The sequence below is a fragment of the Podarcis erhardii genome, assembly GCF_964252035.2.
Source record: "Podarcis erhardii genome assembly, chromosome: Z".
In the NCBI taxonomy this organism is placed as follows: Eukaryota; Metazoa; Chordata; class Lepidosauria; order Squamata; family Lacertidae; genus Podarcis; species Podarcis erhardii.
This window is the reverse complement of record NC_138504.1, coordinates 29,228,248-29,300,124: the sequence shown is the minus strand read 5'-3', so window position 1 is coordinate 29,300,124 and position 71,877 is coordinate 29,228,248. Positions and strand designations below refer to the sequence as shown.

The following is a 71,877-nucleotide window of genomic DNA, read 5'->3' as shown; positions in this document are numbered from 1 at the left end:
ACAGCTTCGTGAGACCAGCATATGCGGTTGTTAGGAAAAGGGCCATCATCCGTGGGATGCTTCTTCCGATTGCTCACATTCCTGGACTGAGCAATCCTGACAGGGAGGTAAATTCTTTGTAGCTTTGATCATTACTCTTGACTTCTATTGGTTCAATTTATCTCCTGAAAAGTTTGCACATCATTTCATTTCTTACTAATTTTTCAGCGAGACCATAAGCTTAGCTATACAGATAATGCTTTTGGTTTCACTGGGTTTTTTTAACGGCATCTCCATTCAGAAAGTGAATTTTGTCTCATTATTTGTCCATGAGTGAAAACTCTTAGTCTCATTTGAAGCTGGCATTTGTCTCTATTCTGCCAGTTTGCTTTAGTACCACCCTTATCCAATGCTAAAAATCTGTTAACTATTCTCACCCCCCCCATGTCTTTCCACATCATCTCCTCCCGTGAATCTATGAATCTACCTCTGTGAAAATGGTTTTCACCACCAGGCTCTCAAGCAGCTGTTTCATGCAATTGTGAGGCGCCTGCTGACTGAGGACCCAACCGCTCAGTGCCTAAGAACCCTCTTGGAAGTAAGTGTGTTGGTGGGACGAGGGTATTGATTCAATTCAGTAGAGCCTGCTGGCATAAAAGCTTGATCAGGCAGCATCACAAACCCAGAACATGGGTGTCCCCTGTCACGCTGGGGAAGGGCAGGCCACTCAGACAGGGGGCCACCCTTGTCAAGGCCCTTTCTTCAGTCTCTACCTGGGTGCAGCAGCCGGGGGGGGGCAAAGCAAATTTGGGGCTCAGTGACTTGGGAGATAGCCTTTTTGAGCTGTCTGGAACATTGAACAAAGGATCTCCCTCAGATAGTGGGGGAGAGTTCTCAGTGCAACTGGTAGCTTGCCTCTGTACCTCAAACCAGCCCCCTGATACTAAGGTGCTTTTTCCTCCCACAGACGCTGGCCCATTTTTTCAATTCAGATGATGTGCTTGAAAGAGCGCTGGCTACAAGCAGTATCACCATCCTGCTGGCCAACGCTTTGAAATACAATCATCTGACTGTAAGTATCTGTTTTATGGGCCAGAGAGGTTTCTCAAAGTGGCTTACAAAAGACTATCTCCGTGAAAGAGACATCCAAACCTGGTGTCGGGCAGAGAAGTAACATGGTCTCCCAGTGTGTCCAGGATTATTCAGGTGGTAGCTTTTTGTGCACTTCTTTGGTGCTGCCCTTTGGCCTCCACCTACTAGGCAGCAGAGCCCACAGAGGTGGGCTTCCTTGGAGGCAAGGAAGTGGGGTTTAGTAGATGCTTTGGGGTTTAAAAAGGACCTAATTCAGACTTTTCTTCATTCTACAGCCCGGGGTCATAATAAGGGTCCTCCCCGAGGAGCTCACTCCACTGTTCCTAAACATCAACGAAGGCAAGTTGTCCATTCTGCAAGCACAGAACAAACCCACAGGGCTCACTCTCCACCCCAAAGCCATCCTTGGCAGCCTAACTGGGGTCTGAGGAGGGCTCACTTCTTTGCTGTAACACACCTGCCTCAGGTTGAAATCCCAGCCCTGCCTCAAAGCCCCCAAGCAAGGTGGAGAGTGAACAGCTGTTCCCAAATGCCATGGGGATGCCCAATGGTCTGGCAATGGGGGTGGTGATGTTGGGGGTGGGTAGCAGCCCCACTGGGCTTTGCCAGGGCATGGGAGGGGGCATTACCTGTCTAAGAATGCCCGGTGATAAGTCTGGGCCTGGTCGTAAGGAAGACTCGCTTTTCTTATCTTCTTTTCCATCCAGCGGACATCCAGGCTGTGATTCAGGATGTGTTCCCACCACTGAATGAGGCGTACTGAATCCTCTTCCCAAACCAGATTGATGTGTGTGGTGAAGAAGGAATCATTGTCTGGTGTTATCTGAAGACATTTGCCATTATCTGAGGGTGTTTGTCATTATCTGAGGGCATTTGCCATTATCTGAGGGCACTTACTATATTATCTGAGGGCATTTGTCATGATCTGAGGGCATTTGCCATTATCTGAGGGTATTTCCCACTTTAAATAAAAACTGAATTTTGAGCAATTCTGAGCTTACATTTGTCTTTGTGATTTCTGTTCCATCACTTTACTTGCACCCCTGTGCTGTGGCTTAGAGGTTTCTTTCTGGGGTGGGGGTAGGAAAGAGACGCTGCTGGCAACTTCTGAGGGCAATTTGGATCAAGTAAAAGGTTTGGGAGGGAAAGGTTAAAGCCCCCTCCCACCACTGAAGCTGCCTCCCTAGTTGCTGCTTTGACTTTTTATAAAAAAGAAAGCATGGAGTATCCTGATCTTCATCATGTGTACCTACTTGAATTGTCTTTCCTCTCCGTATGAGCAGCAGAACACTGTTCCACAATGATGCCACCTGGACAGGAGTTGGGGGCTGAAGCAGAATGGTCAGGAGCCGCAGGAGGGCAGGTGGCACAGCACATTGTGAAGCTTTGATGGGAAGAGTCTGCCCTTTTTAAAGTCAGCAGGTGCAGACTTCCTCATCAGTACTTCTCTGGACTTGGGGGGGGGGGGGGAGATGCAACCGTGAAAAGCTGCAGAACAGGCAGGAGTATAGCAGGTGGAGGGTTTTTCTTGAGAGGAGTGGTGAGAAGGCCTGGCCTGTTATGTGGCTCTGAAGGTACAACAGCCCTGCCAAGGAAATGATGTATGGTAACATGAGAGAGGGAGGGAGAGATCCAAGGATGTGTTCTGTTGTTGCCTCTGGGATTTGCTTCACAGAGAAGGATTCCTGGCTGCGTCAGTGTTACCTTTGTGGCACCAACTGAAGGCTTACATTTCCCAGGCTTTTAAGATGCCATATGCAACTTTTCAATCTATGGGTGGCAGGCATTGCACACCAGCAATGGCCAGCTTATTTATTTTTTGTGAGGAAACTAAGAGGACTCATAACAACTCTAAGAACTCTGAACAAACTACACTTCTCGGGATCCTTGTCATTCTGGAAGGGTAATGGAGGGGTCTCCTCACAACTCTCAGCACCCTTAACTACATTTCCCAGCATTCTTTGGGGGAAGCCATGGCTTTTTAAAAGTGTTATTGCAATCCTTTCATCAGGCATGGCCAAACCTGGCCCTCTAGCTGTTTGGGGGCTACAATTCCCATCACCCCTGGCCACTGGTCCTGCTGGCTAGGGATGATGGGCGTTGTAGTCCCAAAACAGCTGGAGGGCCACGTTTGGCCATGCCTGCTTTGAATGCATGGTACGAATTTTGCTCAAGATCAGCAGAAAGGTACCCAGCACACAGCACACATGTTGGGGCCAGGCACCAGAGATCTGGAGCTGGGGGTCTCCAATAGCACCTTCCTCTCTTTTGCTACTGGGGAACCTGCTGGAGGTACTGGCCTGCGTGCAACTTGGCTTTAACAGCGCTACTGTGACATACCCTCCAACATCCTGATGATGCCAATTGGGACAGGACCTGGACCCTCAACACACTTGCAATGCCTCCCCACCCCCTCTGGAGATGCATCCACCTCCCCTTCTCACTGGACAGCTTCCCTTCTCTTCTTTGGGGCTCACCACTTTCCACATCCAACAACCCCACTGGTGGGCCCTGGCTTACCTTCGCTCTCCGCCATGACTGCTTCACCTCTCCTCTCCAACAGTAGTCACGTGCCTCCTCCACCCTCACCCTGTCCACAACACATACACTTGAGGGTCTTAGGGACTCTTCCGCCTTCCACCCAAAATTCTGAGTGGGGGGCCATGTGATGCGGAGGAGGCGGAAGAGGAGGGGTGGTGCAGCACCAAAAACTGTGCAGCTTTTTTTGGCAGGAGCCAACTGGCGGGAGCCCCAAGGCTGCTCATCAATATGGGCAGATTGGGCACTAACTTTCCCACTCATGAGCAGGGATTGGGGAGAACTTATATTTCATTCACATTTAAAGCCAGATCTATCAAATTCTCACTCTTGGAAACAATATGAGAACCAAAACACAACCATCCTTCAAAACTCACATTTATCCGAATTGCATGATGCAGTTTTACAGCCAAATAATGCTTCCAAAAATGCACATATTGAGGGGTAATGTGCACAAAATGAATATATTAGTGAAAATGACATACAAAGACACATTATATTAAAAAAACCTATTGCAGAACAGGCAAGTGAAGGCAGGAGGAGCAAATGAAGCAATCGGTCAGTTGCCTGTGGTTGCATCTCAAGCAGGCCCTCCCCAAATGTTTCCAATTTCTTAATAGCACTGCGTCAAACCTTACAGCATTACTCAAGCATGCAGAAATTATTTCAAAGAGGAATTTAAGTACAGTGGTACCTCGGGTTAAGTACTTAATTCATTTCGGAGGTCTGTACTTAACCTGAAACTGTTCTTAACCTGAAGCACCACTTTAGCTAATAGGGCCTCCTGCTGCCGCCACGCCGCCAGAGCACGATTTCTGTTCTTATCCTGAAGCAAAGTTCTTAACCTGAAGCACTATTTCTGGGTTAGTGGAGTCTGTAACCTGAAGCGTATGTAACCTGAAGCGTATGTAACCCGAGGTACCACTGTATGTCATGAGACATTGAAAACTAGGTATAAAGATTAATAAGGCTTCTGGTATGGACAAATAAATCAAACATGTAGTTGGGCAGATGCCTCTTCCATCAGTGCTTGCCATTGTAGTCCAGTAAGTTCCAGGTAAACAAAGCCACAGTACATGCCACTGAAATCCCATCAGGTTATCCATGTAGTTTGGTTCCAGGTCCATAGTTGGGGAAGATTTTTTTATTTTTTTCTAATTATTTTTATTGTCTTGTATCAATACAACAAACCCAGTGCTATTTTTCTAGAAAAAGAGGTGCTGGAAGTCACCATGAGTTCTCTTAGAATGGCAATGGCACCCACCTGAGAGGTGCTGGCAAATGGTTTCTGAATAGTGTACCAGAGCGGCTCAGACCACTCTGACATGCTTTGCAAAGGCCAGGTATTTTTCAATCATATAAAACAATTTCAAACCCCTATACAAATGGTTCCTGAACAACCCCGGAGGTGTGTTGGGGAGGGTTTTTCTTTTGAAATATGCACACTAGCTGGGATGAGGAAAGTGTGCCGCTATGAGAGGGAACCATCCGTGGCTTTCTTTTAAGCAGCACCTCCCTGGCTGTGAGTTTTGAGAAGGCAGAGCCCTGAGGGGAAAACATTGTCAGGCCTTGCTGCTACCTCTGAAGGTTAGTGGATAGGAATGGCTCAGTGTTCCCATCCTGCCAATACTTGGGATGGAAGTGCTGCTGCTCTCCTAATTGAGAACATGCATGTTTGGAGGTTTGGGCTTTAGGGATTTCTGCAGAACCTGGAGAACAGAAGATATTGCAAAGGTGCTGGAATTCTCAGTAGGCAACATTAAGATCAGACTGGGTGTGTGTGTGTGTGTGTTTTGTTGGGGGGGGGCGGACATCTGCGAACATTTATCCCCGAAGAGAACTGGATACAAACTTCTCACTTTCCCTCTCCTGGGGTGTCTGCTTTGTAGACATAAACTTCTTTAACAGCCATTCCTTCTCCCCAAGGGACCCCTGGAAACTGTATTTCTGTGATGGGGGCTGGGAAGGGTATCTGAAAATGAATTTTCACTTCCATCACCAAAGAATAAGTTTCAGGACAGTATTTAGGGTGTGGGTGTGTGGCAGTGGGAGGTAATGACAATGTTGGATGGCCAACTGACCAGAAAAAACTGACCTGGCCAGCTGCTGTGTTTTTAATGGCATCTTGGTCAGTAGAAACCAGCCATTTTTCAGGACGTCAGCATTTTCATCTGTTAATGTCTGCAGGTCAAGCAGCTGCTAAAAGCACAAGAACAGGGGCCAGACAGAAAAGGCTGGCCATTCTGTTTGGAGGAAGCCACGTCAATTTATAGTGACATGAAAAGTAATACAGTTCCTAAAATGCACCTCAATGTACATAAATGTACCAACAGCAACCATTTTCAGGTTCTGCAGTCACTGCCTGGAGAGGTGACAGAATCCTGCTGCCTTGGTCCTCTTTCTCCTCACAACCTGCTTCTCCATACCCCCCAGCATCCCATAAAGGAACACAGTAGTTGCACACAAGAAGGACATGGGGGCAATAGTCCTTTCCGGCTCTTCTTCCCCTGCAACTGTCATCCAGCTGCAGGGATGAAATCATGTCTGTTTTGGCTTCTCTCAGTTTCTCATTAATTCAAGTTCTGAATTTTCTTTTTAATAGTCCATGTGGAAACTCATCAGCATTTTAGTGTGAATTTCTTCCAATACCTGCTCCCATCAGCCCCAGCCAGCCTGACGGTTCTGCTGAAGGGAGTTGCAGTTCAAAGCATCAAGACTGATCAAAACATCAGACTGGTGAAGGCTGATCTATAGACTGTTGCAGTTATTAATATTGCACAGTTCGAAGTGACTGGTTGCATAAAAAATGACTTCTTTTGAAATGAAGCATTGTCTACCATGGGTAGGGAAACTAAGGCTCGGGGGCCGGATCCGGCCCAATTGCCCTCTAAATCCGGCCCATGGATGGTCTGGGAATCAGCGTGTTTTTACATGAGTAGATTGTGTGCTTTTATTTAAAATGCATCTCTGGGTTATTTGTGGGGCATAGGAATTTGTTCTTTTTTTCTTTTTCTTTTCCAAAATATAATCCGGGCCCCCACAAGGTCTGAGGGACAGTATACCGGCCCCCTGCTGAAAAAGTTTGCTGACCCCTGGTCTAGACCCATTAGATTGTTCAGAGCTTCCTCAAAACAGAACAGAAACATCAGATGATACATGCAAACAGTTCCATAAGGCATATGTCAGTCCAAGGTACAGACTCAGCATCTTACAAAACATGAAAGATTCATAACAGACCTAGCAGAAATCTGTCTCTCCTCACAGCCTGCATTCCAGCCTACTTCCTGCCTTAAACTATGCAGCTCCAGGAAAGTCATTTAAATCCTTATTCTCAAAGATTCTAAGAACAGAGAACTCCAGCCACCACCCTTCCAAGATGGTGCAATTCAGTAGCTCTCATGAAATCTAGGGTTAAAACACCATGTCAAAGCGACTTGAGAACAGTTAAGTATCAACCCAAGAAGACAGCTCAGAGAGCCCCTTTTTTGCTCTGAATTTAGCTTCAAGGGAATCGTTCAGTTTAACCCTTCCTGAAATACACACAGGCATTCCCATTTCAGTGTAAATTAAAGGAATTATACTTTACATAGACAATAAGCAATTCAAATCAACGAACCAAAAGGAGGAGCACAAAACCCTCTATATTTCAATAGCGGCAAATGTAAAGATCTACAGATGCACTATATAGGGTGAGGGACAATTTACTTGACAGCTGAACACGTGGCTGTGATGAAAAAGGCAAATTCATTGCAGTGGGTTGGTCTAGGTGGCCCTTTGGATCCCCTCCAGCCCTGCAAGCATTCTTTTCCTTCAGAATTTGAAGCAAACAGCTCACTTTTGCATTCGGGGGAGGGGGATTATTTATAGAAAGTGTAACACTGAAAATGACCCACCCTCAGTTAAGACTTACTGAGTGTGTTTCCGCATGTTCTAGGAAAGACCAGTTTAATGAGTCCTGCAGAGGCAGAAGCTAATCTCCCTTGGAGGTTGGAACTATGAGCCCACAGGAACTTCCATTAGATCAGCTGTGTGCCACTGGGTGCCCTCTAGATATTTTAGACCACAACTCTCACCCACCTTGACACTGGCCATGGAAGCAGCGGCTGGTGGGAATTGGGTAAAGGTAAAGGGACCCCTGACCATTAGGTCCAGTCGTGACCGACTCTGGGGTTGCGGCACTCATCTCGCTTTATTGGCTGAGGGAGCCGGCGTACAGCTTCCGGGTCATGTGGCCAGCATGACTAAGCCGCTTATGGCGAACCAGAGCAGCGCACGGAAACGCCGTTTACCTTCCCGCTGGAGTAGTGCCTATTTATCTACTAGCACTTCAACGTGCTTTCGAACTGCTAGGTTGGCAGGAGCAGGGACCGAGCAACGGAAGCTCACCCTATCGCGGGGATTCACGGTGGGAATTGGAGTCCAGTCCAAAAAACCAAGTTTAAGGTAATTATGTTAAATGAATGACCCTGTTTATCTTCCAGCCCTCTAGTTTACAGTGGCAAATGGTGTGGGACTTCCTGCATTATGCCATGCCAATAGAGTGGTACCTCCGGTTAAGTACTTAATTCGTTCCAGAGGTTCGTTCTTAACCTGAAACTGTTCTTAACCTGAAGCACCACTTTAGTTAATGTCTGCCGCACCACCAGAGCATGATTTCTGTTCTCATCCTGAAGCAAAGTTCTTAACCTGAAGCACTATTTCTGGGTTAGCGGAGTCTGTAACCTGAAGCGTATGTAACCGGAAGCGTATGTAGCCCGAGGTACCACTGTATTTTAAAAAATCAATTTAAATCTGCAGTTAGGATACGTCAGATGTTATATTCTACCCCATGTGGTTTTCTACTGCTATTTGTATGAATTGGGTGGCAATCTCCACACACACTCCCAACCTGTAACTGAGCTGGTTGGCAAAACAGGCTTAGCAACATCACAGCAATGTGCAGAGACTGAGATGACAGCAAGCAGCTGCAAGGCTCCCCGCTGCTCCTTCCATTGCTGCACGATGGAGCATGGCCATGGCTAGAACTCAGGGAGCTCAGTGTTCCAGTTTAGCTCAGTGTGGTGCAACAGTGAGAAGACCAGGGGTGAATCAAAGTGGCTGCAAGCCCCTTTCTTGGAGCCTGTACATTAGTATGGTCTTACTAAGCCAGGCTACTCTATGGTTTTAAAACACACACACACACACACACACACACACACACACACACACTTGTAAAAGCTTGCACCCCATTAAACAGGCTCTTTTAGAGCTTTTTTAAAAAAGTAAATGCATACTATTGCACCTGTGCACACCACAATGCCTTGATAATTTCACCCACACTTTATTTTTGGAGACATCAAACCTGGCCTTTTCACACCCATGAGCTCAGTCTCAAAGTCCAGTGGCCTTTTCTTGTCCTGTGGTGGCATCAAAACTATTGGTGTGAATGGATGCCCTCCAGTGCCCAATTAACAGCTGCTGATCACTGCAAGACCACATGTACAACACTCCTGTTTGCAAAGTTAAATTGGGGCATTTTTGGTGCATGATTAGAACTCCTTAGGTATTCATTAGGGATGGAGGAGATATTTGATTCAGTTTGCATTTATAGGTGAATCTTCCTTAAATCACAGTGTGGTGTAGTGATTAAGAGCGGTAGTCTCATAATCTGGTGAGCCGGGTTCTTGTCTCCACTCCTCCACATGCAGCTGCTGGGTGACCTTGGGCTAGTCACACTTCTTTGAAGTCTCTCAGCCCCACTTACCTCACAGAGTGTTTGTTGTGGGGGAGGAAGGGAAAGGAGAACGTTAGCCACTTTGAGACTCCTTAGCGTAGTGATAAAGCAGGATATCAAATCCAAACTCTTCTTCTTCTTCTTTACTAAATAATATGTGACCCAAAACACCACTAGACTTCCAATATTCATACGCCTCTGAATTTTGCAGTACAGTTCTCCAACCATGTAATTTCTACAAAAATGCATATATTAATGTAAGCTGTATGTAATATGCATGTATCGGGGGGGGGGGGCAAACTAACATGAAATATATTACAAGTGTGCTTTGCAAGAATGTGTATACATGCAAGTCCTGATTTCCAAACACAAGGCATTCCCAGCAAATAGTTCATTAGGTGAGCATTCACATAATGAGCTGGCAATTTCCATCATTTCCTATGGAAGCATTTATAATCTGTGATTTGTCTCATCTCCTCTCTCCTTAGTTTCTGCCTGATATGGCTGCCAGCAACCAGCAAAAGACAAACAAGTAAGGAAGTGGACAAACTCCGGCTATTTGGATATCTGAAACAGCCGTTCGTGTAGCAAGGTTTGGGTATAACACTTTGTGTTTGGATAACTGAGATTTCCGATAGCAGGACCTGCGTGCAATGGACAAAATTGCACATGTGCATATTATGTGTAAATTAGGGGGGGGGATGGACTAAAGGTGTCTTGCCTATCCCATGTAAACATTTAACAAATGCAATGTAAGGTGACCTAAAAATGTGTTGAGGTTTGTGAGAAACTGCAGCTTTGAAGTGGACAATTAGTGAGTTGGCAAAAAGCCAAGTAAAGCAAGGCTGTGTGAGAATGTCTGCTTGGAGATAGGGAAGCCTAGGAACAGGTGGTGATTAGCTAAAAGTTTTCCCTTACAAGCAGCATGACACAGTAGTTTGGTGTTGGAGTTCAGAGGTTGGTGTGTAGAGTTTGAATAGAGTCTGTGTATATTGTAACTTGTACAAAAGCTGTGCTATATTCTGTATATAATAAAACCAAATACAAATCAAGTTACTGTTCAGCATGTTATGTTCCTGAGTCGTCATTCTGGACTACACGGACTAAGCTGCAGGTAGCAGAGAGTTTTGGTTGAGATCCATCAACAAAATGCTGACCCCATAGATTAAGCCATGACATCCTATGCATGTCTACTTAGAAGAAAGCCCCATTGAGCTCAGTGGGGCTTCCTTCTAAGTAAATCAGTACAGGACTGTAGCCTTCTTGTTGCAATGGCAGGGGGTGCTATTCCACCTGACCCTTGGGGGACAGGATTCTGTGGGAGTTGGCCAACAAATGAAAAGAGAGACTGGATCCCAGTCTAAAGCACTGAGGTCTAACTTTGAACTTGCCATTCTCAAGAGAAGAGGTAAGGAAGCCTTTGGCTCGGAATCCTCTTTTGTGACTTATTTCCATCTCTAGTTCTCATGAAAACAATGCACACTGAGATTCCCCTGTGGGATTCATTTCTTTTAGTGATAATTTGAAACCATCTGCACTTGATTCCTCAAAATGCTGGACCTTCACCTTTGCTCAGCAGAGTTTAGAAAAAATCAAGGCAACAAATGTTGTGAAATGCTCTAAATGACCCTATCGTTTCATTCTAGCGCATTATTGTAAAATTTCCATGTCACTAGGTTTGGAGGAGAGCTAAAACCGCCAAGGGCAATTATATGAAGAGTGAAACTGGTGCATAGCTATCCTTGCAGGATAGTCCAAAAGTGGGGAAACTGGCTAGCTGCAACCAGTGTAATTGTTAAAATAGCCAAAGAGTCCTAGAAGAACAGAGGGGACGTGGAAATGGCCTGATTTGCTTTTCTGATGAAGAAGGAAGTCACCAACATTCTGACTAGCAGTTAACAGGCCAAAATTATTCTTCTTCTCAACTCCACTGCCCTGTTCATGGACCATTAGGGAGGGGGGATTCTGGATGTGGAGTCACGAACAGGAGCAAAGTGTGGGAGAATGTATCACCAGTAGTGTTTGTTGGCTCCTATTTGCCCACTCCATCACCCCAGGCTCAAAAATGATTGGCCTCACTCTGATTATTTCACAAGGACCTCACATGCTGATGCAGCATATCCAGCGAAGCCAGATCAGAGTAAGGGCAAGGCTTGGTGCAGTGGTGGAGCATAATGTAAAACCGCCCAGCTGTTCTGTGTGCCAGAAGTGGTTTAGTCATGTTGGCCACATGACGTGGAAAAAGTTGTCTGTACCTCAAAGTCAAATTTGACTGGACTTAACCTTCCAGGGGTCTCTTACGTTTACCTTTACACTGTGGTGAACCCATGTGCTAGATAGGCTGAGCAAAAGGAATTTCAGCTTTCCCATCTCATTCCCCCAAAGTGGTGGACTTACGAGTCACCCTGGAATAATTACTTCTTCTGTGCAGGTATTCAAGGAAAAATGGGGTTCTGTATTGCACGGGAAGCTCCTATGAGGAGAAGGAGGGTCCTCTACTTCAGATAGCCCCTCTTCAACTCACAGAGGCCAAGAGGGAGGGAAGAGGTCAGAAGATAAGCATGCTTATTGCAGGAGGTTGGACTAGATGACTCTTTGGGTCCCTTCCATTCTACAGTTCTATGATGCCTCGTGGTGCCTTCTCATGTGTTACACCCCCTGCATTTCTCTGGCACAGGCTGAGTAAGGCTATGGTGGGGCCATGAAGATGTCCTGAGATTCTCTGGCCATAGGACAATAGCTGGAACCGGGTTCACTCACTTGTCTTGCAAACAACAACAATGGGAGGCACTTTTTAAAAGTTAGGTGTATATTGTGTTTGAGCTGTTTTAGGGTGGGGTCACCTATGGGTCCTTTCCAAGCCATGATCTTGTATCTGTGAGGTTAGAATATGTAAGAAGAAGCTGCCTGAACCAGTTGAGCTGCTGCTTTTGTTCAGACAATGGCCCTAGGTCCGTGGTTCTCAAAGGATGTGGTGCACCACACTGGTGTGGCAGGAGAGGGTGGCAAGTATGAAGGAAAGATTCAGGCACAATCAAAGTAACATTTAAACATGTCACTGTAGTATATTATATTATATTATATTATATTATATTATATTATATTATATTATATTATATTAGTATAGTATAGTATAGTATAGTATAGTACAGATTTTTTTTTCATTTGCAGCATATGGCTAGAAAGATATCTTTTCAAAATGAGAGCAAGAACATCAAGTGATACTGAGGACACTCCCAGTTGTGTCATCTACAGTGGTGATCAGGGGTTTTCAACTCTGAAAAATATGAAAGATCAGAGAAGACAAAGGCTTCTTTGTGTTGGTGAGGAGATGAGCGTTTGTCTCAAATAAGATCTAATACAAATGAGATTACTTGGCAAAAGCAAGCGCACATTTCTCATGGAGTTTGCATATATACTTAAGGTCCATATGTAAGAGGCTCATTTATCATTCTATTTTGGGAATGATCCATGTTCTCATGCAGATGCATTGTTCTATACTTTCTGGGTGTCTCCTCTGTGCTCTCAGAATGTGCTCTGTTGCCACCTGGCCAGGTCTCATGCCATACTAGGATGGAGATCTATGGGCGAGGGGTGGAGAGCTGTGTTTGAGTTTCAGCCGATACGGGAAGCAGGAGAGACAGAGGCATGTCTGGATTTGTGATGGACCCCAAGGCTGTGGCCTTAGGCTTTTCTGGGAACCAAAAGTGGGGGCAATATCTGCTAGAGTCTTAATCTTGTGAGCCCCACTCAGGTTGTATTTCTGCGTAAATAAAACCTAAAGACTTCAAGATCGTCACTGACACTCATTTCAAGGAGACTGAACTGGAATACTCAGAGATTTGGGTAGGTGCAACAATATGTTTCGGGAGCTTTTGGGTTCCCATTGATTCACTGCACTCTGCGTGGCTGTTGCTCATAACCACAGAGGCATTTTTAACTCCCCCTTCACAACTCACAGTAGAACTTCCCCAAGTCAGGTCTCAAAGGGCTGCCTTTCTCTTGTGTGTAGAAGACACATGCAGCATTTACAGCAGCACCTACACATGTCATGAAATGTCTCCATTGGCCCCAATCCAGTATGATCCCTCTCTCAACACTGTGAAGTAAAAAAAGAAATTAGGCACCAGCACTTTACCTCTTTCTCAGCAGCTGAGCAAGTTAGGGAGAAGAAGAAGAAGAAGAGGAAGAAGAAGAAGAGGAAGAAGAAGAGTAGTTTGGACTTGATATCCTGCCTTTCACTCCCCTTAAGGAATCGTAAAGTGGCTAACTATCTCCTTTCCCTTCCTCCCCCACAACAGACACCCTGTGAGGTGAGTGGGTCTGAAAGACTTCAAAGAAGTGTGAGTAGACCAAGGTTACCCAGCAGCTGCCTGTGGAGGAGTGGAGACATGAACCCAGCTCTCCAGATTATGAGTCCACCGCTCTTAACCACTACACCATGCTGGCACATTGGACTATAATTGGTCGAGATGTCTGCACTACAGAGAGGCCAACATTTCCGCACTAATCACAGCTCAACCCAGTTTAGCTGTTGAGAGAAAGGCAAAATGACATGTTCAAGTTAACTCAGACTTAATTCACGCTAGTTGTGATACGGAAATACAACTGCTATATATGGGGAGAGCCAAAATGATGGGTTGAGTGCCATCTGTACATCATGGCTCCCGCAGTGTTTTCCATTACATTGCACTTTCTTCCGGAGGAACAGGATGATGCGCAACTGAGAAGCAATCATAACAAGCACGCATTGCAAAATATCTATTGAGAAGAAAACCACATTTCTGCTGTCTGGAGGAGTGATTTGCACTTCATTTTGACACATACAAATGGCCGCTTTCTAAACAATGTCACAAAAATTTATACGACATGCATTTTCACTCCAAATATTGTAAAGCAAGAGGCCAGACAGACGGACAGGTATGGCATTACTTCATCGGAGGCATGCCAAGTTTGGCTATGGACCTTTGGAAAGCAAATGTTTCAGGAGTCCTTAGGGGTTAACAAGCCTTAAATTCAGGGAGGCCCCGAAACAAAAAGATCTAGCAATGGTTGGTCTTTGTTTTAACTCTGGAATAGGCTGCTGGGCCAGGAAAATGGCTACTCTTGATTAATTGGCCTGTCTCTTTCATCTGCTTCAAACAGTTTAAAAGGAATCCGGGCAAATGCAGAGATGTTTACAAAGAGCAGACCGGGAGGCATGGGGAAAGGGGTTTTTCAGGGCATAGATTTATAAGGGCTTTCTGTGGGAATTAAGTAAGCAAATATGTCAAAGCTGTGAAAACTGCCACACCAGGTGCCCTGCGCTGCAGTAGGAGCGCTCCAACATGATGAGGCAAAGCGTGTGGGTGAAGAGACAGGAAAGGGGTCTTCAGGGCACCTTGGCTGCTCTGCAAACACAGGATTTCTCCTGTGGGAAAATCAGCCCTGCAGACTGGCAGAGTGATTCAGCTTTCCTGGGGAAATGTCAGCTATGGAGAGCACATAATGGCTGCCACCTCTTAAAAGTCAGTGCTTCTACATCTTCTATCTTCGATCCAATTTCAAAATACTTTGACATCACAAACGTGTGTCTGAGATGCAGGCTTCACTCCTGGTGATGCCCTTCCGTCAGTTCCTTTAAGTTCCAGCTTTGCAACCATATTCCCCCCCAGAACCCAAAGGCTTTTGTTTCCCAGAAGCTGCACGGGAAAGCTCACCTGTCCCGGACCCAGAAAGGACTGACAGATTGGAGTGTCTGAGAGTGAGGGATAGATGGCTCTGTCAATTTCAGTTTCTCTTGGTTTTGTTTCTTTTGTTCTGTTTTCTCCAGGTTTCTGCAGCAATTTGCAATTTATTTATTTGTTTAAAGTCCACTTAAAAATCTGTGTGTGAATTTTGAAGCACTTTAAACATAATATGTGCTCTTTCTACCCATGGTATATCACTTCCTCATGGAGTCTGTTCCTCTGTCAAACCATCAGACAGCTCTTCCAAATGTACAGTCAGAATCTGCTTTCTTGTAACTTGAATCCCTTGGTCCAGGTCCTACCCTCCAAAGCAAGCTTGCTCCATAGGAAAAATTGCAGTTTGTGTACAGGCTTGGAAGCTTGGATTGATTCTCATTCAAATGTTACTGGACAGGCTTACCCCCCCCAACATGTATGTCCCTACGTGTGAAATCTCAGGCAATTATTCTGAGCAAGGTGGATTCCAGACATCATCATCATAATCATTTATTATTTATACCCCGCCCATATGGCTGGGTTTCCCCAGCCACTCTGGGCGGCTTCCAACAGAAGACCAAAATACAATAACCTATTAAACATTAAAAGCTTCCCTAAACAGGGCTGCCTTCAGATGTCTTCTAAAAGTCTGGTAGTTGTTTTTCTCTTTGACATCTGGTGGGAGGGCATTCCACAGGGCGGGTGCCACTACTGAGAAGGCCTCTGCCTGGTTCCCTGTAACTTGGCTTCTTGCAGTGAGGGAACAGCCAGAAGGCCCTCAGCACTGGACCTCAGTGTACGGGCAGAGCCCAGGGGTCTGAACACTCATCCCCCCCCCACACTTTCTGAACATAGCCCAGGAGGAAGGAGCGGAACCATTGTATAACAGCGGCCCCAGCTCCTAGCCCCTCTAGATGGAACAGAAGGATGTTATGGTCGATGGTGTGAAAAGCCGCTGAGAGATTGAGCAAAACTAGGAAACAGCTCTCACGTTTGTCCCAAGCCCACGGGAGATCATCAACCAGTGTGACCAAGGCAGTTTCAGTCCCATGATGAGGCCTGAATCCCGACCGGAAGGGATCCAAATGATCTGCTTCTTCCAGGCGTGCCTGGAATTGTTCAGCAACCACTCTCTCAAACACCTTGCCCAAGAATGGAAGATTTGAGACTGGGTGATAGTTGGCCATATTGGCCGGGTCTAAAGATGTTTTTTTAAGAAGTGGTTTGATAACCGCCTCTTTCAGCAGGTCTGGGAAAGCTCCCTCACAGAGAGAAGCATTCACCACCCCGCGAAGCCCATCGCCCAGCCCTTCCCGGCTAGCTTTTATAAGCCAGGATGGGCAAGGATCAATAAGGCAGGTGGTTGGTTTCACTCGTCCAAGCAGCCTGTCCACATCCTCGGAGGTAACAGATTGGAATTGATCCCACGCAACTTGACTAGACAGGACTCTAGCACTCTCCCACCCCAGCCCTGCTCCCACTGTGGAGTCTACCGCTTCCCAAATCTGAGCGACTTTATCTGCAAAAAACTTTGCAAAATCATTGCAGGAGATCATGTGGCCTATACCGGGCCCCGAAGTAGCAGGTGGTTCCTCTAAATTGTGAACCACCTTTAAAGTGTCTCTGCTGCTGTTTTCTGCAGATGCAATAGAGGCGGTGAAGAAAGCCTTCTTCGCCGTCGCTACCACCACTTGGTAGGCTCAATGTTGAGGTCTAACCTGTTTCCGGTCAGCTTCAGAATGAGTTATCTGCCACCGGCGCTCTAGCCATCTCAGCGATTGTTTCATTGCCCTCAGTTCCGTGGAAAACCACGGGGCTGTCCGGGCTCCATGCAATCGGAGAGGGCGCTTCGGAGCTAAACAGTCAATAGCCCTGGTTAACTCCACATTCAAGCAGGCCACCAGGGAATCCGCTGAAAGGCCATCAACATGGGATAAAGCATCCCCTACTACTCTCTGGAAACCATTTGGATCCATTAAGTGGCGGGGGCGGACCATCCGAATCAGTCCTACCTCCCTGCAGAGGGGAAGGTTGCGGAGAAGTCCAGTTGCACCAGGAAGTGATCTGAGCATGGCACTTCTTTAGTTTTGCTTTTACTCAGTGTCAGATCACCCACATCCATAGAGGTGAACACCAGGTCCAAGGCATGTCCGTGGCTATGGGTTGGGCCAGACATATTCAGGGACAGCCCCATGGAGGCCATGCTTTCCATGAAGTCCCGAGCGGCCCCTTGTAAGGTCTGTTACATGGATGTTAAAATTCCCTAGGACAACGAAACTAGGTTTCTCCAGGAGAACATCCGCCACGACCTGAAGCAGCTTGGGCAGGGAATCCTTGGTACACTAAAAGGAATCCTGTTCTGCCCCTATTGCCCAACTTCCAGAACATGCACTCAGAGAACTGGGTCTTCCCAATAGGATGCCTGGTGCAAACTAATGACTTCCTAAAAATCACTGCAACCCCCACTCCCTGCCCAGAAGGCCTGGGTTGATGTGCGTAAGAGAAACCTGGTGGACAAGCAGCGGCAAGAACAGGCCCATCTGCTTCATCCAACCAAGTCTCTGTTACACATGCCAGGTCAAGTCCTCCATCCATGATCAAGTCATGGATGGCAGTGGTCTTATGAATCATCAACCTGGCATTGCACAGCAGCACCTTCAGGTCATGTGGGTATCCCTTGCTGATTCCAGTATCCATCAAGTCAGGACCAGACCCTCAAACAACGACTAAACCTGCCTCCTCCGTAATGAATGACATGGTCTGCTCTTAGAGTAACTCCTCCTCCTACCCGTGATCACTGAGATCGGTTGTCCCAGTGCTCCCCCCCCCCCCCGTGGAACCTGCCCCACCCATTCTGTTGGCTGGAACCCACTCCCAGGCAGCCCTGACTCCTCCCCTTAAGAACAAAATAAAACCTTTAAAAAACACACACAAAAACACAATAAAACAATACAATCCAAAAACAGTGAAAATTACAAACACACCAAAATTAAACAAATTCCTGAACCCAACTAAACATCCATCCCACCCACCCCCCACAAAAAAGAATTAAAAGGGAAAAATAAATTTTAAAAACATTTTTAAAAGAACTCCGCACTGTTCTGAGTCCTCCTGGGCAGCAACAGCAGCTGCGGCAACCGTCCTTTGAGGCCTGTCAGGCCCTGCCCTGGGCCAGGGGGTGAGTGGCAGGAACGGGGCCCTTAGGCACCCACGCAGAATAAAATATTCCTTCCATGCTCCACTCGGCAAGAGCATGGGGAGTCAACTGTAGATCACTGCTCTGATCTACAGTTAAGCGGTATAGAATTTTTCTGAAATAAATAACTACCGTATTTTTCGCCCCATAGGACGCACCGCCCTATAGGATGCACCTAGTTTTTTTGGGGGGGGGAATAAAGAAAAAAAAATTATTTCCCCCCCCCCCAGGCACGGGGCTGGCGCGGGGGAAGCCTGAGCTTCCCCCGACACCAGCCCCAAGAACAGCCTACTATCCGCAAGCCTAGGGAGCCGCGCTGGCTCTTCAGCGCGCCCGAGGCTTCCGAATGCAGGCAGCTCTGCACAACCTTTGGGAGCCCAGCGTGGCTTGGCACTGGGCTCCCGAGGGTTGCGCAGAGCTGCACGGAGCTCGGGAGGGTTGGCGCCGGGCTCTGGAGGTTCCGCAGAGCTTCCTGAAGCCTGGAGAGCGAGAGAGGTCGGTGCGCACCTATAGGACGCACTTCAGCAAAAGCCTGTATTCGCCCCATAGGACGCACACACATTTCCCCTTCATTTTTGGAGGGGGAAAAAGTGCGTCCTATAGGGCGAAAAATACAGTACATGTATTTGACAGCAGCACATGAGAACATAAGAAGAGCCTGCTGGATCACGACATGTCCCCCCTGCCTAGCATCCTGGTCTCACAGTGGCCGAACAGATGCCCCCATGGGAAGCCACCAAGCAGGATGGGAGTACAAGAGCCCTTATCCCTTCTGCGGCTTCCAGCCACTGGGATTCAGAAGCATCGTTCCCTCCAGCTGTGAAGGCAGAACATAATCATCGAGGCTAAGAGTCATCAACAGCTCCATGAATTTGCGTAATGCCCTTTTAAAAGTATCTAGGTTAGTGGCCATCGCTGCCTCCTGTGGGAGTGAGTTCCATAGTTTAACTGTGTGTTTCATCATGTCTCCCCACATTCAGCTTCATTGGATGTGTACAAGCACAGGCGTGGTAGAGAGAAACCTTTCTCTCTTCACTTTCTCCAGACATGCACAATAAAGGTAAAGGGACCCCTGACCATTAGGTCCAGTTGTGATCAACTCTGGGGTTGCAGCGCTCATCTCGCTTTATTGGCCGAGGGAGCCAGCGTACAGCTTCCGGGTCATGTGGCCAGCATGACTAAGCCGCTTCTGGTGAACCAGAGCAGCAGACGGAAACGCCGTTTACCTTCCTGCCAGAGCGGTACCTATTTATCTACTTGCACTTTGACGTGCTTTCGAACTGCTAGGTTGGCAGGAGCTGGGACCGAGCAACAGGAGCTCACCCCATCACGGGGATTTGAACCGCCGACCTTCTGATCGGCAAGTCCTAGGCTCTGTGGTTTAACCCACAGCACCATCCGTGTCCTGACATGCACAATAGTATAAACTTATATCATGTCACCTGTTACTCTCCTTTTCTCTAAACTAAAAGGTCCCAAATGCTGGAGCCTTTCTTCCCAGGGGAGGCACTCCATCTCCTTGCTCATTTTGGTTGAGGCAGAATCACTGAGTGGATTATCTGTTGCAGAACTGAAGGACAAACCGAGACCTCCTTGCCCCGTAGTAACGTTTGTTTAGGTTTTATTATCAGGGCTAGTTCCTCAGAGCGTCAGAGGCTCTTGGGAAACACAAGGTTGTTGGGTTTTTCTGTTTTAAGGGGTATAGCTTTTTTATATTGTACAGCTTTTGTTATCGGGGCTAGTGCCTCAGAGCGTCAGAGGCTCTTGGGAAACACAAGGTTGGGTTTTTTTCTGTTTTAAGGGGTATAGCTTTTTTATATTGTACATGTTGTACACCAGGAGATAATTTTATGAAATACTAAGCAGTTCAGGAATACTATTAAGCAAGCAAGCAAGGCTGTCCTAACTTTGCTCATCACTCCTGTTAACCAGTGGTTGAAACACAATTTCAAAAAAAAATCATAAGTCATAAATAGATGCCACCTCACACTGCTGTTCTGAAATGGCCTTTGCAACCTGGTCCTTTCAGATGTTTTCGACTACAATTCCCATCATTTAGCGTCAACCACCTGGAAGGCTCCATATTGGCGAAGCCGCTTTTGAAAGTTTAAGAGTGCTTCCAAGAAGAACAAATGTCATCCTTGCTTACTAATGGTCTTCTTTCAAAAAGAAGTTGTGCTAATGACTGTGGGTTCTCCAGACTGTGGATGAATTTGTTTCAGACACCGGACTTTGTCTTTTTACAGGAGCCTCCTTCAGACAACCCTGTATATCACTTTAGTGGTGAAGCAGAGAATTCTCCTTTCTCTCCCCCCAACCACCCTTCCTGCTGCTTCTGCATCACTGACCTGCTGGAGCAAAATGGGAGGCAGGGGACCAAAAACCTGCCAATCCCAAGAGAAAAACAGTCCTAGCACACACAGCTTTGCGTATTAAAAACTCTCTTAAACCGCAGTACCATTATGATCACAGAAATAGCATGGAGTTTGCTTCCTCTGCCCTGGTGCTGAACATATGTACTTGGGATTCAGCACCTCTTTGTTGTAGGAGGACAGGGCCCCTTTGCGGCAGTGTGGGGAGGGCGTTGGTGGGGCTACAGGGATTGTGGAAGGTCACGCCTCTTCCCACAAGGCTCTCCCACTGGAAGCCTCTGCTGCATCAGGGTCCCTTCCACAAACCGCTTCCTGGCCTTTTGGCTAAGATCAAGTGTAGTACCTTTCACAAAGGAGTCTGGACTCAAGCCTTTAATGTGGCACTTCCATGTGGGTTCTGTACACAGACGGCAATGCTCAAGCACATGCCCTTCCTGTGGGGACACGCTTAAGAATGATGGGCCTCCATTTTATATGGGGGCTGCTCTCCCACGAAGGGGATCGGTTCAGGTGACAGTATATACCTAATTCTCATATCCAGACCCTGTCATCAGAACAGAGTGAGCACTGAAAAGACTAGAGTAACTTATTTCTGATCTGGGGGCTGTGCTCTCTGCCTCCTGCACTACTCTGGCTCTTGTTGGCTTGGAGGTGAGGTGGGTGGCAGAAAGGCCTACCCATTGGCCTGGAGAGCACCGTCACCTAATTCTTGCAAGTGGAAGGTGTTATGTATTGAAATTCTCACCCTGGCCACCAGGAGTATCGTGTATATAGTTTTCACTCAGGTCCACGTCAGTTACTTTAGGCGGGAAACCCTGGGTTGTTTTTGTTATAATGTTGACAGCCGGCTGCCTATAAAAGTGGGCCGGCTGAGCTGTTTGCTGTTCAGTTCAGTTCCAGCTTACTATAAAGAACCACTTGGAGAAATCTCTGTGTCATCTGCTTTGTCTACCCACTACTTAATAGAAGGAATTCAGGGTGTTATCCAGACTGACCCCGCAAACCCACAACATCATGCATAGGTGCCATGGTGGCATGTGGCCTGTTTAGGTCTGCCTCCATCACCTGCCACTCTCTGGGTGGTCATTTGGGGGCTCCCAGGGCTGTGGTCCAGCCTAGCTGTAGCCTTGTCCAAACAGATGTCCATTTTCGCCCCCTTGAAAGGTGGAGGGAACTAATGCTCTTGAGAAGCATATGGCAAAACCACTGCAGAAGACTAAGACACCAAGCAAGCCAAGGGGGATTTGGCTGTTGCGTTACAAGATCCATCTCTTGCTTTGCCTTCCCCCCTTTTCACTTCTGTCAAAGATCCACCCAGTTCCTGCTTGCTCCCTCTCAACTCATATAAATCATTGCCCTTTGCAAAATCCAAGCTGCTTGGGGATGCTTTGGCTAGAATGTCTGCAGTTTGATATACAACTTTCAAGATAGGCTTCCATGAATAGGACATTACAAGAAGCTGACCAGACAAAAACGAGTCATCCTGATATGTTAGTTTGGCCTTGACATTCTTGGTTCAGATCTGAGCGAGCTGCAGCAATGAGGCGAACATGCTGTTCTTCTTCTGGAGCCTCATGTTTCTGGGGCCCAAACCCCTCTGGCTCATGTCCATGAGAAACTATGCAGCCAATTAAAGATTCTCACTAGCCCCCTGCACCAAAAGTAAAAAGGCCACACTGTGAACATAATTGACATTCTGGTTGGGAACAGAAGCAGCAAGAGCCACAGAGGTGGAGGATCATTTAACAGACATGGTGTCCAAGGAAAAGGGAGGAGGAAAAGAGGAAACTCAGGTGCCAGTTTTTAAAATAACACTTATACAAATAAGCAGCTGGAAAGGAAACATTAAGGGAGCCTGATGGAACTAGTGCTATAGGACAGATGAGGGGACACAAAGGCAACTAGTGCCTCAGCGGAATTGATGGAATAGTCCTGCTTTCCTTTTCTCCAAGTACAGTGGTACCTCGGGTTAAGTACTTAATTTGTTCTGGAGGTCCGTACTTAACCTGAAACTGTTCTTAACCTGAAGCGCCACTTTAGCTAATGGGGCCTCCTGCTGCCACCGCGCCGCCGGAGCACGATTTCTGTTCTCATCCTGAAGCAAAGTTCTTAACCTGAAGCACTATTTCTGGGTTATCGGAGTCTGTAACCTGAAGCGTATGTAACCTGAAGCGTATGTAACCCGAGGTACCACTGTATTACATTTCAGCAGAACCCAAGAAGTTGCTGTGGGACACACAGCAAATGGGTGGGCTTTTTCCTCACTTTTCTCACCTGGTTGCTAGGTAGGAGTTGTTGTGGTTTTCGTTACACTCTATCACCTCACCCTAACGTCCCAGGTGGGGTTACAATAATTAAATCAAAACATTAATTTTAAAGCACAGTATTAGATAATATCAAAAACATTTTAAAACAATATGGTAGGTTGGTTGGCATCTGCCTGTTTCAAGAGACAATGGAGTGCACATCTGGGGGTGAAGTCAAGCCGCTGTGTTAGCAGCACCAAAGTGACCTCCCCTGTATGCAAGCCATGGCAGTGTGTATGGAGGTCCTGGGTTGCCCATATGACAAGACCTCCCTCTCAGCCTCACTGACCTGCCCCAAAGGAAAGCAGAGCAACACATTTGGAACCACCTTGGCTGCAGAGGTTGCCAGAAGTAGGCCTGCAAGGTGGCATCCAACCATCTTAGGCACTTCACTCCAGATTTGTGTAGGGTTTATTCCTAAGCCATTATTTCTCCCAAAGATATCCTGCAAGGCAGCAGAGGTTTAGGATCAAAGTTTTCCTTCCCCTAGATGGACATCCTTCCCAGATTGTTGAGTCCAATCTACCTCACACTTCCCTCTACAGCATGTGCAGGAACCGCCTTCTTGACCATTGGACCCACTAATATTCATGTCCGCTCAATCCACTATAGCCTATTTTCCAATGCAGGGGAAGTCCGTAACTCACCAAGGGCTTGAGACCCTTACCTGGTTTAACTGACCACTTGAAGCCATTTCCCAGGGTGTGGCTGCTGTTGAATACTGACAGCTTCTAGGAGCTACAGGTAAGAGCTGAGTGCAGGGTGGGGACCAAAGGTGGGCAAACTACCCCAGAAGGAGCACAACGTGTCCCCCACCAGAGGTACTACCCTCCTCTAACATCCCATATACCCAATTTACATTCACATAAATAAGTGGTTCCTAGAAATACACATCCCAGGTGTCAAAAGCCTAGAGAGCATTCGCCAGAATCTGAATGATAGTGACAGGTACTCTATGTGGAAAAGGAGTTCCACAACTCAATGGCTACTATAGAGAAGGCCACTCCCAAGTTTCTGTGGGTGGAGGAACTACCAAGTGGGCTCCCTCTGGCAATCTCAGCACCCAAGAAGGTCTGTAGGGGAAGAGGCAGTCTTTGAGATATTTGATCTGCCTGATCCGTTGCTTTTTACATGACTTAAATCTTCTGTAGTCCACAAACACAAGTCCTAATTCTGGGGGCTTTCAGATCTTGCCTAGCATGTGATAATTTCATACTCTCACTCACTGGATCATCACTTTGTCGTTGTGAGTGGGCTCCCTTTCCATGGAGGCACAGGTTACAGCAACAGACAATGCAACATTTTTCCACCTTCGCCGCATCAAGCAGTTGGTCCCTTACCTTTCCCACCCTGACCTGGCCACAGTGATCCATTCGACGGTCACCTCCAGGCTTGACTACTGTAATTTGCTCTACTCAGGGCTGCCCTTGAAGCTGTCCCAGAAACTCCAGCGGGTGCAGAATGCTGCAGCGAGGCTCAACACGGGGTCTCTGCCATGGGAGCATATTCACCCAGTGCTTTTCCAGCTGCACTGGCTCCCGGTGGAGTACAGGGTCAGATTTAAGGTGCTGGTTTTGACCTTTAAAGCCCTTCACGGCCCAGGACCCTTGTACCTACGGGACTGCCTCTCCCAGTATGCCCCACGGAGGACCTTAAGGTACATAAATAGCAACACCCTAGAGGTCCCGGGCCCTAAGGAAGTTAGATTAGCCTCAACCAGAACCAGGGCCTTTTCAACACTGGCTCCGGCCTGGTGGAACGCTCTGTCTCATGAGACCAGGGCCCTGATGGATCTGATTTCTTTCTGCAGGGTCTGTAAGACAGAGTTGTTCCACCTGGCCTTTGGCTTAGAATCAGTTTGATTCCCTCCCCCTCCTTCTTTTTTCCTTTCTCCTCCTGAGATGAGGCTGCATTTTAACATTTTAATGTTGTATTTTAATCTTGTTTTTTTAAGTTGTATTTCAATCAACTTGTTTTTATTATTGGTTGTTAGCTGCCCTGAGCCCAGTTTTGGCTGGGGAGGGCAGGGTATAAATAAAATTTATTTATTTATTTATTTATTTATTATTATTATTATTATTATTATTATTATTATTATGACCCTTGTAAGTGAAGCTGTCAGGAGTCTTGTACTCCCAGCAGGATCACCCAAGGCGGTAACGTCAATGGGAACTAGCTGGACAAAGAATGATCCAATAATAATAATAATAATAATAATAATAATAATAATAATAATAATAAATTTTATTATTTATTTATTTATTTATTTATAAATAAATAAAATTTATTAAATTAATTAAGAAGTCCTCAACAGCAGAACAGGCAGAAGATAACAAGTGGCATGTTACAACGGCTGTGAAGGCAGATGAAGGTTGCAGCAGATAAGAATCTACCATTTGTTGTGATACTCATGCCATCAGAATAGAGCCTTACAGCAAAGACTGTATCATGGTCAGCACACACTGATCTACAAAGATAAAACAAATTCACACACATGCCAAACCCAAACCCAAAAAAGTCCCATGGCTATCTGCAAATGGTAATATCGGCAGACAGTGAAATCTAGAAGCCTCTAGTCATGAACCTGCACATGGGCAGTGGATACAGATTCATTTGCTATGATTCAAGGAATGAGGCAGTTGAGCAGCTCGACAGCTGTATCCATGACTGAGCAGCCCTATTTAGGATCCACTCTGCTCACCCCAAAAAGAGGGAGGGGCAAGAAAAGCTTCCCCAAACATAGTCTGCCTCCCTTTTTCCCTGACTGGATCACCGCACCCAGTGGGGTCACCACCCAGTAGTCGTAAAAGACATGTGAACTTTGGGACATGAAATATACAGACTTTGTTGGATAACACAGATAATGGGTATCCCAAATGCAGAACTGCTATCATTGCAAGAGAGCTGTGACTTTTAACGTGGATATTGCAGTGTTTCAAGAAACTCAAAGAGCAGGAGAAGGACAACTGAAGGAAGAAAAAGGAGGCCACACATTCTTCTGAAAAGGTCTACCGGGACAAGAACGTTTAATACACACTATCAAAAATGATCTTGTGAAGCTCTTGTCAGAAGTCCCTACCAGCATTAATGAGCGACTTTCAACCCTTTGAATAAAACTTACCAAAACCCAATAGGCTACTATTCTCAGCACTTATGCACCAACACTGGATGCCAATGAAGACATTAAAGAAAATTTTTACTCTCAGCTGGATGCCATCCTAACAGAGACGCCTAAGGAGGATAAAATTATCCGCCTGAGTGATTTTAATGCAAGAGTTAGGCGAGATTTCAATCTGTGGCTGGGACTATTGGGAAAGAATCTTACTTTTGACTATATGTGTAGCACACAACCTTGTTATTACCAACACACTCTTTCGACAAAAAAAATAAATTTTAAACACCATGGAGGCACCCTTGGTCGAACCACTGGCACCTCTTAGACTATGTAATTGTCCCAGCTGAAGACTGCCATGATGTGCTCCTTACCAGAGCTATGACGAGTTCTGACGACTGCTGGACAGATCACCAATTAATACACTCCACGGTGGCTATCAAGATTATACCTCAACGCAGCCTTCAAGGAAGGAAACCAAGGCGCAAAATGAACACTCAAGCCCTTCAAGATCCCATTAAGTGGGATTACTTCCAAACGGCTTTTAAGGACCACCTGCTTTCGGAGTTCCCTGATAACGTTGAGGAACACTGGACCAAGCTAAAAACATCCATTATTGCAGCCTGTGAACAAACTATTGGATACCATACCAAGAAACACCAGGACTGGTTTGATGAATATGAAAGTGAGGTTGAACACATTATTGACAAGAAAAGGAAGGCCTTTCAGATCTGGCAAAGAGATAGAAACTGCGCAACTAAGAAAAAAACCTATACCAATGCTAAGGCTGAGGTTCACAGAGAACCAGAAAACTAAATAACACCTGGTGGATAAAAAAAAGCTCAAGAGATCCAGCACTTAGCCGACACTCATGATGCACAAAGTTTCTTTAAAGCCACAAAGACCATCTATGTGCCAATAAATCATGGCATGTGCCCCCTAACCTCAACGGACAGTACCACACTTCTAAAAGATAAAAAGCTATTGCACAGCTCTGGAGAGAACATTACCAGCATCTCCTTACCTGCAACTCACTCGTAGCTGCTGAGGTCCTTTCACAAATTGTGCAAAAACAAATTAGAGATGAGCTTGCAGAATCTGCAAATCTGGGAGAGTTGTGTGCAGCTACTAACTAACCAAATGAAAAACAACGAAGCCAGCGGACCTGATGGGATACCTGCCAAAGTCTTCAAAGTGGGAGGAATTGAACTTACACAACTTCACAAGCTCATCAAAAAACACTGAGAGAGAGAGGAGATCCTAGCAGACTTTAGGAATGCCAAAATTACCAATCTCTGTTAACAAGGTGATAGAACGGATTGCAGAAGCTATTGAGGCATCTAATTATTAGCTGCAGCTAGCAAAATTCTTGCAAGGATCTTAGCACTGTCTCCTAACAATATCCAAGGCTGCCCTTCCTGAATCCAAAAATGGTTTTCGACCTTCTAGGGGGACAGTGGACATGATTTTCACCTCTCGACAGCTTCAAGAAAAATGCAAAGAGCAAAACCAGCCCCTGTACTGTATATGGCGTTTATTGACCTAAGGCCTTTGACACTGTAAATTGTAATGCCCTGTGGACTGTCCTTCTGAAAATGGGCTGCCCAGATAAATTTGTGAACATCATTCGACTCCTCTATGATAATATGACAGCAACAATCGCAGTTAACAATGGCTCTCAAAGTGAAAGAGTAGGATCAGGTGTTAAATAGGGTTGTGTTACTGCCCCAACTCTATTTATTATTCTCATTGCCATGATCCTATACTTTGTCGAAGGGAAACTCCTCACCAGAGTAGAAATCATATATTGAACACATGGAAAGCTCTTTAATCTGAATAGGCTGAAACCACAGTAAGGTTACCATAACTTCTGTTATAGAGCTTCAGTATGCTGATGAAAACGTAGTGTGTGCACGCTCAGAGGATGACCTCCAAACCATACTAAATATATTTGCAGAAGCTTACAAAAAGCTCCAAAAAACCAAAGTGCTGCACCAAAAAGCCAAAAAAACAGCCCCTTTGCAGCGCCACAAATCCAACTCAATGGTGTAATGTTGGAAAGTGTCAGTTACTTCTCCTACCTAAGCAGTTGTCTTTCCACAAGGGCAGACATTGATGCTGAAATCCAGCATTGACTGAGCTCTGAGAGTGCAGCTTTCTCTTGATTGAAGTGCAGAGTGTTTGAGGACCAGAACTTTCTTTTTTTTAAAAAAAATAATATTTATTCAAATTTTAAAGATTACAAAGAGAAACAAAAAAAAAAGAAAAAAAGAAAAAAAGACATAAGAAATACAAACAAACAATAAAACAGATCAAACCTTTACATAGCTTTCTTTCCTTTACTTATTTCCTTGACCTCCTCACACCTCCCTTTTTTGTATTCTAGTTCAGTTAGATGTTTCAGCAAATCCTTTCCAGCTTTGTTTTTATCCTAATAATTTATCTTAATATACTGTAATTCTCGTCTTTCACCAATTAATAAATCAATTTTAACCTAATCCTTTATATCATTTCTGCTAAAACCACTTTACTTCATTCCAACAACCTTCTAACATTCCTTAATTTTGCAATGTTTCTGTAAATAAACTTTAATTTTTTTCCAATCTTCTTCCACCGACTCTTCACCTTGGTCTCGGATTCTGCCAGTCATTTCCGCCAGTTCCATATACAGTGGTGCCTCGCAAGACGAAATTAATCCGTTCCGTGAGGCTCTTCGTATAGCGGTTTTTTCGTCTTGCGAAGCAAGCCCATTGACAGCTTAGCGGATTAGCGCTATTAGCGGTTTAGCGGCTTTTAGCGGATCAGCTGATAAGCGGCTTATCAGCGGATCAGCTGATAAGCGGCTTAGGGCTTAGGAAAAGGGGGGGAGGGGAAAAAACCCCGCAGGAACTCGCAAGACATTTTCGCCTTGCGAAGCAAGCCCATAGGGAAATTCGTTTTCCGAAGCGTCTCCAAAACGGAAAACCCTTTCGTCTAGCGGGTTTTCCGTCTTGCGAGGCGTTCGTCTTGCGGGGCACCACTGTAGTCCATCACTTTCATCTGCCATTCTTTCCGGGTGGGTAAATCTTTTGTCTTCCAATACTTCGCGATGAGTATTCTTGCTGCTGTTGTTGGAGGACCAGAACTTTCACAGGGAAACCAAAATGCTTGTTTACAAAGCTAATGTATTACCAACCTTATTGTATGCTTGTGAAACATGGACCACTTATAAACGCCATCTCCAACTCCTTAAAAGATTCCATCAATGGTTTCTCTGAAAATTTTTACACATCACTTGGGAAGACAGGCACACTAATGCCAGTGTACAGGAAGAAGCAAAGACCACCAGTGTTGAAGCAATGATTCTTCAACATCAACTCTGTTGGACTGGTCATGTTCAGATGCCTGATCATCATCTTCCAAAGCAACTACTCTATTCCGAACTTTAAAATGGAAAGCATAATGCTGGTGGTCAACCAAAGAGGTTTAAAGACTTTCTCAAGGCAAATCTTAAAAAATGTAGTGTAAACATTGACAACTGGGAAACACTGGCCTGTGAGCGCTCCAGTTGGAGAACAGCCTTTGCCAAAGGTGTCATGGACTTTGAAGATGCTCAAACTCAGGACAAAAGAGAGAAATGTGCTAGGAGGAAGGAACGCTTGCCAAACCCTCACAGTGATCAGCTACCACCCAGAAACTTATGTCCCCACTGTGAAAGGATGTGTGGATCCAGAATTGGCCTCCACAGTCACCTGCAGACTCACTGTTAAAACTGTGTTTATGGAAAAGAATCTTACTCGGCTATGAGTGATCACCAAAGAAGAATTACATACTCTAGGGAAGACAATGAGAGCTTATGTAGCAATCATGTGTATACTTACCTGGGAGTAACCTCTACTGAACGTAATGTGATTTCTGAATAGATTTGTACAGGGATGTGGTGCTAATTTTAAATCAAGGATCCTTATTTTGCAGGCTCTGCCGCCCTCTTGTGGTGCACTTGCAATATTGCCTTTGTTTCATTTTCCTAGCAAAAATCACCTCTCCCTCAATAATTGCTGTAGACCAACTATCCAGCAGAGGCAGATTTATGCATCCCCGCCCCCCCCTTTTTTTTACATAGCAAGCACTTTTATGTGGGAACTAGCCTTTCCTTGGTGTAGATTTTAACATTTATGCAGCTGCATGCAAGTGAGAAAGAAAATCCATTGAACTTCTGTCTGGCCCAGAGACTTAGTCTCAGGAACAAAGGTGACGACTGCAGTAATTTCTAAAATGGAACATTTTTAGAGCAGGTTTGGAAACACTATCACTACATTTAGCCCAAATGTATTGTTATGAGCTTTTTGGGGGGTGGGAATAAATCAGTCCGAATGGCATCCTGGGTCCCTTCGAATTCTTGGGATCCTGTATCTGTCCGCTCATAATGTTTTTCTTACTACCATATTCTTCCATGTATAACATGCCCCCATGTATAAGACAAACCCTATTTTTCAAACCCCAAATTAAGAAATCAATATTTTGGGAGAGGGGAGGGGAGATCGCCCTGAGTTACGAGGGTTTTTTTGGGAGGGGGGAGGTCACCCTTCAGTTGTTGAGGAGGTCACTGCCACCAATCGCTCAAACACCTGCCCGCTCACTGCCAATTGCCCGTCTGCCTTGCCTCTGCAAATTGCCTGCACACCCACCTGCCTTGCCAAAGCTGCCAATTGCACGCCCACACGCCTCGCTGTAGCTGCAAATTGCCTGCCCGCTCACCACAATCACAGCCAATCGCCCGCCCACTACCCCCCCCATGCATTCACTATCCATGTATAAGACGACCCCCAATTTTTGCCTCTTTTTATAGTGAAAACCATTGTCTTATACATGGGAAAATACCGTATGTTTTTCTTCTATGTATTGAAAATATTTATGTGTCATCACACTAAATAGGACCCTCGTACCTAGCGGACCGTCTCTCCTGGTATTCCCCACGGAGAGCCTCAAGGTCCATAAATAGCAACACCCTAGTGGTCCTGGGACCTAAGGAAGTTAGATTGGCTTCAACCAGAGCCAGGGCCTTTTCAACTCTGGCTCCAGCCTGGTGGAACGCTCTGCCTCATGAGACCAGGGCCCTGCAGGATCTGATTTCTTTCCGCAGGGCCTGAAAGACAGAGTTGTTCCGCCTGGACTTTGGCTTGGAGCCAATTTGATTCCCTCCCCCTCTTTCTTTTTTCTTTTTCCTTTCTCCTGCTGCGATGAGGCTACATTTTAATATTTTAATGTTTCAATATTTTAATGTTGTGTTTTAATTTTATTTTTAAGTTGTATTCATTCAACTTGTTTTTATTATTGCTTTTTAGCCGCCCTGAGCCTGGCCTTGGCTGGGGAAGGCGGGGTATAAATAAAAATTATTATTATTAGTAGTAGTATTAGTATTATTATTATTAAATCTCTCTTGGGCATAGACAGGTGGCGCTGCAAACTGCAGCATGACGGCAGCTTTCAGAGAAATGCCAGGTAACTGCAGCAAGTTCTGAGGTGAGTGGCAGTGGCAAGCCAAAGAGGAAGAATTATGGCAGGCCAAGGAAGCTTCTCAGAACCTGAGGTCATGGCAGGCCTACCCATGAGGCAAGGTGAGGCAGAAGGATTCACAAGGGTAGCAGGACCTTTGGCCTCCAGGGAATCCATCACCCACTGCTGTTGCCACTGAAAGCTGCTCTTTGAAAGCCATTTCCTCTTTGACAGCCCTCCTACCCCATGTCACCTCTGTGGTGGCCCCTTGGCGAGTAGGAGATGCTGATGGTCTCCTCCCACCCCTAGGGAGGAAATGGCAGGAGCTGCCCTCTGGGGTCTCCTGGGCTTGGCACCCACCCAGAGTGATTCAGAGCAGGCTATTTTTCTGGCTTCTGTCACAGTGTCCCATTCTGCCAGAAGCAGTTTAGTCCTGCTGGTCATATAACCTGGAAGCTGTCTGTGGACAAATGCCGCCTCCCTCAGCCAGAAGCAAGATGAGTGCCACAACCCCATAGTCACCTTTGACTGGACTTAACCATCCAGGGGTCCTTTACCTTTTACCTTGCTTTCCTTCCCACAATGGCCTTCAATTCCCACTTCAACCATATTGAATCTTGATTTTATTTCCCCCCTTGTTCCCAATGTAGATCTGCCCACTGGTGGAGGAAGAGGAGTGCGGGGAGAGCGCACCGCCTCTGGCAGTGCGATCCCGGTGGGGTGCCATCGTGGCTGCACCCCTGCCCACGCTGGGTGCCACGCCCCCACAGGTGTCACGCCATGCCCCCAGGACGCATGCCACACCACACTCACGCCTGCTCTCCACCCCCTGGTGCCAGAGTGTGAAGCTCCGCCACTGGATCTGCCTTCCACTTTTTTTTCTGGGTGGCGGGAATCACTTTGTGGTTTGCCCCAGGTGCCAAAATACCTTGGGCAAGCCCTGCCTGAGCTGTTGCATAATTGCTATTGCTATCTATTGGGTTTAACACATTTTATGTTACACGGCGCGTTCTAACCAATCGTATAAGTGTTGGTAGACGAACATTCTAATGGCAAGTAAGCGCATGCACTTTCAACTGTCAACTGTCAACAACGGTCAGTTAATACTCGGCTTTATTATTGTGTTGTCCAGTCAGTTCGGTTCTTGTTTTCCTATGAGTGAGCTGTTGTCACTCCCAATTGTTGAATAAGCGTATTTGAGGAACTTATACTGCCTTGGGCTTCTGACTTTTTCCGAACATTTAACATTGGCAACAAAGGTGGGATTGATGAGCTCCCGCAGCCTGCCAGAGGCCCAAGACCACACCGCAGCACCGCCACCTGCCGCCTCGCAGTAAGCGCGACCTCACCGCCATGCTGGACTCAGCAAATAGTCCCAGAAACAAGACCGCGCCTGCCGCGTCTTCACAACCACCCACAATCGCACAACTGACTGCTCCAGGTCTGAGGATGGCCACCAGTCATAGTCAGCCGCCACCGGACTTCGATTAATTATTATTATTATTATTTATTTATACCCTGCCAATCTGGCTGAGTTTCCCCAGCCACGCTGGGCGGCTCCCAATCAAGTATTAAAAACAATACAGCATTAAATATTAAAAACTTCCCTAAGCAGGGCTGCCTTCAGATGTCTTTTAAAGATAGGATAGCTGCTTATTTCCTTCACATCTGAAGGTAGGGTGTTCCACAGGGTGGGCGCAACTACCAAGAAGGCCCTCTGTCTGGTTCGCTGTATCCTCACTTCTCGCAATGAGGGAACTGCCAGAAGGCCCTCGGTGCTGGACCTCAGTGTCCGGGCTGAACGATGGGGGTGGAGACGCTCCTTCAGGTATACAGGACCGAGGCCGTTTAGGGCTTTAAAGGTCAGCACCAACACTTTGAATCGTGCTCGGAAACGTACTGGGAGCCAATGCAGATCTCTCAGGACCGATATTATGTGGCCCCAGCAGCCACTCCCAGTCACCAGTCTAGCTGCCACATTCTGGATTAATTGCAGTTTCTGAGTCACCTTCAAAGGTGTCATCTGCATACTGATGAACACCCAGCCCAAACCCCCTGATGATCTCTCCCAGCGGCTTTATATAGATATTAAAAAGCATGGGGGAGAGGACGGAACCCTGAGGCACTCCACAAGTGAGAGCCCAGGGGTCTGAACACTCATCTCCCATCACCACTTTCTGGACACGGCCCAGGAGAAAGGAGCGGAACCACCATATAACAGTGCCCCCAGCTCCCAGCCCCTCTAGACTGTCCAGAAGGATGTTATGGTTGATGGTGTCAAAGGCCACTGAGAGATCCAGCAGAACTAGGAAACAGCTCTCACCTTTGTCCCTAGCCCGCCGGAGATCGTCAACCAGCGCAACCAAGGCAGTTTTAGTCCCATGAAGAGGCCTGAATCCCAACTGGAAAGGATCCAAATTGTCCGCATTCTTCAGGCGTGCCTGGAGTTGTTCAGCAACCACCTTGCTCAAGAATGGTATATTTGAGACTGGGCGATAGTTGGCCATATTGGCCGCATCTAAAGATTTTTTTTAAGCAGCACTTTAATGACCGCCTCTTTCAGCGGGTCTGGGAAGGCTCCTCCACAGAGGGAAGCATTCACCACCCCACGAAGCCCATCGCCCAGCCCTTTCCGGCTTGCTTTTATCAGCCAGGATGGGCAAGAATCAAGGAGACAGGTGGTTGGTTTCACTTGTCCAAGCAGCCTGTCCACATCCTCGGAGGTAACAGATTGGAATTGATCCCACGCAACTTGACTAGACAGGACTCTAGCACTCTCCTGCCCCAGCCCTGTTTCCACGGTGGAGACTACCTCCTTCTGAATCTGAGCGACTTTATCTGCAAAAAACTTTGCAAAAGCTTTGCAGGAGATCTTGGGGTCCCAACCAGGCCCTGGTGATGCAGGTGGTTCCGATAGATTGTGAACCACCTGAAAATGTCTCCTGCTGCTGTTTTCTGCAGATGCAATAGAGGCGGTGAAGAAGGCCCTCTTCGACGTCGCCATTGCCACTTGGCAGGCTCGATGTTGAGCTCCAGCCCATGTCCGGTCTAATTCAGAATGAGTTTTCCGCCACCGGCACTCTAGCCATCTCAGCAATTGTTTCATTGGAAAACCACGGGGCTGTCCGGGCTCCATGCAATCGGAGAGGGCGCTTCGGAGCCAGACAGTCAATAGCCCTGGTTAACTCCGCATTCCAGCGGGCCACCAGGGAATCAGCTGAAAGGCCATCAACTTGGGATAAACCATCCCCTACCACTCTCTGGTAGCCAATTGGATCCATTAAGTGGCGGGGGTGGACCATCCGAATTGGTCTCACCTCCCTGCAGAGGGGAAGGGTCGCAGAGAAGTCCAGCTGCACCAGGAAGTGATCTGACCATGGCACTTCTTTTGTTTTGCTTTTAGTTAGTGTCAGATCACCAACATCTGTAGAGGTAAATACCAGGTCTAAGGCATGTCCTTGGCCCATGAGTTGGGCCAAACTTATTCAGGGACAGCCCCATGGAGGCCATGCTTTCCACGAAGTCCCGAGCCATCCTGCAGAATGGCCGCAGTGGCTCCACCAAATAAGGAGCTACGTCCGACTACAAGGCTTCACTAGGGAGGCAGACAAGGTGGGTGTGCTACTGATAGTGCTGGGAAGTTCTGCCATCACTCTACTGGAAGGTCTGATGGCACCCAGGGACATGGAGGCATGCACTTTCCATGAGCTGACACAGGCTATGACAAGACACCTTACGCCTCAGCCAACTAAGAACCACCACCGTTACAACTTTGCACACAGAGAGCAACAAGCACAAGAGTCAGTGAGTGAATACATCACAGCGCTCTGGGCGATTGCAATGTATTGCCAATTCAATGACATCAAGGGACTTCTTGAAAGGTTCGTCAAACAGCCGTCTCTGACAATATCACGATGATGGAAGCAATGAATATGGCCACAGCCTTTGAGAAGGATAATGCCCACAAGGCGGCCCACAACCCACATAAGGAGAACTCACCACATCCAGCGAGACCGGTCGTCTTCTGTAGATTCCCACAATGAGGATATCCACCGAGCTTTGGACTAATCCAACTGACACCACTGCTCCCAAGCTACAAGTGCATCGTCGAACCAGCGATCATCTGACGCACCTTGAGGATCCTGCGCCAGCTGCGGAGAAAACCAAGAGCATCGGACATGCAGATCCTGCGGCTGACTTACCGGACCAGCCCTTGCATGTGAAGGACATTGCCACCGCAACTGCAAAGGATAGGCTGTTGTCCTGCGTCTCGGACTGGGTGGGGAGGGAGTGGCCCGGGAAGCTGGGTCCAGAATTTTCATGCTACACAGCCCGCAAGGATGAGCTGTCTACTCACCAAGGATGTGTGTTATGGGTAGCCATGTCATAGTCCATCCCCCCCATTAAGGAAAAAAGTCTTAGAAGGGCTGCACGTGTCCCACCTGGGGATTGTCCGGATCAAGGCATTGGCCCGTAGCTGTGTGTGGTGGCCAGGCATAGATGCGGAGATAGAGGGCTGGGTGAAACGTTGTGAGCCCTGCCAGGTCTCCCAGCCGGATCCACCCAAGGTGCCAGTACAGTCCTGGGAGTCCACACAGTCCCCATGGTCTCGGGTGCACGTGGATTTTGCGGGGCCTTTTCAGGGCCAACACTTCCTAATAGTAGTCGACTCTCAGTCCAAGTGGCTCGAGGTGGTGCCGACCTCAACCATGTCCGCTAGAGCGACTATAAACACGTTCAGGAAGCTATTTGCGACACATGGCTTGCCAGACATACTGGTGAGTAATAATGGGACCACTTTTACTTCGGCGGAATTCAAAGAATTTGTAAGCACTAATGGAATCCACATTTGTTCTGCTCCTTTTCACCCGGCCACTAACAGCCAAGCTGAACGCATGGTCCATACTACAAAAGATGCGCTTAGGCGCATGGTGCATGGAGACTGGACTCTCTGGTTAGCGGAATTCTTATTGGCCCAACACATCACCTAAAGTGCAGTGACCGGCTGGAGCCTGGAGGAGTTGCTTATGGGGAGGAGGCTCACTACCCTCCTTGATCGTATGCACCCTGACCGGGCTCTTGAGCAATGGCCATCCACTGTGGTGTGGGGGGGCTACAAGAGGGTTCTCCCCGGGGACACTGTGTACCTCCGAAACTATGGGTCTGGACAGGGTTGGGTCCCTGGTATCATTGCCCGCTGCACAGGTCCGGTTTCCTACAAGGCAGGGTTGGAGGGGGGACTGGTTTGGAAGAGACACATCAACCATATCAGAGCCAGAGCACCTCTGAACATGGAACTTCAAGTGGAACCAGAGGACAGAGAAATGGGTACTTTGGGAGATTCTGTGCCCAGGCCAGGGTGGGAACCAGACGGGTTGCTGGTGACTGAGTTACCCCAGCAGGGCGATTTCAGGCTGGAATCCTCAGTGGCTCCATCAGCAGTGACCCCTTTGGAGCCGGCCTCGCCGACCACCCCACTCAGGCCGCAGGTACCGGAGGAACCTCCTGGGTCACCCACTCGGGCACAGGAACCGCGACGGTCCCAGCGGGAGCGAAAAAGGCCGGCACACCTTGATGACTATGTTTGTTCCTTTTGTTAGGAAGTTGGGGTGGGAGGGGTGGGAGGAGTGTTATGTATTGGGTTTAATGCAGTTTATGTTAGAAGGCGCGTTCTAACCAATCGTATAAGCCTTGGTAGATGAACATTCTAAAAGCAAGTAAGCGCATGCTCTTTCAACTGTCAATGGTCAGTTCATGCTTGGCATTATTATTGCGTTGTCCAGTCAGTTCGGTTCTTGTTTTCCTATGAGTGAGCTGTTGTCACTGACAAATGTTGAATAAATGTAGTTGAGGAACTTATACTGCCTTGGGTTTCTGACTTTTTCTGAACATTTAACAGCTACCACGTGCTGTTATCTCCTAACCTCAGGCAAGGCGTGATGCCTCTCTGCCCCTTTCCCAGTATGTTCAACCAGTATAGCAAGTAGTTTTCACTAGATGAAGTCTGGAGAGGCTTGCCTGTCTTCCCATGCCTGGTGCTGTAATCTCGCTTTCAGGCGGAGGGAGACGGCATTTGTCTACAGACAGCTTTTCGGGTCATGTAAGCAGAGTTCGTCCAATGGGTCACTTGAGCGCCAAATGGTTTGCTGTTCCTGAAAAAGTCCTCACTAGATGGCGCTGCAGAACAGCTGGATGAAAAGTGCTGCAAGCCCAGCCTTCCCCGCCCCGCCTTACCGCTGACTCTGCCACCAAAGAGATAGAAAAATTAGAATGCTACAAGCAGCCCTCCGCTTCGGGTTTCCATTTCACCTCCAATTTAGGTGGGGGAACTGATCGACCCTATGTCCTATGTCCTTTGCGTTGGTGCCCCCCCCCCGAGGCTTGGCTCTAGGCTGAGGATGCCAAGGGCCCGTATGGGCTTATTTGGCTGCAGCGGCAGCATTAAATGACCTAATTATTAATTAATACAACAATCCCATTGACCTCTCGGCAGGTTTAATACCGCCAAGGGCTCCCAAGCCTCGCGAGGCCAGCCTACATGCTCGAGGCAGCCCCGCGAATGGCGCCTGGTGAGCAAAAGGCGCCTTCGACGGGGAACCCCGAAGTGTGGCTCCGAAGTGTCGCCTCCTACCTCTCCGTGTCTCGCCCCACCCAGGCGCTGGAGTCGAGTTCCGAGCGGACTCCTTGCCCGCCCCGCCCCGCGCCCCGCCCCTGCCTTCCAGCCTTGCTAAATGGACCGCCGATGTGCCTCCGCCGCCTCGCCAGGCCGGGCCGGGCGGGGAGAAGATGGCACTGTCCAGGGGCCTGCGGTGCTGCCAGCGGGTCTTCGGCTGGGTTCCCGTCGCCATCATCACCCTGGTGGTGCTCTGGTCCTACTACGCCTACGTCTTCGAGCTCTGCTTGGGTGAGGCTGGGCGTGGAGCGCGAGGGGCACGGATTCTCCCTGGGCGTCAAGCCCCACTGGAAACAGGCGGGCTTCCTCATGAGTTGTAACCGGGAGGGAAAGGCAAGGGGAGGACGCGCAGACCCCGAGCGCACTTTGCCCCCCCCCCGCGCCCGCTCGCAGGGAGGCAGGTGGGCTTCCTCGTGGGTAAACGCCTTGCCTGGGAGTGAGCCCCTCTGAACATACAGGGGGTTCCCTCTGAGCAAAGGCAGGAAGGGGGCTGCGCGGATCCTGGGCGCATTTTGTGCCCCAGTGAGTAAGCCCCCCTAGGGTACAAGTGGGCTTCCTCCCGGGTAAATGCGACGCCGCCGAGCTCCGCATCAACTTCTGAAGAGGTGGCTGAAAACCTCCCTGCGTACCCTTCCTGGGGTGCAGGCAAGAGCCCACTGTGCGTAATCGAGGGAGTTTGCGAGGTGAGGCGACCCCCTCAGGCAGGAGGGTCCGCCTGGGGCAGCAGATCCCAATGTCGGTCTCTGCCCGCCCCCGCCCCCCCCCCGCGCGCCACCTCCCGTGTTCCTGTTGTGGGTTTTCCCTGACCCCCTTCTTCCCAGATGGGGAAAGGGAAACCACAATTTTGGGGTCCTCAGGTGCCGAAATGTCTTGGGCTGGCCCTGAGTCCTTATGCTGTACTGCACAGCAAGCCCTAACAGAGGTTTCGTAGTTCAGCGTTGCCCCTTCAAGACACTGAGAGGGTTGTGAGCTCTCAGCAGGAGCGAGGTTGGGACAAGGGACTTCCTGGTTCTCAGTCTTCAGTGGGGAGAATTCAAACCCAATGCTTCTCTTTCTCTAGCCTGGCCTCTTCCTTTCCTGTTTTTGCTGCAATCCTGCCACCCTCTTGAGCCAACCTTGATTGTGTTGCACAAAACCTGAGGCAGATGTAGCAGGGGAGATAGAGCCTGGTGTGAGCTGCCTAGCTCTGCTAGAGAAACTGTGGTGTTTCTATATAAAAATAACAATGGGCTTTCTATAGGAATGATAATCATGATTTTTTTAAAAAGAAACATTACCTTGGTTTGTAATTGGCCAAACAATCAGTTTCTGTCAATGGTCAACATGCTTATTTATCATTGATCCAAAACAGATCAAACATATTCACCATCAAGTTAGAATACTGCAGATTATACTTCAGCTTGCATTCTGTTGACTTGGTTTTTATCATCCCTTCAGATTATGTTGTAGTAATTGATTTGTGAATGAAATGGTTGGCATTATAATTATGATAATATGATGGGGATGATAATAATAAATCAGATTTGGAAATGGTTTATCATTGGGAATGGGGTTAGCGGGGAGGGGAAATGAGCCTGCTGAGAGGGAAGCTTGTGTTGGAATTGGGTGAAAGCAAAGCTAGAGATTTGATGCTAAATGGAGGAGAAATAACTGGTAAGCTTCAAGGCCAAGAATTTGACTCCAGGTCTCCCTGGGCAAAGTCCAGCACAGTGGCTGTGCTGTACCCCTCTGATAACATGCCTGCCTGCCACACCAGTTTAAAGTACAGAGCTAGTAGTTTCCAAGAATCCAAGGTGTGAGAAGGGAGAAGATATTGATGCTCATTCCCTCTCCTACCAACATGAACTAGCCGGCCTTTGGTCTAATACAGCAGGGATTTTCTTACATTATTAGGGTGGAAAAGATGATGTTTGGGAGGGTTGGTGCTCTCTTTGTGGTGAGGAGGAAGGCTTTGCATTACAGTGCATTCCTGGGTGCATGTCATTTCTGTATGTTACTTCCTATGCTATATGCATAATCTTGGAAGGAAATATTCCAAGGAATACACTGTAATGCAAAGCCTTCATCAGGGCTTTCTTGGTTGCTGTCATTTCCCTGTGGAAGAGCCTTCACAGAGAAGTCCACCAATGCCTCTTATTACAGTGATACCTCGGGTTACGTACTTAATTCGTTCTGGAGGTCTGTTCTTAACCTGAAACTGTTCTTAACCTGAAGCACCACTTTAGCTAATGGGGCCTCCTGCTGCTGCTGCGCCGCCACCTCATGATTTCTGTTCTCATCCTGAAGCAAAGTTCTTAACCCGAGGTACTATTTCTGGGTTAGTGGAGTCTGTAACCTGAAGCATATGTAACCTGAAGCATATGTAACCTGAGGTACCATTGTATAGGTCTTTTGTTTGACATTTGGGTAAATTGGCATGATTGCTGTACTGATTTTACTGACTCTCATTATGGTTTTATCACATTTTTGTCAGCCAGACAGGGGAGACATCAGATACATTTCAAAATAAATAAAACACATGCCTTTTAAAGCAGGAGTAGTCTCACATGACCAGTCAAGGCAGCTGCTTAAGGCCCAAACTACTGCCAGTCACCTGTAGTTCTTTCCTGCGCCCACCCTTTTCCAAAAGCATTCAGGCCAGATTCTGTCTTGGGCAAGGAGATGTGAGAGGCTGCTTTCACTTCTGGAGATCATGCTGCTTGGTATTGCCCCCTCCCCAGCACACATGTTTACTTGTAGAAGAAACTTCCTGGTTCCCCCCCCCCCCAGTCCTCACAGCTCTCCCACAGCTGCATATGTTATTTTGTTGTTTATGTTGTCTTTCTAAGGAAGATAAAATTTGAGTAAATATACGTGCAATTGAGCATCAGGTATAGGTTGAGCCTCCATTTTATTGAATCAGTTTACATTCCCTCCACTTGTGAATTCTTATTTAAGAATAAACAGATCAGCATTTTTAGCACAGATTGCCCTTTAGCCTGTGTCAATGCATTCACAAAATCGGTATACATATCACTGAGGACTTCTCCATGATGAAGCTGGCACATGCAGAGGGGAAATTCACATCTTTTCCCCCCTCTGGAGCTAATAAAGCAGGCGGAAGTAAAAATTTAAATCCTGATAGCTGATTTATCAACAACAGTACTGTACTGGTCTTTGATCTGCCTTGCTGGTAATACTGCCCACTGAAGTGTCTTCTTGGATCCTTTTCTGAAGTGGGTGAGAAATAGGCACGGCACATACCTTTCCAGAGCATTGTTGACTTGGTGAAGGTATGTGGATTTTGCAGGGGGTGGGGGGAGTTGTGTGTGTGTCAAACATCTCAAAGTAAGATGTTCCAGGTGCTTACCCAGGTTCTGTTTCCTTGGAATGAAGGTCAGCAAAGACTGTGGTGTCTTTCAGATATATTTATTTACAGATGTATACAACCTGAATATAGGACAGAGGACCTCACAGGATTAATACCCCAATACAGTGGTGTCCCGCAAGACGAATGCCTCGCAAGACGGAAAACCCGCTAAACGAAAGGGTTTTCCGTTTTGGAGGTGCTTCGCAAAACGAATTTCCTATGCGCTTGCTTCGCAAGACGAAAATGTCTTGCGAATTCCTGCGGGGGTTTTTTTCCTTTCCCCCCTTTTTTCTAAGCCACTTATCTGCTTATCTACTAAGCCGATAAGCTGCTAAAAGCCGCTAATAGCGCTAATCCGCTAATCCGTCAATGGGCTTGCTTCGCAAGACGAAGAAACCGCTAGACGAAGAGACTCGCGGAACGGATTAATTTCGTCTTGCGAGGCACCACTGTAGATCTTGCTTCTCCATTAGTCGCAGTCGCAGACCCATGTGTCTGTGTCTCCTTCCAGCTCTGCCCTCAACATAATACAGTGGTACCTCGGGATGCAAACGGGATCCGTTCCAGAGCCCCATCCTCATCCTGAATAGAACATAAGATGCAACGGCGCGGGTCGCGTTTCACTGCTTCCGCGCATGCTCGTGACGTCATTTTGACTGTCTGCATATGCATGAGCAGCGAAACCTGGAAGTAATGCGCTCCATTACTTCCAGGTTGTCGTGGCGTGCAACCCGTAAATACTTATCCTGAAGTGTATTTATCCCGAGGTATGACTGTACTCTAGCTATTTTTCTCCGATCTAACAGTTAGGAGGGTGTGTGTGGAGGAAAGGCCCCACCCATTACATTATTGCCTTCCAGAGAAACTTTTCTGGCCAACCTCCTCCATTAGATTCTAACCCTCACTGGATATTGTACCCCACGAATTGGAAGGGACTCAGTGCATCATCCAGACTAAGCTCCCCAAACCTACAACATAATTAAGAAGAGTCAAGCACACCAGTAGGTAATTATGGAAATGTGCAGAAATCGTTCCTCTCCCCTATTTTCAGAGCCTCTAGCAGAGTCTGCTTAGACATTGTCAAGATTTTCTCCACAGCTGTAAGAGCTAGCAGTCTTCTTCAACAGAGCATAGGGTTTTCTGAGCTGGGGTTCATGCATAGATTTGGAACCATTTGGTCTGCTGTGAATCAAGACTTGGATCGGTTAACCCTTGCTGGAATTAGTGACTACCGAGGATGTATAGCTGCAGCCCAAATCACCCGCCTGGCTTGTGAATAAAAAAATGTGTGTGCTGTGATATTGTGCTGCTGTGAGTGTCCCCAACCCACCTCCGCTTCAGTTCTTAGGCTGTCATTTGCAAAGCTGAGAAACTAGGAGCACAGTACAGTGGTACCTCGGGTTAAGAACTTAATTCATTCTGGAGGTCCATTCTTAACCTGAAACTGTTCTTAACATGAAGCACCACTTTAGCTAACGGAGCCTCCTGCCGCCGCCACACAATTTCTGTTCTCATACTGAAGCAAAGTTCTTTAGCCGAGGTACTATTTCTGGGTTAGCGGAGTCTGTAACCTGAAGCGTCTGTAACCCGAGGTACCACTGTAATGACTGTTGACGGGAAGGGGAGGGGAGGCACAGCGTGGCAGCTTTTGGCAGCAGCAGCCATACATCCTATTTGTTTACTAGTAATAATTGTTTCATTTGTGGTGTTGTGGAAATTGAGGGCTGCCTATAGGATAGCTTCCTTCAACCTGGTGCCCTCTAAATGTTTTGGATTACAACTTCCATAAACTGCAGCCAGGATAGTGGAGGTCACCAAATTGGTGAAGGCTTTCACAGGAGTGTCTTTCCTCAAAAAAATCAGTAGGGCTCAACAAGTACATAGCATGGTGTGCTTGTTGACCTCTGTTGATGGAATCTTATTTGTTTCAGTTGTTCATGCAGTGCATAGTTATACTCACTCTAATGTGTGTGTATGTGTGCAGCTATATGTCTTACTTTTGAGTGGATTTGATACCATGTATCATGTAGAACCTAATGTCATAATTACCATGTGATAGTCTTTAAGATACTTCAGGGCTCCCTGATTTTTTAAAACATAAATGATTAAAATTTACAGTGAGACCTGCTTGGCGCTGACATTATTGTTTCTGCTGCTGCGTTAAAATGTTTCTGTGCACTCAGGCATTTTACAGTATGTGATGGGCTGTTTTTCTGATCCTTAGCTCTTGTTGTGTTTGGTTAATTGCATATTCTGCCAGTTCTGATCTTGTAATTTTTGAGAGATGGGGTTGTTTTGAGTAAAATATGCATTCATTCATTCTTTGGCTTTAAGCTTTGTATATTGTATATGTTTTGTATTTCCATGAGTTGCCTTGGGTTGTTTTGAGAAAGGTAACTAAGAAATTTAAAGGATCATGACAATAATACATTTGTGGAATTTGTCTCACCGAAGCAGAAGATCAGATGCTTTGTATTCTGGATGTGCCATCTACTTCTGTGCTATAGAGAGGCATTCTTCATTGTGAGATGGGGATATGGAAGTTACAGATAATTCACTCCTAGCAATGCTTTGTGGTTTTGCTTCAGTTACTTAACACCTCCAGTAGACCTACACCTTCAACAGTGTCTGTAGCTAGGATGCCATTGAAATTCAGGTCCACATTAGTAAATTGCTGCTTACGTTCTGCAGCCACCCCTTCCATCTGGGTGCCTTGCAGTTTGTAACTCTTTCAAAGCAGGTCACTTTCAACTCCCTGTAGCATCTCATCAGGCAGGGCTCCCATCTCCCATAGTCACACTTGTCTTACTCACTCTGCTTGCAGCTACTTCATTTCATTAAATCAGTAGTTAGAATAATAGATTCATAGAATTGTAGAGTTGTAAGGGACACTGGAGGGCATCTAGTCCAACTCCCTGCAATGCAGGAATCTCAACTAGATCATACATGAGAGACGGCCATCCAACCTCTGCTTAAAAACCTCGAAGGATGGAGAGTCCACCACCACCTCTCCTGGGAACCAGTTCCACTGTCAAACAGCTCTTACTTTCAGAAATTTCCTCCTGGTGTTTAGTCAGAATCTCCTTTCTTGTAACTTGAAGGCCATTGGTTCAGGTCCTACCCTCTGGAGCCAGAAAAAACAAGCTTGTGACAGCCCTTTATATATTTGAAGATGGCTAATCTATCTTCTTCATTCTCTTATCCAGGCTAAACATACCCATTTCCCTCAGATGTTCCTCATAAGGCTTCATTTCCAGACCCTTGATAATCCAGGTCACACTCCTCTGCACACATTCCATCTTGCCAATATCCTTCTTAAATGATGGTGCCCAGAACTGGACCCAGGACTCCAGGTGTGGTCTGACCAAGTCATAAGAGAGTGGTACAATTTTCTTGATCAGGACACTATACTTCTGTTGAAGCAGCCTAAAATATCATTAGCTTTTTTTGCTGCAGCATCACACTGTTGACTCATAGAATCACAGAATCATAGAATCTTAGAGTTGGAAGGGACCCAGAGGATCATCTAGTCGAACCCCATGCAATGCAGGAATATGCAGCTGTCCCATACATTAAGCTTGCGGTCTACTAAGACCCCAAGAAGCTTTTCACATATACTATTGGCAAGCCAGGGGTCACCCATTTTATATTTGTGCAACTGCTTCTTCCTGCCTACGTGTAGAACCTGGCATAAGTTCCTATTTAAATTCATAATGTTATTTTGGACCCAGTTCTCTAATCTGTTACGGTCATATGGAATCCCGATTCTGTGTTCTGCATCATTATCTACCCCTCCCAGTTTGGTGTCATCTGCAGATTTGATTAGCATTCTCTCAATACCTTCATCCAAGTCATTTATAAATATGTTGAACAACAATGGGCCCAGGACAGAACCCAGCAGCACCCCACTTGTCGCTTTTTCCCCAGGATGAGAAGGAACCACTAGTGAGCACTCTTTGGGTTTGGTCAGTTAACCAGCTACAAATCCACCTATGTTATCTTGTTCAGTTCACAGTTTGTCAGTTCCAAGTTTTATGGAAGAATATCATGGGGGACTTTTTAAAAGCCTTACAAAAATCAGGATACATTATGTTCACAGCATTCCCCTGATCCACCAAGTTTGTAACTGTCAAAAGAAAAAAGAGGTGAGATTGGTCTGGCATAACTTGTTGATAAGAAACCCATGCTTGAGCTTAGTAATCACAGCATCTTTTTCTAAATGCTCAAAGACCAATTGTTTAATTATCTATGCTAGGAGCTTTCCTGGTATCAATCTTAAGCTGATCGGTTGATCGTTTCCTGGGTCATCTTGTTTCCTGTTTTGAAGATGTAGACAATATTTGCCCACTTCCAATCTGCAGGGACCTCACTTTTTCTCCATGAATTCTCAAAAATTATAGACAGAGGCTCTGAGATTACATCTGCAGACTCCTTTAGTACCCTTAGGTGCAGCTCATAAGGTTCTGCTGCTCCATCTGTTACCGGCATTGCTACTGGAGCATATTGTCAATCAGCTGACCTTGCTGCTCCAGTAGCTGGTGGTGGTGGTGCCGGAGCATCAACCTGAACTGCTGCAAGAATGTTGCTGTTCCTCCATTTCCATTTAGACACACCTTGCTCACGACCCCTTCCAGGAAACATGAACCCCACTATTGACACCAGTGTTGCATGCCACCCCAATCTCTAATTGGTGCAAGATTTCAGGGGTTCCAAGCACTTACCCAGAATTCATGTTTCCTTTTGGAAATAAGACACAGTGGATTCTGGTGTCTTTATGATATGTGGTTTATTTACACATACATACAACTTGAGCCTACAATGGAAGAGTTTGCAGCATTAACACCCCAAGAAGATACTGCTTCTCCCATAGCCACAGCCTTGGGATTCCAACTGAAATCAGACTTGGCACTCTCTCTCTCTGCCTTTCCAGCCTGCAGCTTTTGCATCCAGCTTCTAGCTCACATCACTCAACTCTCAACTGTGGCCTTTTGTCTTTCTAACTGATAGGCAATTGAAGGTGGGAGGCCCACCCATTTGTACTCTGGCACAGAGCTACAGTGGTGCCTCGCAAGATGAAAAGAATCCGTTCCGTGAGACTCTTCGTCCAGCGGTTTTTCATCTTGCGAAGCAAGCCCATTGACTGCTTAGCGGATTAGCGCTATTAGCGGTTTAGCGGATTTTATCGGCTTAGCGGATAAGCGGCTTAGCGGCTTAGAAAAGGGGGGGGGAACCCGCAGGAACTCGCAAGACATTTTCGTCTTGTGAAGCAAGCCCATAGGAAATTCGTTTTGCGAAGCACCTCCAAAACGGAAAACTCTTTCGTCTAGCGAGTTTTCCATCTTGCGAGGCATTCGTCTTGCGGGGCACCACTGTACTTCCTTTGTTCCTTTAATGACCCATGCTTAGTGGGTCTCACATGCAGCCTACTTCCTCCCCTCTAAAAAAACATAAATGAATCTAAGTAGAAGATGAGAACGTGAAATTTCCTGTGGAGAAAGACACATGCAACTGATTAAAACAAGGATTTGGTTATTTTCTCCTTGCAAATGGGAGCAGAATACAGCTTCTTCTGTAGTACAGGGTTGATTATTCGGCCAGTGAGGTGAGGTTATTCAGAGAGTTCATTTGTACTGTAAGTAAATAAATCCTGAGTAGCTGCACCCAATGTGAAAAGCAAACAGGCTGCATGCAGAGGCCTGCCAGGTGTTTAAAGACACATCTTAAAACATACACATCTGTACAATGTAAAGTATTTATAGCAATTGATTCCTCTGCCTCCCACATCCCCAGTTTTTGTACAATTTAGTTTGCTCTAAATGTCACACATTTCTCTAGATTAGGGTAAATTATTTTAATTAAATTGACTGAACGGACCAGGATGATCTTGGCTCTTCTCCTGCCGCAGCAGCGTGTGATCAGTTTCAGACATGTCAACAGTGTAGGGTCCTCTCTGACTCATCCCCCTTTGTCTTCCGCTCCCTAGTAGACAGACAGGAGCTGGAAATCAATGTGGCATCGATGCTCTCTATTCCAGGGGGAATATAGCATCACATTAATATTGCAACCCCTGCTGGAGAATTTGGATAAGAATCTAGGCTCCAGAGGGGCTTTGTTCGAGCGGCCAGCTTGCGGATGCTGCCACAGCATGAGAATGAGAGCGGGCGGATGTGTAGCCGGCTGGAGTATTATGCCATGTCAGGAAGGAGGGGAAAGAACAAGCATTCTCACTCAAGCCGGACTTTTGGGGTTGATGGCGCCAAGGGAGGTCCTGCTGGGAAAGTCAGCATGAGGCTCAGGAAGACTCTAATCAGCCCTCTAGTAAGGCAGGAGCTGCCTCAGCTGCCCAGATTTCTCAAAGGTAGGACAAAGCTTTCCTACAGCACACCCTGAGAGTGGCCAGAATTAAAACAGCTTGGAAACATAGTTCTGCATCTGTTCTTGTTTTTTGTTTTTTTAAGAAAAAAGAAAAACGTGGAAACAGTGTGAACTAAAACAGGTTTTGGATCATAGGAACACAGCACTTCCTCCTCACACCTACTTTATGGCAGGGCTCAGGCTTACGCAGAAATAATTCAGGTTTGCCTAGAGACAGGAACATCCATTTAATCTAGCTGCCAGCAATGTTTATACAGAGATAATGTAAAAGAGTAATGTTTTCCATATGGAGCAAGAGACATGTGCAAGTACCTGAGCATAAGGACATCAGAAGAGCCCTCCTGGATCAGACCAAAGGCCCATCTAGTCCAAGATGCTGTTCTTATGGTGGTCAATCAGGTTACCTGAGAATCCTGTAAGAGGGACATTAGCACAACTCTCTCCACTTTCAGTTCCCAGGAACTGATATTCAGAGGCATATTACCTCCAATACTAAAGACATTACACGACCATCACAACTATCAACCACTGATAGCCTCATTCCCCATGAACCTGTCCAACCCCCTCTTAAAGTCATCTAAGTTGCTGTCCATCACTATGCCCTGTGGCAGTGAGTTCCACTGTTTGAGTATACAGTATGTGAAGAAGTCCTTCCTTTTAGTCTCTCTTTAATTTTCTCAAATTCAGCTTTGTTGAATAACCCTTTATTCTAGTGTAATGCAAGAGGGAGAAAAGCTTTTTCCTCTCTACTTTCTCCATACCATGCACCATTTTCTGTGCTCTCCCCTCCCCTACCCACCATTAGTTGCCTTTTCTGAACTGAGCCGCCAGATCCCTCTCCTCCAGCAGCTCAACAGGGTGCAAAAAAGCCCTCTCCGCCAGGAACCCCACTTGACAACATAAGCTTGAAAAGCCATCAGGAATGGCATTTTAAAATGACATATAACCTGCTTGACTTCCTGCCTGACCCTTGCAGCATCTTTTATTGAATCCTGTCAACTTTCATTAAGAGCTTCTGAGAAGTGTAACTCTGACCAACAGGGCCTAGAATTATTTCAGGGAAAGAAGGAATGTGCTTTAAAGGTAAAATTCGTACACAGTACTGTTTACTGTGCTTCAGTTATGAAAGCAACCCTAGGAGCAAAAGATGTGTGCAGCTATAACCTGAAAAGAAGGATGTGCACACTTCCAGTTGTGATTGCTGCTGTGTAAAGAGTGCATTGAGATCTCCTTCAGACATGTACAGTGGTGCCCCGCAAGACGAACGCCTCGCAAGACAGAAAACCCGCTAGACGAAAGGGTTTTCTGTTTTGGAGGCGCTTTGCAAAACGAATTTCCCTATGGGCTTGCTTCGCAAGACGAAAATGTCTTGCGAGTTCCTGCGGGGGTTTTTCCATTCCCCCCCCCTTTTCCTAAGCCCTAAGCCGCTTATCAGCTGATCCGCTGATAAGCTGCTTATCAGCTGATCCGCTGATAAGCTGCTGATAAGCTGATCCGCTAAAAGCCGCTAAACAGCTAATAGCGCTAATCCGCTAAGCTGTCAATGGGCTTGCTTCGCAAGACGAAAAAACCGCTATATGAAGAGCCTCACGGAACGGATTAATTTCGTCTTGCGAGGCACCACTGTATATGCATATATTCTAACATGGCATGAGAACATCCTTAAAGCACAGTATAACATCCATGCCAGATTCCGTGATACTTCCAAATTCTTTATCTGTGTGTCCATGTAATCACAGAAAAGTACCTCCCTTGCTGATAGCAAAGTCTTAAGAGTATAAGTTTAAAACTAGAAGTCATGGACATCCAGTGAAGCTGAAGGTTTAGAGATTCAGGTACAGATAAAATGAAGAACTTATTCACACAACACATAGTTAAACTATAGAACTTGCTCCCACAAGAGGCAGTTTCCCACAGGCATTTGGGTGGTCACTGTGAGACTGGACTAGGCTAGTTGGGCTATTGGCTTGATCCTGTAGGCTTTTTTTATGTTCTTAAGTTGACCTGTGGTGGATGAATATTACCTCATTGTTCACAGTTCGGGGCAGTTGTGGAAGGAAGACAAAAATCAGCAGTTGTGTGTATGGCTCTGAGGGCAGGAATACATGTCTGGCACTGTATGTGGGATCCTCATTCCCTGGTGAGTGGTTATAGTGGTAGCGGGAGTATGTGATTTGAATGGGAGAAGACACACATAAGGACAGGTGGCTCAGCAAAGAATCTCGTGACACCTAAAAGAATTATGGTGGCATAAGTGTTAGTGAGCTTTAGTCCACCTCATCATATGCATGAAGTATTATCCTGAATTACAGTTATGTATTTTTGCATGAACCCAGATTTCCAAGTGGTGAGAAACTCATGGGATTCCAGCACTAACCCAGAGATTGGTTTCCTTGGAATGAGTCAATGGAGATTGTGATGTCTTTAGAATACAGTCATACCTCGGGTTGAATGTGCTTCGGGATGAGTGCGTTCGAGTTGCGCTCCGCGGCAACCAGGAAGTAACGGAGCGCGTTACTTCTGGGTTTCACCGCTTGTGCATGCGCAGACGCTCAAAATGACCTCATGCACAGAAGTGGCGAAAAGCAGCGCGCGCATGCGCGCGCAGACATGCCATTGCTGGTTACGTTTGCTTCTAGATGCGAACGGGGCTCCAGAACAGATCCCATTCGCATCTACAGGTATCACTGTATATGGTTTTATTTACCCATATATGCCACCTGCACATAGGATGGAAGGGCTCACAGCATTAACAGCCCAACAGATCTTGCTTCCCCATTCTGGTCGCAGGGGGACTCTCAAGCTCATAATTTGGATCCAGCACAAAGCAAATATGTCTCTCTGTGTCCAGCTTGTTAGAATCAGCCAGATCTTACCCTCAAAACCTCTTGTAGCACCTTAAAGACCAACTAAGTCAGTTCTTGGTATGAGCTTTCGTGTGCATGCACACTTCTTCAGATACCAAGAACTGACTTAGTTGGTCTTTAAGGTGCTACTGGAAGGAATTTGTTTTGTTTTGACTATGGCAGACCAACACGGCTACCTATCTGTAACCTCAAAACCTCTTGTTCTTCCACTTTACAAAGTGATGCTGCTTCCAACTATGTATGGAACAAGGGCCCTGCAGGACTTGACATCTTTCCGCAGGGCCTGCAAGACAGAGCTGTTCCACCTGGCCTTTTGTTAGGGCGCAGCCTGACTCCCTCCTTTGGCAATCTTTTCAAGACTTTAGCTTATGGTTGCCATTAATTTTGTTTTTAACTCATTTTTATAATGTTTTATAATGTTGTATTGTTTTAGTGTTGTTAGCCGCCCTGAGCCCGGCTTCGGCTGGGGAGGGCGGGATATAAATAAAATTTATTATTATTATTATTATTATGGGGGGTAAGCCTCATTTGTCTCTGTGACAATGTGGCAGTCTCTTCCTAAAGTAAATGCCAATACAGAACTGGCTGAAAGGTTTGGCTGGTTTCCGCTCATACAGTGGTACCTTGGTTTTTGAAAATCTTGGAAGTCGAACGTTTTGGTTTCCAACACCGAAAACCCAAAAGTAAATGCTTCTGTTTTCAAATGTGCCTTGGAAGTCGAATGGCTTCTGCTGAGCTTTATTTCAATTTTCTCCATTGACTTTGCAACCGGCCCTTTGCACCTCGGTTTTCAAATGTTTCAGAAGTCGAACGGTCTTCTGGAATGGATTACATTCGAAAACTGAGAGTCTGTCATCACCTACACAGCATCACAGGTTTTGAAGGAACCAATGGGTATCACCCATACTGACCCCCCCCCAAACTATAACAATATACATATACATGTGGGGGTGGAATTAGAAGGAAATGAAGTTAGAAGGAGGTGAAAAGCAAAAAAGCTACATATGGTGATCACTACACAAGAAAACAGTCATCAAAAGCATATATATTCTGACACATATATTCTGGCATTTGTAAGCCAATTTGAGAGCAACCATTTCATCCTCTTTCCCAATTATCATATGTAGCATGATAAAAAAAAAAAAAAATTCAATCCACAAATGATAGGTGTGGGTAAGGGCAGTGCTTCTTAAAAAAAAAAAAAGTGCCATAACTCACCATGAAGTTGTTACAGTAAGTGCCACTCTTTAAACATGGGGGGGGGAGAGATATTGGTACAGTGTACCCTTGAGTACCCCCGGAAAAAGCACTGTAAAGGGTTTAATCCACATCCTTATTTGCAACCCTCCAATTCAGAAAGAAGTGAGAACCATCACTGGTTCACCTGTCACAGTAAATCCCCCCTCAGTTCAAGCATTATTTTTGAAAGAATGGGATTATAAAGGCATGTTTTACTGGAGTGTTTTTTGTGGTGCAGCACCTGAAACTTGATAAACTGGATGGGGTGCAATTTCACCGGTCTACCTAAGCTTCCTTTCCTGACGTACTTACTTGGAAATAAGTACTCTTGAAACAAATCAAATGTGCTTGTGTTAACAGCTGCTGTTGTCTTTGCTTTCACCTCTATGTGGAACAATATCATCTAGATAAATATGAGTGTGATTTGGCTGGGTGGTGAATCTTTCCATCACCAGCAAGTTTTTGAGAGTAGTATTGGCAACCATTTGGTCATTTGGTTGGGTTTTTTTATTTTGAGTTTATGTGATATTTGTATGCTGTTTTGCCAACAGCAACGTTGAGTGCAAAATAATAAAGCGTTAAAATGAGCAAATAACATTTTCATTAGTATAATCAGCAATATATAATAGCATATAAGTATAGTAAAAATAAACAATTCAGTAAGCAATTAATGGTTGTATTGACGCCAATACCAACTCACAAAATTTAAAAGAATTAATCAGAAGATGTTGCTGAGCAGCAGCCCTCTCCCAGTTGATAGATAGATAAACTTTATTCGCATTAGCCAACGGCCATAGCAACATAAAACAAGCAATATATACAAATAAAATATATACAAATAAAAAAAGACAGCAATGGGTAAAAAGGGCAATCAAATGACCAAGATTATCGTTCAGATAGTGGCCCTTAATCTCATTGCACCCTCGCCCCTCCCAGTTGGCAGCATCCTCAAGAACATAAAAGGGCCTGCTAGATCCGGCTATTGGCCCATCTAGTCTAGCATCCTGTTCTTACAGTGGCCAACCAGATGCCTGTAGGAAACCAGCAAGCAGAACATGAGTACAAGAGAACTCTCCCCTCCTGTGGTTTCCAGCAACTGGCATTCAGAAGCATTACTGACTCCCAACTGTGGAGGCAGTGCTGAGCCATCCTGACTGGTAGCCATTGATAGCCTTGTTCTCCATGAATTTGTCTAATCCTCTTTTAAATCCATCCAAGTTTATGACCATCACTGACTCCTATGTGCGCAAGTTCCATAGTTTAACTATGCACCAGGGAGGAACTTCTTCACTCTCAGTCCCAGGCAGAAGGTTTTTTCATAAGTATAACCACCGGCCAGGTAGAGCCCTAGATGGAGCACATACAATCTCTTGCAAACAGAAGCACTACATTAGGTTGTTCCATAGTTTAAGCCATAGTGGCAGCAAAGCTGCTCTCACAGCTCTGTCCGATTCATTTGAACCTTATTGATTGAAATGGGAGCGTGGGGATCAAGGTTAAGGGCTTGGGGTGAGATCTTTTGACCTTGGTGAATGTGGCCTGGTGTTAAAGTGGAACTGATGTTAAAAATGAATAGTAGATCATGTTCATCTACTATCACATACCCTTTCATCCTTCCGCGGATACTTATTAGCTCATCATTCACACAGTCAGGCAGGAACTGACTTCTTTCAGAACATAATTTCTATTTAGTGGTGAGAAATAGGACTGGACTGTAGTCGCTGCATTTGGAAATAGCCAAAGATTAATTCCTATTTTGTTCATTTGAGGAAACATGGCATCACAATAAGGTCAACTTTATTACCATTCAGCTAGCAAATGTCAACACTACTTCATGTAAGTTTATCTCAGGGGGGAGGCAGTTTTTTGAGAAGTCATGGGGGCTTTGGGGATAATCATAAATGGAGGGTTCAAGCTGGGTAATCCTCAGTGAATTACAACCCTTGGATTTAACAGTATTTTAATTTCCAGAAGGGTAACAGTGTTTGTCTCTTGCAGCAAAAATTAACTAGAATCTTGTGGTGCCTTATAGATTAACAAGTGCATTAGGACATAAATGCATTAGGACATCATGGGCATAAGCTTTCAACCTGAGCCTATTATATGTATATATATGTGTATATATTATTTATTAGCTAACCTTCACCCCAAAGTTCCAGGGCGGGTTACAACATTAAAACACAATATTAAAATCTGTTTAAAACAACTTACAATCACAAAATAAGGTGGTGCCTAAAAAGATGCCTCTTGAGTGTCAAATGCCCAGAATAAAGGGTAAATATAGAAGAATATATTCAGAAGCAATTAAGCAAAGGAGATCGGTTCAAACACTGTGAGGCATGCAAATATTTCTTGATTGTTGTTGTTTAGTCGTGTCCGACTCTTCGTGACCCCATGGACCAGAGCACGCCAGGCACTCCTGTCTTCCACTGCCTCTCGCAGTTTGGTCAGACTCATGTTTGTAGCTTCGAGAACACTGTCCAACCATCTCGTCCTCTGTCATCCCCTTCTCCTTGTGCCCTCCATCTTTCCCAACATAAGGGTCTTTTCCAGGGAGTCTTCTCTTCTCATGAGGTGGCCAAAGTACTGGAGCCTCAGCTTCACGATCTGTCCTTCCAGTGAGCACTCAGGGCTAATTTCCTTAAGAATGGATGCGTTTGATCTTCTTGCAGTCCATGGGACTCTCAAGAGTCTCCTCCAGCACCATAATTCAAAAGCATCAATTCTTCAGCGATCAGCCTTCTTTATGGTCCAGCTCTCACTTCCTTACATCACTACTGGGAAAACCATGGCTTTAACTATACGGACCTTTGTTGGCAGGATTTCTTGATTAGATACCTATTATTTAAGAGCGGAAAGGCTAGATATATAAAATATAATTTAGCATCCTAAGCAGCACAGGACTTCTCATTCATGGAGAATAATTATAATCCCCATTATGTATGGGATTTCTAAAAGGTGCATGAAATGTTAGGAACTACCTCAGGATGTTTTGCATATTGTGTAAAACACGTCTTTCTCTTCTCTTTCTTTTTTTTTAGGTTAAGTTATGTTAATGTTAATTATTGTGGTACAGGTTTGCATGAACGCCACTATGTACATTCCCTTGTTATAATTGTTCTCTCTGTTTTATATGCATTATAAAATGAAATACAGTGGTACCTAGGGTTACTATTTCTCGGTTAGCGGAGACTTTAACCTGAAGCATATGTAACCCAAGGTACCACTGTAATGAAAAGCTTTACAGAGAATAGAATAAAACAAAGTCTATTCCCTGCACTAGAGGTGATATTTATTTATTTATTTATTTATTTATTTATTTATAATTTTCATTTATGACAAATAAACATTTCAAACAGAATCATCTTTACATATCATATTTTGACTTCCCTCCCCCTCTTTCTGTGGTTCCTTATATTTATTTTCTTGCACATCCCAATATAAATCTATGTTGTATTTTATTTCCATCCATTTCATGTATGTTTTCAGTGCTGCACATTTTTACATTAATCCTGCTAATGTCTTAATTTGTTTATGATGAGTTTGTAAATATTCAATAAATGATTTCCATTCCCCCTTCAAAACTTTGTTATCTTGATTTCTTCCAGTAAGTTTCACCATTTCTGAATATTCCGTTAGTTTCTGTAGCCATTCTTCTTTTGATGGGACATCTTCCTCCTTCCATCTTTGGGCAAATACCATTCTTACAGCAGTGGTTGCATACATAAATAAATATTTATATTGTTTAGGTAACTCCAATCCTATAATTCCTAAAAGAAAAGCTTCTGGGTTTTTTTTTTAAAACAAAAGTTACCTTAAACATCTTTTTCATTTCATTTTATATCATTTCCGTCTTCCTCTTCTCTTTCAGTGACTGTGACCAGTTCCATAGAAAAAGGTATGTGGCTGTTTATGCATTTTCAGTTGAGGGGTGAAGGAAGCTTCATGCAGCATTAAGCCATGTTGTTTAACACCATCATGTGTACTTTAGCCTTTAGCGTCCTTTGTCATTTGCACACGCCAATTTCTCCACTAGGTATATCTTGCTTTCTTGTAGAACAGATAAATATTTCCCTGTCAATCACCTAACTTGAGGGAGAGTTCATGCTTTTTCATTTATTCATCTCCCTGAAGACTAGACTGTCTTGGAAGCCAAGCATTAAAACAAAGAGGATGGGGGGAATCAGTGCCCCTCTATGTCTTCCTGATTGCTCTTTTTCTCCTTTAGTGGCCTACCTCACCATATTTCATGTGATCTTCCTGTTCTTCATATGGACGTATTGGAAGTCTATATTTACTCTTCCACAGCAACCGGACAAAAAGGTAAAAAAAAGCTGGGGTGCTCTGGAGCAGCAAAGGAAACAGTTGAATCAAGAGTTAGTTCTGCTGCCTTAAGAATGTCTAGCCAAACTCAGGCAACACCCCTGGCCAGAGCCACCTGCTGCCCCCACAGTAGCCTGAGAGCAAACAGATCAACAGTGGGTGGGGGTGTGACAGTGGGGGGAGAGAGGGAGAGAGATGCAGCATGATACAAATTGTAATCATCCCAATGTGATTTGGTCAAATGACTCTTTGTCAGGGGCTGTCTGTAGTAACTTACGTTACTATCACATAACTAACTACAGTGGTACCTCTGGATGCGAAAGGTATCCGTTCTGGAGCCACATTCGCATCCAGAGCAGAATGCGCATGCATGAGCGGCAAAACCCGGAAGTAACACGTTCCATTACTTCCGGGTTGCCGTGGAGCACAACCCAAAAATGCTCAACCTGAAGCCACTTCAACCCGAGGTATGACTGTATATTATAGTAGCATGCCTCCATAAAGTTAGTTATAGTTGTGTTATTATAACAAGTTGGTTGAAACCTGTGTGGACTCCATGGTGACCATGTAAGTGTGCTAGATACAGGGCATACCCTTGGTTTAGTCTTTGTCCTTAGTGGAGAGAGGGGTGGCCATAACCCTGTTGTCACATTCTGACTACTTCCTGGCAAAGTTTAGACTTCTGACAACAGCCAAACCATTAGTGGTTGGGGACCACTCTGGATGGTCTGTCTCCAAAGACTAATGGAGCCAGATAGGTTCCTGGCTGTTCTGGGGGATTTCCCTGTCGACAGAGCCAGTGACCCTGTCAAGGCCTTGGTCTGTCAATACCATCACTCCAGTGCTGCAAGGCCCACACTGCATCATGGTTTACTGAGTTGTGGCAGATGGCGGAAAACTTGCTCCAAAGATGACCAAACGCTTACTCGTTCATACAACTCTGCCTGAGAACTGGTGCTGAAAGCAGTGGAGAAGAACTACTTTGCTGCCGGCATCACCTCAGTGAACTGTCCAGCAGTTATTTCAGGTGGCCCCAAGCTAACTGTACCAGAAGTGCTGAATGACACCACACACACACACACACACACACACACACACACACCACCCCCGAAGCACTTGGTAGCATGCTGTGAGTGTGTTGCACTGCATTTTGGGGATAAAGTCACTCAACTCTGTAGCGCTTTAGATGTAGCAATTGTGCAAGCACAGTCATGGTGTTCAATTCAACACCTTCCCATATTTTATGCAATCTGTTTTGGGGCTTTACCACTTAGAAATGCAAGTGACTAAGTGGTATATAAATAAATAAATAAAATCCTCTTCTTCTTCTTCTTCCAGTTCCACATGTCTTATGCTGACAAGGAGCGCTATGAGAACGAAGAGAGACCAGAGGGACAGAGGCAGATCCTTGCTGAAATGGCACGGAAATTGCCTGTGTACACAAGAGCAGGGAATGGAGGTCAGCTGCACAGACAGACTTTGAAATGTCCACCTCATCACTCTAAGCGGCACACACCAGCAACCCGCCTCATGAAACATGTCCTTGCCCTTTTGACTTTAAGAACCTTAATGCGGAGGGAATCATATTAGTTTAAAAGGATTTCCTTTTAACTTTCTCTGTCAGTCTTTGTAGTAGAGAGGAAATCCCTTAAAGATGTTCTTGATTTGTAAGAAAGTGGCTCAATGCTTTGTGACCATATGCTGCCTCAGTCTACAGCTGCTGTATACATTCAGAGATCTAACTGGATTTCAGACCTGAATTGTGCTCTTAAAACATCAGTAGTCCAGTGGTAGAGTATGCACTTCACTTCCTTCAGGAAGGTCCTAGGGTTTTGTTTGTGTATATATATATATATCTATATCTATCCCAACTTTTTCCTCCAAGGAGCACAATGTGGCATACACATTTCTCCCCCCCCCCCTCTATTTTATCGTCACACGTGAGGTAGGCTGAGACGTCATTACTAGCCTAAGGTGCACCCGGTGAGCTTCATGACCGAGTGGGGATTCGAACCACCACTGGTCACAAGTAGACAATGGATCCATATTATGATCATTTAAGAAGCAGCTTGATTCCATAGATAGTCACCCCCAGATGTTTTGGACTACAACTCCCATCAACGCCAGCCAGTATGGCCATGCTGACTGGGGACGATGGGAGTTGTATTCTAAAACTTCTGGAGGGCACCAGGTTGACAAGTGCTCCTGTTAAACTTGAAAAAATTAATTGGATCCAGCACAGTGTGGGACATCACGTGTGGGACATTACATGGCTAATTTTAGCCTTCTCACATCAGAATTTTATACTTCTCTGTTCCTAGAAGCTAACAAGAACTGCCAGCTCAGAACTGGTTGCTTTTAATAGTAGGACTTTGATTTGCAGTAAGTGAAAAGAAGTCATTCATGAAGTCTAGTTCAACCAGGGGGTCTAAAGCCAAATGTGGTTTACATTTGTGAAACATGCAAAGGCCCATCACAAACATATTTTGTATCTAATGTTTGCTCTTTACTAAAGTGTTTAAATCTTTCAAGCTACTGTTAATGCCTTGAATGTCTTCATATTCATGCTTCCAATTTCATAGGACTGTTAATAACAAATAGCATTTATTTTATGCATTTCAAAGCATCAATCAAGCTTGTAAAATCAGGCAGTATTATCAGAGGAAATGGTCTTGCTTAAAGCTGCCTATTGAGTGAGATTTGCTCACTCCCATTATGGCTAATGAAGGCATTATGGGATGTGCTTCTTTGCAGCGATTCGATTCTGTGATAGATGCCAGCTCATCAAACCTGACCGCTGCCATCACTGTTCGGTTTGTGCCATGTAAGTTTACCAGAATGATTTACATCACTATAACTCCACTCGTGAAGAAGAAAGCTAGCTCTTGATGCTTCAAGGAGAAAGATAGGGCAGTCATGGGCTTGTCTACATTTGGGCATCATTTTACTATTAATCCACTTTCCTCCCATTCGACCAGAGTAGTCCACACTCACACATATTTGAATTTGTGTATGAGGAAGAACTTCAGTCTTTTCTATTGATACCAGCAAGTATTTTGTGTTTGTCCCCACCTTCTAATTTGTTGAGTCTATTTTGCCAGTTAAGTACTGACAGAGCATGCATATCCCTGCACCCACACCTGTTTGTTTTTGAATGAATGAGTGAATCTTTATTTGTATCAGCCATCAGCCATAGCAATAAAACAACAATACGATATACAAAAAATGAAAATAAAAAGTCATTTACAGTATATAAAATAAATCTTGATCTTCCAAGAGAAAGGACACTGTGGCAGTGACTGGGTGGCCCAGAATGGATGATGAAAGAGGGGTGATAACCTCATTCCTCAAGTCTTTATAAAGAGTTTGTTTTTTGTTTAAACCCTGCCCCCCAGGAAGTGCACAAAACCACACACAGTCAGGCAGTTATAAATTCTCAGTATACAGTTTTTAATTTAAAAATATAACCCGAAAAAACCGAAGATAGTATTATTTCTGTTCTTTTGGTGTTTCCCTTCATGGTGTCCTGATCTTTTTTTCCTTTTTACAGGTGTGTATTAAAAATGGATCATCATTGCCCATGGTGAGTGGCACCCCTTGAATTCTATCTTTCTCATGTCCTCCAGATGTTTTGGACTACAACTCTCTTCAGCCATAGTCAGCATGGATGCTGGGGCTAATGGTTGTTGTAGTTCTAAACATCTGTGATGCACCAGGTTACAGGTGGCTACTGTAGAAAAGCCTTTGGCAATAGCTGGGATCCTTTGAGGACAGATGTTCTAATGACTAGCAAAGATGAAGTGTTACCTGTGTGTCTTAGTGCTTCAAATGACCAACTGTTATTATCTGAATACATAAATGCCATAGACTCCTGTACCAAGTATAGTGGGATATGGCAGCCAGTGGGGAAAAGTATTTGAAATTACTATTCAGTGGAAATTCATGTCTCCTGTGCACCAGGATAAAAGGTTTCCCATTGTTATTAACTATGGGAAATTGCTAACCCAGTTTTTGTTTTGTTTTTTAATAGGAAAGCAGGATCTTTTGGTTGAACACTCCCCAGTCTGGAGCACATTTTAAACCAAATTTGAATTGAGTATCTGTGGCACCCTGGGAATGAAAAAATCAAGTTGTGTTGTTTCGTAGGACTTTCAGCCTTAAAAAATAGATGGCTTGTGTTTTCTGTAGAAAAAATGAGGTTGGAATATGAAAGTAAATGAGACTGAGATTATGCCCAAGTGCTGACGTGGAACTTACTTCCCCAGAAGGCAGTGATGACCACCAACTTGGATGGCTTTAAAAGAGGATGAGACAAATTCATGGAGGAGGCTATGCTCTGGCTCCACAGCTGAAGGCAGCAGTGTTTCCAAAATACCAGTTGCTGGAAACCACAGGAGGGCAGAGTGCTCTTGCGCTCTGGTCCTGCTTGTGGGTTTCCTTTGGGGCACCTGGTTGTCCACTATGAGAATGGGATGCGGAACTAGAAGGGCCATCGGCCTCACCCAGCAGATTCTTCTTATGTTCCTTCTTATAGCAGGTCATAACGTTGATGGCACTCTGCAGTGATGCTCCATCAAGGAAATAAGAGTGCTTTTAACTGCTTTCACTTTGCTCCCAGCCCCATTATGCTTAATGTGGCTTTTTTCCCCCCTCCTTTGCTCTCTAGGGTAAACAACTGCATTGGATTTTCTAACTACAAATTCTTCCTGCTGTTTTTAGCATATTCTCTTTTGTACTGCTTGTACATAGCTGCAACAGTCTTCAAGTATTTCATCAAGTATTGGACCGTAAGTTTTTGAACCTGACTGCTTTCTATGTATTGTTTTTTTTTAAGACACTCTTGGTTCTAATATTAAAGCAGTGACCATAGCTCAGCTGGAAACACACGTTTGTTTCCATGCAAAAGGATCCATGTTCCATCCTTAGCATCTCCAGGTGGTAAAACCACTTTCTGAAAGCCCTGGAGAGAGCCTCTTCCTTTAGAGCAAATGACACTGTGTTCAGTGGTCTGACTCCAATATATGAAGCCCAAATCAAGTGGTCTTCTAATTAGGCACAAGTAAGATGTGCTAGCCGACAAAAGATTTACTGGTCTTTTCACATAAAGGGTGGCTTATGGATCTAAGTCATATCCTGGACCTGGTAATTTTGTTTTTCTTTCTTAAATTCTTTTTTACGTTCATTGGAGAATAACTGAGAATATATCTCATTGCAATAACAGGCTGTCTTCCTTATCTTGAGTCAGACCACTGGTGCATCTAGCTCAGCTCTAACTGGCAGCAGCTGATGTGCGCTGCATGTGTGTGTAGCGCTTTGTGGCCATTTTGGGGTTGATTATTTTTGTGGTGATCAGGCTGAGGTTGTTGGGGCTGGTAGGGGTTCTAATTGCTTTGAATTTAGTGCCTGGTCAATTTTAGTCTTGTTCTTTGCTGTTTGTTTCATAAGAAGAATAAGAATAGTATTATCATCATCTCTCCATGGCTCTTCCACAGCCGGAACTGCAAGATTGGTAGGAAAGATGTGCAAATCTGCTCACTTTCCTTTGCTTTCCTTTGCAGGAGGAGCTGACCAATGGGCGTGCCAAGTTCCATATTCTTTTCCTCCTTTTTGTGGCAATCATGTTTTTTGTTAGCCTCCTCTTCCTCTTTGGCTACCATTGCTGGCTCGTCAGCCAAAACAGGTCTACGTTGGGTAAGCTACTTATTGCACCTGCTCTGCAGAGTTCTTTCGTTAGGAGCAGAGGGTGTTGGCAAACCTTGTTGTTGTTGTTGCTATTTTTAAACAATAGCAAGTCAGAAACTGTTGCTGAACTACTACAGATCATCCAGAAATCTATCAGTAGATCCCAGTCTATCTTCTGTTCACCTCTTCATTAGTGGACCTTTGTGACAGTGAAAACCCAGTCTTTGTTTTTAATTTTTTTATTATTTTATTTTATTTTATTAAGTGTAATCCTGCTCTTCATGATTTTTTTTAACTCAAGGCTACTGGAGTGGCTTGCAGATCACTACAGATGTGACAGAACCTGCCTCCAGGCTTTACTGTCTAAAAATGCATGACACAAAAGGAAAATGACATGAGGGGGAAGAGGAAATAAGAAAACTTATGTACACGTTCTTTGGTACAAGTTATTCTGCTGAGAAACTGTGGTGGAATGGTTCAAAGGGTGGATAATCCCAAAGTTGCTCGTCTCTATAATCTGTCACTCAAGGGGACACACCTGGTGCGTCTGAGCATGCAGAAACCACCACTATTTTTCAGTGGCCACTTTTCACTTCCAAAACGATAGGCATTCAGCTATCAAGTTCAGTATAGGAGAGTATGGTAATAAACAAATCACATTTTATTTTTGTCTGCAGAGGCCTTTTCAGCTCCTGTGTTTCCTACTGGCCCTGATAAAAACGGATTTAATCTTGGCATTAAAAAAAATCTTCAACAAGTGTTTGGAGAGAAAAAAAGACTTTGGTTCCTCCCTGTGATATCCAGGTAAGCAGACAGGAAGCTGCTGTCAGCCTAAGAGTAGTAGAGTGCAAGATCTCTACAGTAAACTACAGAACTAGACAGGAAAGGCTGTCAGACTTTCCTTTGGTGCAGGGGACAGCAGTAGCCTAGATCAAGTCTGTGTTTTGTGAATAGTTTTGTAGTTAAAAGTAGAAACAGAATCTGCTTTCTCCTCCTCCTCCTCCCCTCTCTCCCTTCCTCCTTCTTCTGGATGGAGCCCGGGTGCCTTTACCAATTTGTTGCCTTTGTCTCCACAGTCAAGGCGATGGACATTTTTTCCCAACAAGAACTCTGAGTGAAGCAAGGAACCCACTGCTAGCAAGTGAAGAGCAATGGGAGGAAGATGGGTTGGACGATGATAACCTCGGTAAGGATGGGAAATGCATCTGGAACTTACTGTTTTGGGGAGAGTCACTGTGTTGCAACAGTAAGGTCTTGTGGCACGTTAAAGACTGACACAAATATTGCAGCAGGAGTCTCTATTTCATAAGCTGCAAAAACTGGACCATGAAAAGGATGGATGTAGATATCCATGGATAAAGTAGGGTAGGGTGGTATGGTGGCCTCTGTTGCAAAGTGGGATTTTGAAAATGAGTAAGATTTGCTTCAAACAGAAACCACTCGTCGTCATTGTTATTTATCACTATTGCTTTTTCAATTTTTATGCCACTTTTTTAACATCAATGAGCACAAAGGGACCCACAGCACAATAGCAGAAGTACATAGCAAAAGAGCATTCATACAGTACAAAAATTAATACCATTTCATTTCAAAACATAATATGGCAATACAAATAATTCATGCTGAAAATCTGAACATTATACCATTTTTAATTAATTATAAAATAGGCAATACAGTTCATTAAAGCATGTATCAATTGATCAGATATAATAAGCTTTCCAATGCAGTCAGGTATCAACAAATAATAAAACTAGTAGCTGGTTCCTCAGACCTGCCAAGTGCAGGAAATAGCAATCAGACATTCTAGAGTCTGCAACAGCAGCAGGTGACCACTCATAATACTCATGATACTCTTAAAGGCTCCATCAGCAACAGAGACATGGGGATGGAGGGTTGATGTTCAGTCTCTATCCCTGCACTCTAGATGTTTCTGCTGCTTCTGAATGAGGTTTGGTTACTATGGCTAACCATCCCATTTATTGCTCCTGGAATCAAGAGCAACTATGAGTCACACCCTCTGACCTCATTGGCTGCAACAGCAGCTGAGAGGAACTAGCCAGGCATATGAATTTAGAGCAGCCAAACAACAGGAGCCACTTCCATGAGCTGCAGAGAATCCCAGCTGACAAAGTGTCAGGGAGAGCTAAGCAGCTGAGCAAATCTAACAGCAGGGCAACGAGGCCAGAGCACACTCCTTTGCCCCTCCTTTTTATGACCTAAACAAACCCTGCGCTTCCAATAAACAACTCTGTAAACTACAAAATTTATGCAGTGCATAGTTAAACTATGGCACCCACTATAGGCACCAACTTGGGGGGCTTAAAAAGGGATTAGACAAATTTATGGAGATAAAGGCTGTAAGTGGCCACAAGCCATGGTGGCAATGTTCTGCCTCTGTAGTCAGAGGCTGTGTGCTTCTGAGTACCAGTTGCTGGAAACCGCAGGAGTGGACAGAGTGCTTTTACTCTCCAGTCCTGTGTGAGTGCTTTCCACAGGCATCTGTTCAGCTACTGGACTAGATGGGCCATTGGCCTGATCCAGCAGGTTCTTCTTAATTTATGTTCTCCCCACATCCTTAAAAGCAGCTGTCTGGGAAGATTTGGGCAATCTAATTCTCACCACTGAGGGCCCTGATTTCCTGTTTCTCCATTTAAGCAGGAGAAGCAGTTGGAGAGAGCCAGGTGGTTTCTCTCTGTCTCCTGGTAAACCTCCTTGCCCACTGTCAGACTTGCAGAGAGAACAGCATTGTGTTGGTCTTGTGGGGAGGAGCCATGCCTGGCCCTATTTGACCCTGATCCCTTTTCATCCACATGCCACCCTCTTAGGAAGCTTCCCCACTTAGAGCTGCTGCAGCTACACTGGGACTTGCATTGCTTTCAGACAGGCAGGCTAAGGAACAACTCAAAGACAGGCTCACAAGCTGAGGCTCTTGCCCTGTTCGCAGTATCACTAGCCTTCTGAAACGAACTGAGAGGGTGCCCCAGAATCCTTCATCATTTTGCAGAAAGTCTTGGAGTTCCCTTTGAATTCAGACAGGATGTTCCCATTCAAGGCAGCAAAGGCCTGCAGCAGACCTTGAGTGTCAAACCTTCAAAACCTTGCCAAATATTTTGCATGTGCCTAACACAGTAAGTAATAAGCTGCAGTCAATTCTTCTGGTACCGGTTTAATTTGTTACTACTGACTTTGTACAAATCTGGTCACATAGCTAGGGAAGGCCTGTGACTTTCTCCTTTGCTGCAGATTGAACCAACGGACTCTCAGATGAAGTGCACACAAGAATAGATAAATAGGCTCACCCCAGCAAGGCTTCTCCTTTAGGCAAAAACAGTTAATCTAAAGAGTATCTGAATGCTCCCACCCTTGTTCCTCTACTAGCATATCCAACAAAGCCAATCAGTGGAGCTGCAGAACTGGTCAAGTTGTCTTCCCAAATCTCAGTGTCCTGGAAGCACTTGAAAGGGATTGTGGTAAAACTCCCCCCTCCCTTTCTGGCAAGGCACTCCTTCAACTCCATGTTTGTCGGCTTTCACATTGACATTATTCTGTGCTAGAAACCGCTCTGAAGGATGCTTCATTGCAAAATTTAATAATCTCATCTTCTCTGAGACTCACACTTCGAACTCCAGTGCTGCTGGAGAAATGTACTCTCCTAGGATCTTGGAAGAATTGTTGAAGTGGCTGCATTCAGCATTGTCTCTGATGAGTGACTAAGATTGTCATTAGTGCACCTGGATTGGGGCAACATCTTCTCCTGATGCTACACCACTTAGATTGCAGGAAAGGGAACTCATTACATGTTGTGCATGTGTGTAAGAGAGAGTGGGGGATGGGGAGAGGATGTTGCTAGATTGTGGTGCAGTGCACACACGCCTATTCAGTACAAAGTCTCACTCAGTTCCATGGGGCTTAGTCCCATGGTGAGAGGATGTGAAATTACAGCTTTAGTAACTTTATTATTATTTATTTAAAAGTGTTATAGTCCACATTTATGAGTAAAGCTCACTCAAAGCATATTACACAGTGACAGTAACGGGGGGGGGGGGGGAATCTGACAATAATGAAGTAGAATAGAATGCAAAACCTCCTATAAAGCTCACATCTTTAATAAAACCAGCAATTATAAATACACACCCAGTCCAAATATAAAATTATGCCCAAAGATAAAAGTTGCTGTCATGCTGCTGATAAACAATCCATGATTTGGCTTAACATAATGTCTTAACCTGGATTTGTGGTTTGTTTTCCCCAAACTAACCATGTGCAGTGAGCCAATGTGCAGTGAGCCAACTTTGGTTTCTCCTCCTCTGAACATCCTTTAGTGCCACATTTTCTTCTATTTGGACAATAACTTCTAGGCAGAAAATCCAATTGATATTTACTCCCGATTTAGCGCTAAACAGTGGGTTTCCCCGGGGAAAACGGTGGGACCAAGCAGAAGTGTGGATGTGTCCATGGTTTGTTTGGAGAGAAACCAACCAGGAGCCCAGGTTCAGATGTAATGCTAGGCCAAACCATGAGTTTATTCCAGGCAACATACCAGCAGCAGGAGGGAGGGAGGGAGCATAGTGCAAAGAATTTCAGTATACTACAGGTTCACTTTCAACCAAAGTTTATTTTAAACTATGGTTTAATGTGATGTTTGAACCAGGGCAATGTCTGCCTTCTCCCACATTTCATTTTAAGTCTCTGCAGCTGAATGCAGGCCCCATCCATGGTTCCAACATCAGCCATTTTCGTACAATATTGTGCCTTATTGTGGATTTTGTAGCTTCCCGACTTTGCTTTCATAATTGTGGTAGTCATGGAAACCCATTCTTGGGTAGAGTAGTGCCAATAAACAAAGTGGTCTTAGATTGGAAATAAGGAGGGTAACCCCAGACTTGAATGACAGCATGCAATTACTTTTCACCGTAGTGGTGTTTTGCAACATTCACATTTCTGACGCTGTGTTTATTAATGTTTTATGTGGTGCAAATGTTTTTGTTTTACCAACTAGATTACAACCAAGGTTCTTCAATTTCTGTGGAAATGGAGACGTAATGTTTTTGAAAGGCTGTTGGTACAAAAATCACACTCCCAGGTAATCATCCTATCCTCAGGTTAACCCCCACCCCACCCATTGTACCAGCTCCTTTGATCAGTATTTATTTCATGCATGTACATTTGACCTGGATCTGTTGGGGGGGGGTGTTTGCACTGTTTGAGGTCCTCAGTCTGCCACTAACAGACCCAGAACCCTCCTCTTAGGATAGGATAGACATGAAAATAAGTTTTGATAAGAGTTTTGGTGGTTCAGATAAAGCTTGGTCAGTCAAAGTGAATTGATAGCACAGAAGGCCTTGTAGCCGGAGGTTCCTTCTGCTCTTAGGAAGGCTGCTTTACATCTTTCATTTGAGCAGGGGTGGCTAATTCTCAGTTTTGGGGGCCTGATCTGTTCCTCCAAGCAATTTTTCCTACCTTCCCAAGACCCCACCAATTTTGGCAGTGGCAAAAAGGGGAAGGGGAAAAGTAAAATGGGCACAGGACTGCGGTGGCCGTGTCCTGCACAGTGATGGGGATGGGGATGTGAATCACCTCCTCCGTGGACATCAGATTGATCTTGGACCAGTCAAGGAGAAGGGTCTGTGTGTGCACATGAGAGCCTGTGCGTGCCAGAGTGGATTCTTTTGACCGCAACCATTGCTAGCATGTGGCTCTACTAGAGGGTTGGGGAAGGGCCAGAAAAAATGTTACCTACCCCTGCACTGGAGCATTCTATGAAAAATATGCAGCAACATCCAAAGAGCTTGAGCCACATCTTGTGATGCATGAGAACTGCCACAGAACTTGTTGCAGTACTGTGTGAACTCCTGCATAAGTGTATGCTGGAACAGCTGGTGCTGGTGTTCTGTATCCACCCTGAGGAATAATTTCCTATATTTTTTCATCAGTTTATATGCTGGTCTGGAATAATAGTTAGGTTACAGAATAAATGTATGTATGTGAGCTTGAAGGAAACAAACCATCCAGCCTGACAGCAATGCTTAATGGCTATTGTTGATTGATTAGCCTGCTCTTGAGCAAGAACAACCCATGCCGACCAAATCATCTTTAAATGCCCCAAAGTTAAAAAGCTTATTTCTAACCTCCTTAATCCTGATTGATCATTTCAATAGGAACTGTGCAACTTTCAGTGGCTTTCCAGATAAACCAGTGGATTTCTCAACCCATAACCAGGACAGTTGTGTTCTTGGAAGTTATGGGGTAATGGTCTATTTTAGGAAACTGTGCCTCTAGTTGAAAGCATGCATTGACTCAACAGACAATTAAGATCTCATTTGGAAAACCTTCCAGCAAACTAAACTAGAAATCTTTTGCTTTAAAACTGGAGAAACTGAACAGTTGAGGATGTGTTACTTGTGAACGTCCTTTGGATGGTTTTATATAATAACTGCATTGTAACGTATATAAGAACACAGAGAAATTCTACTCAGTGTTGGGGTTTTTTTGTGTTTGCTTTTGTGGGCAGATGAAATACAACCTCTGATTTTCAGCATCATTTGCAGGAATGGCTTTTCTGTGATTCACTTTAGGAGGAGCCTTTTCCCGGCATGCCACAAGGATTCAGTGTTCCTGTCATCAGGCTGTGACAACCTAAAAGCAGCACTAGATAATAAAGAAAAAGTGTGGCTTATACCAAAGCCAGTAACTAAATGCCTGCTTGCCCCCTCTCCCTCCAGTATCATATAATAATTCTCAATGCATGATGGGATGCAGTTGCATCAAGGTCCCCGATCCCTGCCAGCAGAACTCAATGATGTAGGGAAGAGTTAGGGAAACAGATTGTGTCAGATGTTTGCTCAATGCTGTGGGTTGGGCACAGGAAGAAATGTGTCTTTTGACAGCAGCCAGATATTCCCTATGTCTTGTCTGTCTCTGTCCTAAAAGAAAAGCCATTTCACAAAGTCCTGCATGCTAAGGGGACACCTGGTTCCTGCCATATTCCTCTCCCCAACTAATTGTTTGGCTCTGCAGTACCAATCATAGAATTGTAGAGTTGGAAGGGACCACAAGGATCATCTAGTCCAACCCCCAGGAATCTTTTGCCCAATGTGGGTCTCAGACTCATGACCCTAGGAATAAGAGTCTCATGCTGTACTGACTATGTGCAATGAAGCTTTCCTCCCAATGTAGCTTAGAAGCTTTTGAGAAGCAATTTTCATTTGGGCTGTAATGGGGAAGAAAAGGGTTAAACTCCTCTCCCTGCCTGTCATGTTACTGATAATCCGTCCCTCATAGGCACAGCTACTATTTGCATTTTTTTAATGCAAAGGTGCATCTGGTGTCATACCTAGTTTTGAGGTTAAGAAGAGAGAGAAAATGCTTTCAACCAGACTCATCCTTATGCCTTTCTCTCTCTCCCCACCCCCTTTCCCCAGTGAATTTCAGCTTCCTTCTATGATGGACATTCATGGGGAACAAAAGGAAAGGAAGCACTTGGATTACCTGCAGAAGGGCCATCGTCTGATGCCAATCCTGGCTGTCTGAAATGGTTCTTCAGGATACTGGTCTGGTGATGGCTCCAAGGGTTCCTACTGATTATTGACTCTTGAGCAAGGGCAGCTTTGGCGGATTAAGGCCATTCAAGACCTTTTACTTTTTTATTTCTTACCCAGAATAAGTGAGAACTCTTTCTGCAAATGCATTTCCAAATGCCTTAATGGCAGTTATCTAAGACCCTGGATTTCACAATATTTTTCATTTTGCCAACTTACAAGAATGGCTCTGTAACAAGGAGTAGATGGCTGGTCAACTGGACTACTTGTACAAGTGCTTTCAAGCAGGAATCATGGTTGCCAAATCAGGTCTTATTGTTAGAAACCCTGGCAAGTATGCACTGCACGTTTAAGGCTGTACGTCTCCTTTCCCTGCCCACAATACCTCCTGTTACTTTTTGAAATCCTTTTCTTTGATTCTGTTAAGAATGTTGGCCCTTTTGGTCTAAGAAACACACCCTTTTTGGTGTGGTGTAAAAAAAAAAAGGGGCTTCAAGCACAATCCCTGTTGCAGATGCATACAATTTTAAAAGGATGTTTTCTTTTCTAAAATATTGGGCAGGATCCTGACACGGAACACCTCCCTTTGACCTGTGGCCCAGTACTCCTTGAAGTGGTCAGCCTGTGCCTGAACTGCGCCACTTCGGACTGTAGGGGGGACCCAACTCTGGTTCTCTCCAGATCTTTTGGACCATGACTCCCATCAGTCCCACCTAGCATTGGCCAATGAGTGTTGTGGTCCAAAACATCTGGAGGATTCCAGGTTGGTGAAGGCTTCTACGTCTCTCTCCACATAGAAAAGTGCCATGCTGGGGATCAGTTGTCTAGACTTCTTTATGTTAGAGGGAAACATTTTGCACAGAGAACCCTTCAATCATGTGAGGCTCCAGCAGGCACCACTCAGGCACAAACCAATATTGCTTATTTTTCAATACTTAGTAGAAAGAAGGGGAGTGGGGAATGATTATTTTTCAGTGAGCAAATGGGACTGAGACTCTTTGTTGAAAAAATAAAGCCAAGATATTTTTTTTTCATAACGTTTGACAGACGTGCTATTAGGTGTGCTGGATTGAGCTGACTGTCTTCCTTTTCTAATTATATCTGATATAAGAACCATTTTTAGTCTGAAGGTCCAGCCAACACAAGACATTTTCCTGAGACTTTGTTGCTGCATAAGTGGTGAAAATACAAGCATTGTTTGGGCGGGGGTGAGGACTGTGTGGTAGACGCAGGACATCCAAAGGATATCATGGTATACACTTTGAACTGGAGTCTCAAGCATGTGTACCACAGAGGAGTTTGCACAGCTCTCTCCCTCAAGAGCAAGGCATTATTTTTTACACATCCTTTCTAAGAAGCTGGGAAAAATACTTCACCATTTCTTAAGTGTTGTCTCAGTATTTCTTCCATTGTTCTTCCTTTTTCAATGGTCATGTTTACGGGATCTCACATTCCCCACTGCTCCAGAAGGTTAATGTGCAATTCCTCAACCTCGCCCCAAAAAGTGAAGACCAACACAGAAGATGACGTATACCTCAATCCCACTGAAATAATTTAAGCTTGTGTGTTTAAACCTTAATTGATTTCAACAGCTGTGCTTTTCACACAGCTCATAGTTAACCTACGCAATTCACCACCGTAAGGCGTAGCAACTGTAATTTAGACAAATGCATGGACAATAAGGCAAGCAGTAGCTACTGGTCATGATGGCAGTGTGCCACTTCCAGTATCAACGTCATCATGCCTCTGAATGCCAGGTGCTGGGAATCACAAGTGGGACAAGTACAGTTGTGCTTCTGTCCTGCTTGTAGGTTTTGCATAGGTACCTGATTGGCCATTGGGACAACAGGATGCTAGACTCGATGGGCCCTTTGGTCTGATCCAGCAGGGCTTTCTTATGGGCTCCCTTGGGGATGAAGGGCAGGGTATAAATACACATAAATAATATCCTTGTGTGTGGTTGGGGATAGATTGAATCACAACCCACATCCTGCATTGTAAGGTCACTGCCGAAAGCCAGGTCTGAATAGGGATAGGTGAGAATGTCACTTCCAGCTGGCCAAAAGCCTGGGCCCATCTTTCTCTTTTGTGTTCACAGCTATAGAATGCTTTGGTTTCTTGCCAGGGCTGGCAGTACAGGGCCAGGGCGCTAATGCTGCACTTACTACCTTCTTTTGGCAGACACTATCATACTGTTGTTCTAATTGTCATTTCTATTACTGTGCCAGATCCCTGGGGGCTGTATGTTCAGCTTGTAATAGCACAAATGGAATAACTGTAAATTATACTGCTAAACATTTTTTTTTTGGAGGGGGGAAGCTGTGCTTAATTTCATAATTTCCT

At 45.4% G+C, this 71,877-nt stretch overlaps 2 protein-coding genes across 2 annotated transcripts in view; both read left to right on the top strand.

Moving 5' to 3' along the window:
- LOC309333572 (uncharacterized protein) overlaps positions 1–1,578 on the top strand; it is a 5,006-nt gene extending 3,428 nt beyond the window's left edge. Inside the window, exons 6-9 of the mRNA XM_081847286.1 lie at positions 5–107; positions 494–577; positions 947–1,051; positions 1,347–1,578. Of these exons, the coding sequence (XP_081703412.1) occupies positions 5–107; positions 494–577; positions 947–1,051; positions 1,347–1,499 (445 nt within the window). The 3' untranslated portion in view covers positions 1,500–1,578. The remainder of the gene's footprint in view (positions 1–4; positions 108–493; positions 578–946; positions 1,052–1,346) is intronic.
- A 36,634-nt stretch (positions 1,579–38,212) lies between these two features.
- On the top strand, positions 38,213–70,565 carry ZDHHC15 (zDHHC palmitoyltransferase 15). Its single transcript, XM_081847223.1, has 12 exons — positions 38,213–38,392; positions 55,863–55,889; positions 56,220–56,314; positions 57,653–57,773; positions 59,069–59,138; positions 59,865–59,897; positions 60,981–61,101; positions 61,873–62,005; positions 62,674–62,800; positions 63,073–63,182; positions 66,996–67,079; positions 69,418–70,565. Exons 1-11 carry the CDS (start codon positions 38,275–38,277, stop codon positions 67,037–67,039), a joined length of 999 nt encoding a protein of 332 aa, XP_081703349.1. The 5' UTR covers positions 38,213–38,274; the 3' UTR covers positions 67,040–67,079; positions 69,418–70,565.
- The last annotated feature ends 1,312 nt before the right edge of the window (positions 70,566–71,877 follow it).

Excerpts from the sequence above, each read along its gene's own strand:
- ZDHHC15 (XM_081847223.1), top strand. The coding sequence starts at position 38,275 with ATGGCACTGTCCAGGGGCCTGCGGTGCTGCCAGCGGGTCTTCGGCTGG. Across the intron at positions 38,393-55,862 it reads CGTCTTCGAGCTCTGCTTGG|TGACTGTGACCAGTTCCATA; the intron begins GTGAGGCTGGGC and ends CTTCTCTTTCAG. Across the intron at positions 63,183-66,995 it reads GTTGGACGATGATAACCTCG|ATTACAACCAAGGTTCTTCA; the intron begins GTAAGGATGGGA and ends TTTACCAACTAG.